Genomic DNA, 67105 nt, shown 5'->3' on the forward strand with positions numbered 1-67105 from the left:
GGAGATGGAGAGAGAGATATAGAAACATCAATGATGAGAGTCATTGATTGGTTGCAGCCCACAACCCGGGCATATGTCCTGACCGGGAATCGAACCCCGATCGCCTGGATCCTAGGTCCATGCTCAACCGCTGAGCCACGCCAGCCGGCTGTCCACTTTCAAGTTGGATTGAACTAGATTTTGAGCAGGGATGAGACATGATCTGTTTCACGAAGATGACTCTAGTTGCTTTGAGAGTAACTCAGGGAGCCAAAAGGCCGCACAGGGGACGGTTAGGCGGCTTTCTGGAAGTTCAGGAAACAGCTCGTTGGGACTGGGGCTGGGTTTTAGCGCTGGGGATGCAGAAAAAAGGACGCATCCTGGAACTCAGTCCTCTGCAGGTCGCGTTTACAGGACTTGCCGGCTCCTGGAGTGCACTTTACCGCGGGAGAAACGGGCTTGAGAGCAGGGGAATCAAAGCTCCGGACCTAAGTTTGAGTCGCTTGTCCAAGGGGACATGTCAGGTCCACTGTTGGAGGGAGAGGTCACAGGGCAGTGGCAGAGGGAGGAGAGGAGGGATTTAAGTGGCACTGCGAGGGGTGGGGTATTAGCAGGAAGAGGTGAATGGCTGAATATCAAAGTGGGGGTGGGGGCGTGTAAGTTCCAGACTAAACCACTGACTACGCGGGGCTCCCGCGCCCAGAAAGTGGAGCCGACCCAGCCCTGCCCCGAGGGACGCTCGGCGAGGGCGGGGTGCGGGGAGGCCGGGCCACACTTCGCTGCACCGTGAGCCAGGCTCCGGCGGAAGAGCCGCCAGGGGCCGAGCACCGGAGAGAGCGCGAGAGCTTCGCCCTCCTTTGGCTGAGGCCGGCGGGCATCCCGGAGGAGGTGTAATCTGAGCACAGCTTCCAAGGTCACGCGGCGACACGAGGAAGCCTTTGACGAAAAGAACTTCCGCGGGGTCTGAAGGACTTGGGATCCTGGAACAGCGCTCCCCAGGAAGGAAGGAGGAGGGGGCGGGGCGCGGGGCCGCGGCCGGGCGTGCACACGGACTTCTTCGGTCGAGGCTCGGCAATTCCTCCTCCAACTCCGGCTGATCCGGAAACAGCCGAGCGGATCCGGAAACAGCCGAGAGGACCCGGAAGCGGTGAGCGCGGTCACCAAGGAGTGCGGGACCCCGCCGTTTGCGCGGAGGCGATGGCGGCAGCTGCGCCGGCGGCCGCGGGTGAGGATGGCCGGCGACGGCCGCCGGGGACTGGTATGTGAGGACGCATCCGTGCACCGAGGGGCAGCAAAGCCGGAGGCGGGGCCGAGCTCAGCAGCCGGCGGATGGGGGGTGGTGAGGGGGGGAGGCGAGACTGGAGAAAGGGGCGGGGCCACGCCGCCAGGAAGGAGGGGCGGGGTCTGGAGCCAGCCGCGGGTGGGCGTGGTCCGGCGATTCACTGGGTAGGGCCCGCTGAGAGGTGCGGTGAGGGGAGGGGGCGGGGCCAGGTGGGCAAGGGGCGGGGGTCGTGTCAGAGGAAGGGATTGGGTGAACGGTGGCCGGGAAGAGGCGGGGCTATAAGCTACACCTGTCCGAATGGGGCGAGGTGGAAGCGGGGGAAGGGGCGAGGCCAGGTGAGCGGGGCGGGGACCGTGGCTGCAGTATTACGAGGTTTCGGGACTTTCGGGTTTGGTAGCTTGGGTTATTGGGGATCCTGGAGTGATGGGAAGAGCAGCTGATCCTTGTCCCCCACAGTGCTTGATCCCCAGCCCCAGGAGGGGGCAAAGGCTGAGGCTGAGTCAGGCGAACTCTGCCGGCTTCGGGCTGAGCTCGCCGGTGCCCTGGCAGAAATGGAGACCATGAAGGCTGTGGCCGAGGTGAGCGAGAGCACGAAGGCCGAGGCCGTGGCTGCAGTGCAGAGGCAATGCCAAGAGGAGGTTGCCTCCCTGCAGGCCATCCTGAAAGGTGAGCCAGGGTCTCTTCCCAGACTCGTCAGCCCCGTAGAGGAGGGTGCATGACCGAAACAGGGTCAAGGGAACAGATGAGCTATGGGGAAGGTTAGCAGGGCTGCCTAGCCCAGGTAGGCCCATGGGCCTTAAACGAAGGGGCACTCTTTTCTTTTTGGGGGGCACTTTTCTAATTTGCACAGAGGCACTGCCTGTGCTCGCAGCAGCTCTGTCAGTTCCAGCTAAGTTTAGCTCTGAGCTTCTACTTGTTCCCTTGCCCCCTGTCATTTCTTGCCCCTCACTGATGACTATTCGGCCCTGAATGACTATTCAGCTCTGAAGATGAGCAACTTCTCAGTTCCCTGAAGCATGCTCATATGAGTCTCTGGGCTTCAGACTCAGCCCTGGGCCATCTCTGTGGAGTCTAATCCTCTGGTTTCCCTCCTCCCCCAAGCACCCCTATATCTGCACCCGCACCCCCCAAAACACACGTGCACTGACTGACTAACCCCCCTTATGCCCTCTGTATGTACTTGGGATGCAGCACCATCCATTGCCCCAGATCCCCTAGCTTCTTTTCCTGTTTCCCCTTCTCCTCCAGTCAGAGGCCCAAGTCTCTGAAATAGCTTTCAGTCCTGTCCCACCCCTCTGTTTCCACAGCCACTGCTGTAGTGAAGCTCTGCACAACTCTCCTGGACTGTTGCCCCAGCCTTCTCCCAGGTCTCCTTCTATAGTCTGGCCTTGACATTGGCCTCCAGAGTAAACCGTCTAAAACTCCCATCCCACCAAGTCATTTCCCTTTCTGACAGCTGCTCCTGCCTCCAGACTTCTGGGGCTGTATTTCCCACATCTCAGGCATCCACATACTGCCTGTGTGGTGTGGTTGTCTCCTCATGACTTACCCTGTTATCTACTTAATATTTATTCTTTAAGTAGGTCCACTTTTTAAAAACATACACACATTGCCCTAGACAGTTTTACTCAGTGGTTAGAGCATCAACCCCTGGACTAAAGGGCCCCCGGTTTGGTTCCAGCCAAGGGCGTGTACCTCGGTTGCTGACTCGATCCCTGGCCCCAGTTGGGGCATGTGCAGGAGGCAACGAATCAGTGTGTCTCTCTCACAAAGATGTTTCTCTGTCTCCCTCCACTCTCTCTGAAAAGCAATGGAAAATATATCCTCAAGTGAGGATTAAGATAAATAAATAAATAATAAATAAATAAATAAATAAAATAAAAAAGTAAAAATACCCCGACTGGGCGTGGCTCAGCAGTTGAGTGTCGACCTAGGATCCAGGAGATCGAGTTTGGATTCCCATTCAGGGCACTTGCCTGGGTTGTAGGCTCGATCCCTGGTAGGGTACTTGGAAGTGGCAGCCGATCAATGACTCTCATCATTGATGTTTCTATCTCTCTCTCTCCCTCTGCCTTCTCTCTGAAATCAATAAAGATATATTTTAAAAAAAGGAAAAATAAAAATGTACACACATTTATTTGAAGGGAAACTTCCTTTCCCTATAAGAGAAACTATCCTAAATCATCATAACAACAGTGATAATAATGGCTGACATTTATTGAGCACATCATAAAAACGACAATAATAATAATGGCTGACATATGTGTGCCAGGCACTAAGCTAAACGATTTATGAGTATTTAACCTTCCTGCCAATCTCTCTGAGATAGGGACTATTATCTGTCTTCATTTATAGAGGAAGCTCTGAGGCCCAGGGAGATTAGATAACTTGCCCAAGGTTATACAGCTAGAAAGCCGCAGATTTGAACCCATGTAGTTTGGCAGAAAAACTTGACTTTTTTTTTTTTTTTAACAGGACATGTTACAAATTTATGTAAGCAATAACTTAGTTCAGACCGTGCAAAAGTATATTAATATAAATAAATAATAAATAATAAATAATAAATAAAAAGTACATTAATGAAGATACACAAGCTTTTGTAGATGCTAGACTGAGGGACGTTCTTTTGTCCCTAAAGAATCCTTAAAACCCATGGCGCTTAAAATTTGTTAGCCTATCTATTGAGAGGTCAGTTATGCACAACAGTGATGAAAAAGATGAACAGACCAGTTGTCTGTTACGGATCATTCCAGCTTTGTTCAACAAGGGCTAAAACTTTTCTCATATTCTCATTTGTTTTCCTGATAAAGTTGTGCTGCCTGACTATTGGCTGAACGGTTTGGATTTCGCAGAACCTTTACTTCTAATGTTAGTACATATTAAAATAAGTAACTATGAAAATAAAAAATACTCATTGCTATTATTAGATATTGGTCATTATTGATATATATTGATATATATGTATATGTCATTATTTGTATATGTGGAGTAGATACCGTATCTTCAGCATTATTGGACTGAAAACCCTCCAGATGTCATCTCCTTTGATCCTGTAACAACCCAGTGGGGTAGTCATTAGTGTCCCCGTTTTGCGGCCAAGGACACTAATGCAGAGAGGCTAACATTGTCCAGGGCGTCTCTCCACAAGGCCCGCTGTCTTAATCGCTGTGGTAAATTGCCTTGCACAGTGCGTCAGTGTGAGAGAGCCCCCTACTCATCCACAGGTGGGGCCCGCACACTGACCCTCCCTCTCCTCTGCCCTCCCCGCCCCCCCAGACTCCATCAGCAGCTATGAGGCCCAGATCGCTTCTCTGAAGCAGGAGCGGCAGCAGCAGCAACAGGACTGCGAGGAGAAGGAGCGGGAGCTGGGCCGCCTGAAGCAGCTGCTGTCTCGGGCTCACCCCCTGGACTCTTTGGAGAAGCAGATGGAAAAGGTTGGGGTCCGGACAGCCTCCCTCTGACCCTCCGGGTGACCGTGGGGCAGAGGGATTGTTGGTGTGCCACTCCCAGATCATTGGGAGCAGGACACCCAGTCATCATTCTAGGTGTAGCACATGCCGGCTCCATACTTAGCAAGGTCCTGGCTTGCCACTTACTAGTGGCTTCACTAGGTTCATTTACCTGCAGAATTACCGACAGTCATGTAGGGGAAAGGGAGCTAACACTTAAGGATACCTCTCATGCTCTAGGCACTCTAACTGCTTGACAGATTCAGGCTCCCCAGTCTTTCCCCTGAAAATGAGGTCCATTAGATCCATTTAACAGATGAGTAAGATGAGGCTTAGAGAAGTTCGATGATTCTCCCCAGGTTTTGCACATAAAAAGATTTGGGACTTAAAAATCTAAGCCATCTGGTTTTAAAGTTTTTGTTCTGAAGATAGTAAATCACCTCCTTTATTATTGTTGTTATTAACAATAGTGGGAAGCACACATTATCAAACTCTTTATCTTTCAAAGCAAGTTCATTGGTTACCACACTTGATCCTCACAGCAGCCCCGTGAGGTAGGTACCTAGCTCGTTTTATGCGTGAGGAAACCTAGGCTCAGGGAGATAGTCGCGTGGTTAGAAAGACTAAGGTCAAAACGGGAGCTCAAGAAAGAAAGATGTCTAACCCACGCCTTCCCCGCAGAGGCTGCTGCTTGCATTCCCAGTGTTCCTCCAGGAGCAGTTACCCAGGGTGGGGAAGGAGAGGGCTTTGCTAACGGGAAGCCACCGGGGACAGCAGGGACAGTGGGGACAGCAGGAGGGGCTGCAGGCCTGGAGGCAGGCGGTTCCAGCCCTGGCCCAGCTCCTGCGTTCAGCCATTGTCCCCATGGCCTGGGTGTCTGCAGAGCACGGATTCCAAGGCTTCAGGTGGAACCCAGAGTGTTTTGTCTGGGCCATCCAGGCTCACCCTACCTTTGCATTGGTTCACATAAGAGATTTGGAGGGTTAGACTGAGCTGGCTTGTTTGTTTTAATACGTGTTTTTAATTTTTTTTTTGCAAATCCTTGTCTGAGGATATTTTTTCCATTAATTTTTAGAGTGAAAGGGAGAGAAACATTGATGTGAGAGACACACATCAATTGGCTGCCTCTTGCACTCACCTTAGCCAGGGCGGGTATGGAACCCAGGTATGTGCCCTTGACCTGGAATTGAACCACTGAGCCACACCGGCCAGGGCTTAATATGTTTATTTATTTATTTTTTTAGAGAAAGACAGAGAGAGACATCCCTGTGACAGAGAAACACTGACCGGTTGCCTTCCGCACACACCCGGCCCAGGAATCAAACTGGTAATCTTTCGGCACAGGGGATGATGCTCACCCAACTGAGCCACACTGGCCAGGGCTAGACTGAGCTTGTTTGACACAGTTTTTTAATGATTCAAGACGTAGACGTGACATGAATTGAAAAAGGAATGGTAACTGGCAGATTTCTGCCTTGGACAACGGGGCAGATAGCAGGGCAATTTTTTTTTTTTAAGTAGGATTACAGTTGTGAGTATGTGAAACAGAGTTTATTCTTGTACTGTTATTTATTACTGTATTATTTTCTGTATGAACAACTATAAACCTACTTTATTATTTTTTTTAATCCTCACTCAAGGATATGTGTTTTTATTGATTTCTTTTCTTTTGAGAGAGGAAGGGAGGGAGGGGGAGAGAGCAAGAGAGAGAGACATTGATGTGAGAGAGAAACATCAGTCGGCTGCCTCCTGCACACGCCCTGAGTGGGGATCGAACCTGAAACCCAGGCACGTGCCCTGACCGGGAATCGAGCCCATGACCCTTTGGTGTAGGGGCTGATGCTCCACCCAACCGAGTCACATCGGCCAGGGCTAGCACGGCCATTCTTGGTGACCTAGCACTTGTGGGAGGAGAAATGCCTCATGACGTGCTTCAGATTTGGCTGTCCTAGGTAGAGGGGCCTGCGTGACATCCAAGTGGAGCTGTCCAGAGGCTGTTGGTTGTGCGCGTTCAGCAGGATCCCAAACTTGAAAAGAGACCGAAAAGAAATAGCCAGTGATATGGTGGTGATGGGAGTGTGGGAGGACATACAGTTAGGATGAGGTTTGGAAAACCCAAGTCAACAGTGGCGTAAATAAGATAGAAGTTTATTTTTCTTAAAGTCCAGAGGTAGACATTTCCGGGACTGAAACGGCAGCTGAACAAGCCATTAGGGAGGCTGCAAAACTTATTCTCAGAGCATCTGAGACCTTGCTCCTCGGCATATGTCATCAGTTTGGCTCAAATAAACTCTTAAAAGAATTTTTTTAAAAAGCCATTAGGAACTCAGGCTCCTTCTGCGCTGCTGTTTGGCCATAGGTAGCTTACTGCCTCATGGTCCAAGAGGACTGCTTCGAGTGCCAGCCCTGGCCACATTCTAGCCATGGGGGGGGGGAGAAAAGCACACCCTCTCCTTTTAAGGAGCTGCCCTGGGAGCTGCACGTGGCACACCCGCTCCATCCCCTTAGCTGTGACGCAGTCAGGTGGCCGTGCTTAGTTACAGGGAAGCTGAGAAATGCAGATGGTATTCTAGAATGTAAGCTGTATGCCCAAATAAAATGTTAGGTTCTATGAGCAAATTAAAAATGGATATTGGGGCAGAAATATGGTGAGCAGGTGGGAATAGTTGTGACTCCGGCCCCTTCACCTACCACGTGACCTGGGGCAGTCTGGAGCTCCAGAGCCTCTGTGATCTCTAAACCGGGGATGGACAGGACCTTCTTGGGAGGGTTAGAAGAGCTGATGTGCTTGAAAAGAAAGCTCTGAACTGACCTGAGGGGTCCTGCAGTTGGAAGGGGGACTGTTGCTGCCCAACAACCCCCCCCCCCACAGGCCCATGAGGACTCAGAGAAGCTGCGAGAGATCGTGCTGCCGATGGAGCAGGAGATAGAGGAGCTGAAGGCAAAACTGCTGAGGGCGGAGGAGCTGATTCAAGAGATCCAGGTGAGGGGAGGCCAGGGGGCGCTGAGGGAAGAAGGGGCGTTGCAGGACCCTGCCCCCCAGCCTCTTCCCTGACCCCCTTCCCTAGAGACGTCCCCGGCATCCCCCTTCCCTGCATGGCTCCACGGAGTTGCTGCATCTGTCCCGGGACCTGTCTCCCCCACTGGAGCCTCTCGAGGAGCTGAGCGGAGATGGGGGTGCAGCGGCCGAGGCCTTCGCCCACAACTGTGACGACAGCGCCTCCATCTCCTCCTTCTCCCTTGGCGGTGGGGCCAGCAGCAGCACCTCCCTGCCCCGCGGCCGCCATGGCCTGAGCCCCGAGCAGGAAGAGACAGCCTCTCTGGTGTCCACGGGCACCCTGGTCCCTGAGGGCATCTACCTGCCCCCTCCTGGTTACCAGCTTGTCCCAGACACCCAGTGGGAGCAGCTGCAAATGGAGGTGAGTGGAGTGGGGTGCCTGTCTGCGTGCATGCATCCATCTCTCCCTGCACCAATACTTACTGAGCACCTACTATGCCCAGGCCGAGCTAGAGCTGGGATTCCACACTGAAGAGAAAACTCCCTCCATCTCGGTGCTTCCTCCTAGTGAGGGAGCCAGAACCACACATGCATGTGGACAGATGAGGAAGGGAGTGTCAGGGTGAGAGGCCCAGGACAAACGAACAGGGTCACGGCAGAGCTGGAGATGAACGAGGATGGTGAAAAGAGGCATTCTTCAAAGATTGGGGGCAGGAGAAACTGCAAGTGCAGAGGTCCTGAGGACGGGCAGGCCACCGAGAGGGAGAAGAGAGATGAGATCAGAAAGGAAGGCAGGGTCCCCAGGAGGTCAGCCTCAGTGCCATGGAGTTTGCATTTCAGACAAAGAGCAGGGGAAGCCTCTAAGACAGGGGTGGGGAACTTCCAGGCCTGGGGTTTGTGTATATATACGGCCGGCGAAATCATTTGTTCAGGCCCTGCCAAGGCAACCGCAGGCAGGACTTGAAATTCAATAAATCTGGGAGCTTTTTTCTTTTTTCTTTTTTTAAATATATTTTTATTGGTTTCAGAAAGGGGAAGGGAGAGAGGGATAGAGATAGAAACATCGATGAGAGTCATTGATTGGCTGCCTCCTGCATGCCCTCTGCTGGAGCCCACGCAACCTGGGCATGTGCCCTGACCAGGAATTGACCCCACATAGGTCGGTGCTCAACTGCTGAGCCACGCCAGCAGGGCAAGGAGCTTTGTTCATAGCTAATTTTTAAGTTGATAATTTTGTATGGCCCCAAAATTATGTTATAAATATCCAAATGGCCCTAGGGCTGCTTTAGGCTTTTAACAGACCACTTGGGCCTCTGTAGGAATGGGGAGAGAGGGTAACGGAACAAGAGAAGCGGGGTGGCTAGTTGATACTTGACATAATTAGAAGAAGGTTGTGACTGGGACCAGGAGATGGCAGCAGAGATGGAAAGAAGTGGATGCGGAATCCACTTTGGAGGCCCACTGGTGGGGGGGAGGGGGACCTGCGGGTGGGTTGGACATGGGGAGTGGAAGAAAGAAGAGTCAGCATCAGTTCCTAGGCTTTGGGCTTGAGCAACAGTGAGGATAATGGCACCGCCAACTGAGATGCAAAGAACAAAAGGCAAGGCCTAAGAGGCATGGTGGGGAGGGAGGCCTTCCCTGGAGGTTGAGACTGAGGGTCTGTGGCAGGGGCGGCAGCTGCAAAAGGACCTGGAGAGCATCAGCCGTGAGCGGGACGAGCTGCAAGAAGGCCTGAGACGAAGCAATGAGGACTGTGCCAAACAGGTGGGTCCAGCCTCTATTCCAAGCCCAGCAGGGCCTCTGGCTGCATGCCTCCTCCTGGGTCCCAGCCTCACCCTTGCCCCCTTCCACCCACAGATGCAGGTGCTCCTGGCCCAGGTCCAGAACTCAGAGCAGCTGCTGCAGACCCTGCAGGGGACCGTGAGCCAGGCTCAGGAGCGGGTTCAGCTGCAGATGGTGAGGGCTTGGGGGCTGGGGCAGGAGGGAGAGGAGTGTGATGGGAATTGGTTGAGGGGGGCACTGGAAGGTTGCAGCACCTGTCCTGTGTTGGCTGCACCTGGAGTTGGTGCCAAGTGGGTAAAAGGGTTTCCAGGGTACCTGGCACTGTGGCCAGAGCAGGGGCTGTGAATTCAGATAGAGCCTATGGATGAAATAAAACAGCTGACGTGACCTCTGAGTCACCTGCTCTGTGATCTTGAGCTGATCCCACAAGCTGGGAGCTTGAGCCCTGCCACTGTGAAGTTGAGATAATGGGACGTAGCTTACAGAGTCATGAAGAGTAAAAGCAAGGATTGTAAGCCGTATACTTCCCAAGGCCAGACGAGAGCTGTAAGTGATTGAATTGGGCCGGGAGCGAGGCAGGAAGGAGCAGCATGGGAAACCGAGAGACAATGCACAGGGGCAGCTGCCCGTAACTCCGCCTCGTGGGAATTCGAGCTCAGTGCTGCCAGGTTTTCTGATTTGTCAAGAGAAGCCAGAAATCTAGGTATTTGTGTGTAGTCTACCAATTTTTAAAGTTAGCAACTAATTTAAGGTTTAAAAAAAAACATGGACCAGAGAAAACAGCTGACGTGGCCTGTGGCTGTCACTGTGACCTCCGAGCCACTGAGAAGGGTGGAGGAGGAGGGTTCAGGGTTTGGCCTCCCACAGGACTGGAGACACCGTGTCCCCCTCATGACGCCACACGAACTCTCCATACCCAGGCAGAGCTGGCCACCTCCCACAAGTGCCTGAGCCATGAGGTAAAGCGGCTGACTGAGGAAAACCAAGGGCTCCGGGCTGAACAGCCACCATCTTCAACCCTCCGGGTTTTGCACCAGGAGGGAGCCCAGGAGGAGTCACTGCCCAGCTCAGTCCCGGTAAGGGGAGTACAGGTACTGGGAGCCTGGGGTTCATCCTGTTGGCACTTCTCTCCATGCACAGAAAAGCATTGGCCTGGGACCAGGGGACTCAGGGACAGATCCAGGCTGCTGTGTTTTCACTGTCACCTTGGCCAATGCACTTGACTTTTCTAAGGCTCACTTTCCTCATCTGAAAATGGGACCAAACCCCCTTGCCAGCATTGGCATGAAGAGAAAATGAGTTAACAGAATGCTTGATGTGAAAGAAGCAGTAATTTGGTTTATTTTTAAGTGGCACGAGATCCACAAAGTTGAATTCATCATAATCTTTGGTCCATAACAAGCTGTCGTCATTGGTCTGTGCATGGTCTTTGGTGTGTGGGTATTATTTTTATTTTGTTAAATCCTCACCCAAGGATATTTTTTCCATTGTTTTTCAGAGAGAGTGGAAGGAAAACAGAGAGAGAGAGAAACATTGATGTGAGAGAGACACATCGATTGGTTGCCTCCCGCACGCACCCAAACTGGGCCGGGGACCCGGGGATTGAGCCTGCAGCCAAGGTACGTGCCCCTGACCGTAGTCGGACCCTCAGCCCTTCAGTCCACAGGCTGATGCTCTAACCACTGAGCCAAACTGGCTAGGGCTCTTTGTTGATATTAAATTAATTTGTTAAAAATATGAAGGTCGCCCTGGCCCGGTGGCTGGAGCGTTCTCTCCTACGCCAGAAAGGTTGCTGGTTTGATTCCCGGTCAGGGCACATACCCAGGTTGCAGGTTCCTTCCCTGGTCAGGGCACGCCTGGGAGGCAACCAATTGATGTTTCTCTCTCACATCAATGTTTCCCTCCCTAAAAATCAGTGGAACATATCCTCAGGTGAAGATTATTAAATAAAAGGGAGGTCACCCCAAACCCTTGCCCACCCTGGAGATACAACTTAGATCTCCTGTGTACCCTTACTACTGGGCTGTTTCTGCCTTCCTGAACTTGACCACCCCCTGCTCTTTTTTGGTACCATTTTTCTTATATATACTTGCCTGCCTAAACAATGGAGTGCTAACTTCAGTTAGTTGTTTCTGAGCTTCATCAAAAAGAGTATCTTGCTCTAGGTAACCTGGAACTTTGCACCATTCCACAGGGCCCCCTCCGGGGTGGGGCTGCTTGCTGCAGAACAGTCACTGCTGGATCAGTGTACTGTCCACTAGCCCCACGACGGGCTATCTCCCCTTTTGACAGATTCCTTCCCCCCTTCCTTTCCCCTCCCCATACTCCCCATGTAGCCGGTGGCCCCTGCTGCCTTTGCCCCTCCTGCCCCATACCTAGCAGGTGACTTGTGTCCCTTCCAGGAGCTGAAGCAGCTGGTGCTCTGCATGGGGCAGGAGGCAAGGGCCCATCAGCAGGCCCGAGAGCACGAGGCGGAACGCCTTCGGATTGAGATCGTGACACTGCGGGAGGCACTGGAGGAAGAGACAGCGGCGAGGGCCAGCCTGGAGGGGCAGCTGAGGGTGCAGCGGGAGGAGGCAGGTGAGAGGAGAGGAGAGGAGATGAGCCACCCCACCCCTGCTCTTAGGGAGGTTGACCTCCCCCCAGGGGACCACCTGGGTGCCAGGAGGGGAGAGAGGAGACAGTGTGAGAACGAGCCTTGACCTGTCTTTCTTTCCTTTCCACACAGAGGTGTTAGAAGGTGAGTATGGGCTGGAGCCCCGCGAGGCCGGGGCGGGTGAAGAGGGAGGGAGGGCGTAGGCCTGACATCTTGCCCCGCCTGACTTCCTAGCCTCCCTGTGCAGCCTCAGGACAGAGATGGAGCGGATCCATCAGGAACAGAGCAAGGTGAGGCAGAAGTCAGGCCAGACCGGGATGACGGGAAGGGGTGGCAGAGTGGAGGAGACCCTAGCCAGCCCCTCCTGCCCTTTGTCTGCCTCAGGTCAGGCAGCAGGAAGCCTTGAGGCAGCCACCAGGCTCAGGCCCTACGGAAGAGGTCAGTCGGGGCTGGTGTAGAGGGGCTACCCCTCCAGTGGGCCACATCATCCATCCGGCCCAGGGTTCCAGCCTGTGCCCTGTCCCGCAGGCTCAGCTTGCAGATCTCCTCTCGGAACAGAGGGCAAAGGTGCTACGGCTGCAGGCCGAGCTGGAGACCAGCGAACAGGTGCAGAGGGATTTTGTACGCCTGTCCCAGGCCCTGCAGGTATGGCGTGTCCCCTCACCACCACACTGCCACGACTCCAGGTGACTTATCCTGGGTCAGGCAAGGACAGCACCCCAATTAGAGGAGTCTTCCTCCTCCTCCTGGGGCTGGCGTGGTTCTTTCCTCTGAGCTACTGCTCAAAAATGTGAAAGCTCTTGTTGTCCATCTTCGTTGGTCATGGAAGTCCCTAGCCCAGGGCCAGGCACGCATCAGCTGCACCTGCCCCTGCCCCTCGCTTCCTCAGGCTGCCTCCCTCTAGGACCCATTTCTTCCCTTGAACCTGGTTTCACCATGGGTTGGGGAGGTGTGGCCCCTGGGTACACCTTGCCCCTTGGGGGAGCTGGCAGGTGGGGCAGGGGCTGCATTTCCCCACAAAGGGCCCTCTGCTTTCCTCACTGGACCCCACAGGTGCGCCTGGAACAGGTCCGCCAGGCAGAGAGTCTGGAGCAGGTGCGCAGCATCATGGACGAGGCACCGCTCAGGGACATCAGGGACATCAAAGACAGCTGAGGGGCCAAACCCACCCGCTTGGGGAGACTGCCTCTCTCCACTGCAGAACCATGAGGCCTAGGCTTTGGGGCTCTCAGTATGGAGCCTTTCTTCTTCTCTAAGCCCACAGTTTAGGGGACAGGGTCACCACTGCCCTGGCCCTCCAGGGCCTCCTCCCAGGAGTGGCTGGGCCTTCTGCTCCCAAGGATGACACTGGGTGAAGGTCCTAGCTCCCTCCTGGAACCAAAGTGCAGGCTCAGCCCTGCGGCTCTCTGGCTGCTATGCTGCCTCCTGGGTCCCAACCCTTGTGCCCCTAGCCCCCAGCCCGGCTACCAGCCCATTCCCTGCCCCTTCCCTAAGGCACAGCCAAGTTGTGGACCATGGCTTGGAGCCTCCCTCCACACGTGCGTCCTGGACAGGCAGCTGCTTTCTGGACTGCATGACACTAAGATGCTTGTCCCAGGGGCCCGACGCGGGCCCCAAGATGTGCACAGAGGCAAAGCCAGACTTTTCTGTCATTTATTTTCAATAAATAAGCAGCTCAGCGCAGTCGGTCGCCTTGTCCCTGCAAGCCCCACGTGGTTGGGGGAGGGGAGGTTTTCCAGGGTAAAAGGGAGGGTGGGTTGCTGGGGTGGGGAGGAAGAGTGAAGGGACATTGTGTTTATAAACAAGAATGTCGATGGGAGGGGGGATGTGGGGTCTGTGCCACAGCTCTGGCTAAAGAGGTGTCACTACAGGATGGGGAAGAAGGGGCAAAAAGACTGTTACTTCCTTCTTTCATCTTCTGGATCTGGAAGGAAAAAAGGAAGGGTTGAAGCAGGTGGTAGGAGAGGAAGAGTCCCTCCCAGGCTACCTGCTCCCACCCCCGCACTCACCTGGAGGGTCACTCGGCACCCCTTGTACCCACCTGTGTCCCAGACCCCGCTCCCAACCACTGCAGCCCCAGCGGCAGACAGCGCAGCGCCCAGCCAGCGCAACGCAGCGCAGCTCAGCAGACGCGGCGGTGCCCAGAGGCCAGGGCAGTGCCAACCCGCAGAGTAAGGGCAGCAGCCTACCCCCTGCTTGGAAGCACGGCAGTGGCAGTGTGCGAGCGCAGTGACCTCGGGTGACACCGAGGGGGAAGGGGACAGGTGGGGGCACAGCAGCTGGAGGTGAGGGCAAGAAGAGGGGCGATACCTGTGACACGGTTCAAAGAGATGGAGGAGGGGGAAACGGGTTATCCTATGGCCAGAGAGGACAGAGAGACAGCCGTTACTGGGTGGGGGGAGGTGGGTGTGGGGGACCAAGAGGGCTGAGGAGGCTGTGGGATACCAAGGAGAAGGTGTCTGCACCAGGCACAGAGGAGTGGGGAGGGGAGAAAAGGGACCTGGGTGCGCCTCCCTGGTGGCAGTGGTCCTGCCAGGACCAAGGACACACCCACCTGAAAAGGAAGAGGGTGGGGGCAGGCGCCTTCGCAGCGCAGAGGGAGGGGCTGTGCTGGGCCAGGGGCTGACAGGGCTCAGAGGAGGGAAGCCTCTTACCCTCCAGGTAGTTCCGAGCAACGAACTTGAGGAGTTCGTCGAGCCCGATGACTGGCAATGAGATCTTGAGAACCATGAGCCACTGAGTCAAGTCCAGGGCCCGAAGCTTGAAGATCATCTGGGAGGGGGAGGGCAGAGGCAGTGAGCAGGACAAGGGCCCCTCTGAGGAGCAGCGGGCAGGGGCAAGAGGACCCAGCACTGCCCCAACCTGAGCCCACCTTCCCTTTGTGAGCCCTTGTAGTTATAGTGGTCACGGACCCTACAGGGGCTCCGTGTGTGGCGGGAAACGGGTGGCCCAGCCAGAGGGAGGCTCACCGGCAGAGGGTCGACGTAGAGAATGAGGAAATGGAGGGACATGGACAGGCAAATGGAGCCCAGCAGCCAGATGTTCACCCAGGGTGGCATCCGCATGAGGGACTGGTTCTCAGAGAGGCTGCAAGTGCACGGCCAGCCGAGGCAAGGGTGGGAGACAAGAAGAAAGAGTGGTGAGGGGAGAGGGGGGGTGGAGGGCCAAGGCAGCAGGGGGAGGTGGGCAGGCCCTACCTGTTGAGAGCATTGCACATCTCAATGGTGACCAGCACAGACAAGGCCATGGTCATGGGCTCAGGAGCCTCAAAGATCTCACACTCCACACCCTCAAAGTCGGGGTTGTCCTCGGTGCACTGCATGAAGTGAGTCTGCAGGGGGGCGGAGAAGGAACTGGAGTCCCACCAAAGCCTCCAGGCCACCCTCCTGCTTCCCATCCCACCTGTCCCACCTCTGCCGTCCTCCCCTACCAGCTGGTTGTAGCTGACGTGAGGCCCATCCTCCGCATACAGGAACCACCAGGCAGCCGCTCCCACAGTGGCTGCACCCACGTAGCCTATGGTAGAGAGATGGGGACTGGCGGTCAGGGCTGGGGAGATGGGAGGCAGCAGGAGAACCTTATGACCATGAACAGCTGGTTGAGGAAAAGAAGCCTCCAGGGAGCTGCCCTGGAGGGGCTGGTGTCCCAGAGAGGGGGTCGGTTTGGAAGGTTGGAAAGGATTGTGGGGTCTCACCCTACTCACCCCCAATTGCCATGTAGCGGAAGAAAAGCCAGCCACTGATGAGGGGCTCCTTGGGGCTCCGGGGGGGCCGGTCCATGATGTCCAGGTCTGGGGGATTGAAGCCCAGGGCTGTGGCTGGGAGCCCATCAGTCACCAAGTTCACCCACAGCAGCTGCACAGGGATCAGGGCCTCAGGCAGCCCCAAGGCGGCTGTCAGGAAGATGCTGCCAGAAGGAGGCGGTCACATGTCTGTTCTGCTTCCAGATCTGTGCTCACCCCCACCCAGGCTTGGTCCCTCCTGGGCGCCCTCCCTGGCTGCTCACCAGACCACCTCGCCCACGTTGGAGGAGATGAGGTAGCGGATGAACTGCTTCATGTTGTTGTAGATGGCCCGGCCCTCCTCCACAGCAGCCACGATGGTGGAGAAGTTGTCGTCAGCCAGCACCATCTCGGAGGCGGTCTTGGCCACGGCAGTGCCAGAGCCCATGGCGATGCCGATCTCAGCCTTCTTCAGAGCAGGGGCATCATTGACACCATCCCCTGTCTGAGGGGAGAGAGAAGGTGGAACCTGGCCCCTCCTACACACCCCTTCTGCATCAGACCAGGGCCCTCACTCAGCAACTCTCTCCTGGGCCCCTAGCTCCTGAAGACAATTGCCTCAGTGGACACCAAGCAGACTGCCCCATGCCAGACTCCTCAGGCCCCAGCCTGGGGAGGCCTGTTGATCTTCTTACCATAGCTGTGATCTCATCGTAAGACTGCAAATACTCCACAATCTTCGACTTATGGGCAGGCTCCACGCGGGCAAAGCAGCAGGCGCGACGGCAGGCCTCCCGCTGCTCACCCAGGGGCAGGTCATCAAACTCCCGGCCAGTGTAGGCTCGGTCGGTCACCTCCTCGTTCTCCCCAAAGATGCCAATTCTCCGGCAGATGGCAATGGCTGTGCCCTTGTTGTCCCCAGTAATCATGATCACTCGGATCCCAGCATCACGGCACAGCTGGATAGAGCCTGTGACCTCCTTTCGGGGAGGGTCCAACATGCCTACCACGCCGACGAATGTCAGGTCCATCTGGGGAGACAGCAGAGAGTGACAGGCTCAGCAACAGTCTCAGAAACAGCCAGGGAGGAAGCTCTTGAGGAGCTGGGGAGAAAGGTCAGTGAGCTGGGGGGAGAGCTGACTCTGGACCTAGTGTTTAAACCTCAGCAGGGCCTCGTACGCTCAGGGGCAGGAAATGTTCCTTGTTTACACATGTACCTGCAGCTTGGCAGTGCCAAGCCCATTGTGAGTAGCAGACTGTCTTTCACAGAAAGAACTTGAGCAGGAAGTTAGGGCGGTGGTTTCTGCTTTCAGAAGGGCTACTCACTTGCTCCACAACTTAGAGTAAATCTGTGTGAACTGCCATGCCACAGTGTCCCCTCTAGAAAATGAAAGGAGTGGACTTTGGTGCTATTCAGAGAGCCAGTCTACTAGAAAAAAAGCAACTTGTGCCAGAATGAGGGTTGATGCACTGCTTCTTGCATCAGGAAAATCACTGTGGAAATGAGCCAGCTGCCCCGAGTGTGTTCAGTGATGACTGATCTGTTCTGGTGTGCTTGAGTGCCTTGCCTTGTCACAGGTGCACGGATCACACGCAAAGCAGCACTAAGTTTCCTTCAAACCTAACATCCTGTGATTCTAGGACCCATGACAAAGTAGGAAATGACAAGGGTGGTGGAGAGGGTGAGGCAGATGACTCTGGGACAATGGGAGGCTTCCATCTGCTCACCTCATACTCCATGAATTTGGCAGAGTCATCCAAGACCATATCTTCTCGCTTCGGGGGGGTGTCCCGGGTGGCCAGAGCCAGGCAGCGCAAGGTGTCCCGGCCAGTGCCCCACTCCTTGATCACGGTCATGATCTTCTCCTTCACCGGCCCTGTCATTGGCACGCGGGTGGTACCAACTCGCACATAGTTACAACGGTCAATGACCCCCTCGGGAGCACCCTAGGAGACCAGACCAGAATTCAGAAATGACTACCTTCTTTCCAGGGCACAGTGAGAGGGCAGGGATAGGAGAGGGGCTCAGGGTCAGAAAGCAAAGGCACTAGGGCACATTCTGATTTCTGACCTTGACAAACATCTTGTTGCCTACAGCAGCCCGGGATTTGGCTGGGGAGCAATAGACAGACATGGACTTTCTGTCTCGGGAGAACTCCAGGGTGAATTCCTTCTTCATTAGCTGGCGGATCACCTGTAGAGAGGAGACAGGAAGGGAGAGACCAGATGTGAAATCTGTGGGAAAAGAGCGATGACGCTATGCTAGAAGGTAAGAATCCCAGACCCCTTCAGACATAATCAGAAGGGTGTGGAGGTCGAGCGGACCCCAGGCTGAGTCAGCTACACGTGGCACCTACAGCACACCAATAGAGAGATTCCAAGACTAGCGCTGCCACTGTCACAGTGCCTGGTCTAAAGCAAAACAGAAACAAGATGTGTAGAGTGGCACTGTCCAACAGAGCAATCAGTGATGATGGAATGTTCTGTTCAGGAACCGTCTGATATGGTACGACTGAACAATGGCTACTGAGTATGGGAAATGAGGCTGGTGCAACTGCAGAACTGAGATTTTACTTATGTTTAATTTTAATTAATTTACATTTAAACAACCACATGTGTGCTTCTAGAGACTTGTGGTTGGAACAGTGCAGACCTAGTGCCTGGCGGGAAATAATAAGTGCTCTATAAAAATGAATGAGGGCCTTTTCACCAAATGCATCATGGAAATTTCTCCATAAAATAAAATAAAACAGCCCAGCAGGCGTGGCTCAGAGGTTGAGCGTTAACCTATGATCCAGGAGACCATGGTTCGATTCCTGGTCAGGGCACATGCCCGGGTTGCAGGCTCAATCCCCAGCAGGGGGCGTGCAGGAGGCAGCCGATCAGTGACTCATCATTGATGTTTCTATCTCTCTCTCCCTTCCTCTCTCTGAAATTACTGGAAATATATTTAAAATAAAATAAAACAACAAAAATAAAGATAACAATAAATTAAACAAAAAATAAGTTGATCTTATATCATTTGTAAATTTTTTTTTTATGTTGAATTTACTCCCGGGCCATAAGCTTTTGTTTCTTCAGTTTCTTCTGGGATATCTTTTTCTTCTGTGCAACCTCCTCTTCTGGTTTAGGAACAATCTGCTCTTTTTCAGTAAGGATCATCTCAATGTGGCAGGGAGAACTCATGTATGGCTTAATCCGCCCATGAGTTCTGTAAGTTCTACGTCGCATCTTGGGAGCTTTGTTCACCTGGATATGCTCAATGACCAGAGAATCTACATCTAAACCCTTAAGTTCAGCATTGCTCTCTGCGTTTTTAAGCGTGTGCAGCAAAAATTCAGCACTCTTTTTGGGCCACCGACCCTGTGCCCAGCCCCACTGTTTCGCCTGGGCACACCTACCAACTCCACCATTGTAACGACGGAATGGCACACATTGCTTCTGTAAAGTGACATCCTTCAGATACTTGGTAGCTTTTCGAATATGCATACCCTTGATGGCCTGGGCAGTTTCACGAGTGTTCTTAAAGTGAACATGAAGATTTGAACCTCTTGACTTGCATGATTTTGTGGGGTTTTCAAGTGAATAGCGAACCATTTTCAGAGGTCACCTCTGGCCGCTTTCAGGAAGAGGAAGAGCGGAGGCTCTCATTTGTAAATTTTAAAAAATTATGTAAATGATTAAAATATATGAGCATCTTGCATATATATATAAGATTGGCTGATGTGGGAAACATAACACCCCAGAGGAATTCAATGTAGACACTGAGTAAATATTAATAGCAAAGACTCCGAGTAAGAGAAATAAGGGGAAGTGAAAGAGTATGCAGTAGTCACATTTCCCAAATCCTAAATCAGGTCTCAAGATATGCTAAAAACAAGTGTGCTTCTAGAGACAGAAGGATAAGAGCTGCCCCAGAGTGGGGTCACTTGTGGTTTCTGTGTCCAGCTCCATTACTTTTCAACTAGGAGGAATGGGAGGAAGTGATCTTAACTCATCAAGGGATGTTGCAGCTGGGCAGTGGCAAGAGCAATACTGGTTCAGGGGCAGCAGGTCCTATTCAAAGTCAGCCTGACCAAGAAAAGCTGTGGAGAGACCATCTGTCTGTACTGGCTGGGGTCCCAGCATGGGGCACAAGGGCCCTACCCAGCCTGACGAGGGACCTCTGCTTCCTGAGGTTCCTTGGGTCCTGCCTGGCGTATGGGGCAATGGGGGTGAAGAAGGGCCCTGTGGGAGGGAGCAGCCAGACTCACCGAGTTGCAGGCATTGGCCCTCTCCACCTTTGAGAGGCTGCGCACGTCAGTGTTGAATACATTCATCTTCTCTACCAGGGTGGTGAGCGCTGTCTCGGTGGCCTCGCCTACCTTCTCATAAACACCCTTGGCCTGAGAGGGCAGAGGAGAAAGAGGAAGTAGGTGCCCTGGGCTCCTGGTCCCTGCTCCCACCAATCATACCCACCTTCCACCTAGAATGAGAAGGGAGCAAGCCCACTCCCTTCCCCTTACACCCAGGAAAGGACTTGGTACAAGGGACCTGCTTCCCATAACCCCTTCCTTGTGACCTGCTGAGGACGCCTGGCCTTTGCGCCAGCTGGAAGGGGAGGAGGGGCTGCTTCAGGAGTGGAGAGGTTACCTCGTTGAAGTCCAAGGAGGAGTCATTGCAGAGGGCACAGATGGTGGCCAGCTCCACCAGCCCATCATACTGCCCTGCCCGGACTGGCTTATCATTCTTCAAGCTGGCAGAGGGTGGGGAGCAGGGAAGGAGAAGAGACAAGCAGAGAAGAATAGGGAATGAGACGGAGAGAGGGCAAGGGGAGAGCAGTGCGACACGGTCGGGGAGGTGGCAACCACCTTGGAGATCAGGTGCCACAGAGAACAGGTCAGGGAAGGAAGGAGAGAGAGGAAGGAAGACAAAACTAGAGGGAGGGCCCCAGGGAGAAAGGTGGGGTGTGTGGAGGGGGCATGAGGAGCTGAGGAGACTTTGAGGGAACTTACACCTCTCCTTCTGGAGCGTAAGTGGAACCAGTGATAGAGAACTCGTTCAGCACGCAGGAGTCCCCGTCCACCCTGTCGATGACAAACATCTGCGGGGAGAAGGAGAAGGGCATGTGCCCAGACGCCTAGCTCTCCCCTCCCCTGAAGGCAGTCTGCACTGAGGGCAGGCCCTGCCTCAGAACGCCCCTCAGCCCGGCCACCTCACCTGTGCAAACGAAGTGAGCTTCCTACCACCCTCCGGCTGGCCTCTCTTTTTCTCCCCAAACCCTCCCCTCTCCCACCACTCCGTTGCAATGTTCTCCATGTTTGGTTAGCGGCCTTAAAACAGAGGTTAAGACCTCCACAGTAAGGTGTGGTGGGAACTGCAGCTACCAGTCCACCTGTGAGCACATGACCCATATCTAGCTCCAGCCACCTGTGGCTAGATCTTCTAGTACTGCAGAAACAGCTAAAAATGCAGGTTATTTGCCTATGAAATCTCTTGACTTTCAATGTGGGCAATGAATTCTTTTTTAAAAAAATATACCTTTATCGATTTCAGAGAGAGGAAGGGAGAAAGAGAGTTGAAACATCAATGATGAGAGAGCCATCATTGATCGCCTGCCTCCTGCACGCCCTCTACTGGGGATCGAGCAACAACCTGGGCATGTGCCCTGACCAGGAATCGAACCACGATCTCCTGGATCATACATAGGTCAATCAATGCTCAACCGCTGAGCCATGCTGGCCGGGCAATGAATTCATTTTTATGAAACATGACAGGAGCTGGCTGCACATGCCCGTGGTCTGGCTTTGAAGGCTGTGCTTTGGAAGGTTGTAGCATATGCAGTGCTCAGAGGGGGGCAGTCCACTGTGAGCCAGAGCAAGTGTGGAAGGGATGGATGGGGCTTAAGACATGTTCCAGGCCAGGCTGGCGTGGCTCAGTGGTTGAGCACTGACCTATGATCCAGGAGATCGCAGTTTGATTTCAGGTTGGGGCACAAGTCCGGGTTTCGGGTTCAATCCCCAGTGGGGGGTATGCAGGAGGTAGCCTATCAATGACTCTCTCATCATTGATGCGTCTATCTCTCTCTCTCCCTTTCCCTTCATCTCTCTCTAAAATCAATAAAAATATATTTAAAAAAAAAAAAAAAAAAGACATGTTCCAAGGCAAAAGAGTCTATAGTAAAGTCAGTTTGGGAAACTCTGGGTTAAACAAAGTGAAATCCACCCTCTTTACAGTCATCCTTCTCAGAGGCTTTCAAATGCCGAGAGGCATGTGGGTCTCCCTGAGGAGCCAAGGATTCAGGTTTTCTCACCCTGGTCTGACCACAGAGGCCTCGAACCCCAGAACAACAATTTATATGTCACAGACATGCCATTTCAAGAACCCTGTTTAGGGCAGGAGTTCTTGGCCTGGGGTCCATGGATGACCTCACCCCAAGGAGTCTGTGGACTTTGATGGCAAAAAAAAAAAAAGAGACATCTTTTATTTTCTCTATGACATTTAGTATTTCCTTCCAATTGTGAATGCAAGCTATGAACCACAGCTTCAACATTACGGTAGTTCCTAGACCCACTGCTAGACTTGCTACTTAAATGCATTAATAAAGAAGCTAAAGTGTTACTAAATCGCAAATTTGTTTCTAAAATATTTTTGTTTAAGTCATTGGTTTCCTCTGTGATCTATATTTTTAAAACAGAATCCTATATGTTTACTTTATACATTTAAAATATACTGAGAAGAGGTCCAGACTGCCGAAGAACATAAGGCACGGGAAAGATTAAGAGCCCTGGTTTAGGAAGTGCTGTTCGAGATTAGTGTGGCCAGCTCACCGGGGCCCTGCTGTGGATGACCATTCTGGAAGGCAGTCTAGTGCACAGGCACGAGTTCTGGGCCAGACAGACTTGGGTTTGAAACTCACTTCTGCTACTTACTAACTGGGCACTGAGTTTCCCAGAGCCTCAGTTTCCTCCTCTGGAAAATAGGGTAAATGAGACCTTTCCCTGTCGGGGCTGTTGTGGAGGATGAGAGATAATAGGGGACAGTGTCTGGCACAGGGATGGTGGCTGTAGGGAGCTATCTGGCTGGGGTCTCTCTGATTCCTTCCCTAGCTTGCAGGATGGCGCTCTATCTGCCCTCTGAGCATTTCTTTCCCAGGTCAAAAAGAAGCCATCAGTGATGAAGGGGCAACCCTATCTTTGGAGGCCTCATTTCACCCAAGGGCAGTCTTCTGAGCGGGAGTTGCCCGCTCTTCTCTGACCTTGCAGACAGACATCTGGTTGGTGGTGAGGGTGCCTGTTTTGTCGGAACAGATGACCGAGGTGCAGCCCAGAGTCTCGACAGAGGGCAAGCTCCTCACAATTGCATTTTTCTTTGCCATCCGGCGGGTGCCCAAGGCCAAGCAGGTGGTGATGACTGCAGGAAGACCTGTGGGGGGAAGAAGATGGGGTGAGGGAACAATACCAGAGATGGGAAGGAATGGCCCCCCCAAAGATATCAGTCCCCTATCCCTGGAACCTGTAAATGTTACCTTATTTGGAAAAAGGGTCTCTGCAGATGAGATTAGCAAACGGGGGGGAGAAAGAGAGACGGCCATACCTTCTGGGATTGCAGCCACAGCCAGGGCCACAGCAATCTTAAAGTAGTAGATGGCACCACGGAACCAGGAGCCCCCATGGACGGGATCGTTGAAGTGGCCGATGTTGATAAGCCACACAGCCACGCAGATGAGAGAGATGACCTTGGAGAGCTGCTCCCCAAACTCATCCAGCTTCTGCTGCAGAGGGGTCTTGTCCTGTTCTGTGGCGGCCATTTGGTCGCGGATCTTCCCAATCTCGGTGCTCACACCAGTAGTGGCTACGATGCCTACGGCCTTGCCAGCTGCAATGTTGGTGCCCTGGGAAGGTGCAGAAGAGGCAAGGAATCAGACAAGCGGAGTCACCGACTGCAGGACTCCTCTGTTCTCGTGCTGCCAGGTCTCTCCCAGACCAGCTGGCCCTGCACGGCTCACCGAGAAAAGCATGTTCTTCTTATCCTGGTTGACAGCTCGGGGGTCAGGAACGGGCTCTGTGTGCTTGATGACAGATACGGACTCGCCTGTGGAGAAGGGGACAAGGGGGCTTTTCAGATGACATCGTGTCTTTCTCCCATACTTCCCGCCCTTAACTCCCTCCCTGCTTGGCAGCACAGGGTCTGGGAAGAACCAAGCAGCAATCCTGGAGGAAGTCTGTGCTCTGGAAGAAGCCACGGGAGGCAAACAGGGAATTCATTGCACTTAGAGTGAAAACTCCTGGACCCACGCCTCGGCTTCACCACTTACAAGCTGCGTGTCTTAGGATCACTTAACCTGTTAGCTCCTCTGTGAAACAACAGGTACACTTCAGAACAAGGTCTTGGTGAAACCAAGGCAGCTGACTTATGTGACAGTGAAAGTCCATTGCAGAGCCCGTCCTGGGAGGGGAGGCGTGCTGCGTGGAACCTTACCTCCCTCCCCAGATGGCAGGGCTCAGACAAGCCTTGCCTCCTTGGACCATGGGGAATGCTCAGCTCCTCACCACCCTCTCCCCATGGAGACCCAGAAGCAGTGGTGTTTTAAGCGCTTCTGAACCTGTGCCTTGTCCTAGAATCTACGGTTCCTTACTCGCAGGCTTCTGAGAAGATAGGATAGTTCTCTGGGTGAATGTGTATGTAGAAGGGACGGATCAATGGCCATCTGGAGAATAGGCACAAACGTCCCGCCCTCTCCCATGACCCTTGTGTTTCAGTTTCACGACAGTAAACAATGCTGAGCAGTGCTGAGGGGGCTGCCACTACGGAGCCCGGAGGGGCCCTACTGCTGGGTGTTCTCTTCTCATCTGGAATTTCACCCGTTTGCCCACCCAGCTCCGACTCATCAAATCCTTGCCCCATGCCCCCTGACGCGCCCTCCCACCCAGGCCAGCAGACCTGTCAGGATGGACTGGTCAACCCGGAGGGTGGTAGATTTGATGGAGAGGATGCGGATATCTGCAGGGACTTTGTCCCCCACTGTGGAGAAAGTGGAGGAGAGTGAAGTCAGTTGGGAAAGTACTTTTACTCAGTAAAATACAATTTTTGTCCAGCTACCTCACCTCACCCTTCAGGTCTTGGAGAGGTCGCCTGGGCCGGGTGCCCACCCTGGGCTTGAGTCAGGCCCTCGGCATGTGCTCCTGTTGCCCCAGCATCTCCCTCTTAACACTCATGCCGCTGTCCCCCTCCTTGAAAGCTTTTCTCCCCACTGGGCTGGGAGCCCTGTGAGGGGACGGCCTGGCATGCTGAATAAATTTATGTTGAAGGACTGAAGGGAAAATTAGGAATATTCCAGTTGTGTAATGAGAAACTAAAACTAAGAATGGAGACAGCAAAACAGAGAGAGAAACAAGTGAGAAAGGTGAGGAGGGAAAGGCAAGAAAAGAAATAAAGAAAACAGGGTGAGCTGGAGAGATGCGCGCCAGAGGAAGGGAGTGGATGGAGCGGCCAGGGAAGGTAGGAAGGAGCAGGAGGAAATATGGGAACTGAGAAAAATCAGTGTCGCCCAAGACAAAAGCTGGAGCAAGAAGCAGGAGAGAGTGAATGGGAGGGAGATCCAGGAGGAGAGAGCAGAGCAGCTGGGGCACAGGAGGCAGGTCTGCATGGAGAAGTCACACAAGACATGTGCTGTCCAGTCTCAGCATGTGAGGGGGGGGGCAGGGACCCAGGAGAGTGCGCTGGGGAGGTGGCAGAAGAGAAGGGGGGGTCTGCTGAGAACAAGGAGTGGGGGGACAGGGGAAATAACACACAGCAGAGAGCTGAGAGGCTGTGGGGAGGCCAGAAGGAATGGGTCTGTACAGGAAGCCACTTTGGGGGGAGGCTGCAAGGCAGATGCCCCACCAGACTAAATGCCTCCCAGGCCCTCTGCCCAACCCTGCCTGGTCCTAAGGATGGTTCTGGGGACAGGGTTTGCCTGTTTCCCTTCCCTTGTTTCGAAGGTTCCTCCTCCTGTGCCAGAGGAAGCTGATGGAGGAGGGAGGAGGTTGGCCATGGAGTTGGGCGGGACACCCTGTCACCCAAGTCGAAGTGATATTTATAGACATTCATGGCACTGAGTCCAAACTGTCACCATAGCAGGACAGTGATGGGACACCAGGGTCTTCAGCCTGCCCTCCCTCCCTCCCTCTCTCCAGGTTTCCCATGGTGGCAACATAGGTGTCTGGTGGAGGTAAGCCCACTGAGAAAGACATTCCCCTCTGCCAGGAGCCTGGAGATGTGGGGAGGCCTGCGCAGGGCAAATATAAAAACCGCTGAAGGGGGCAGAATCCCAGTAATCTTAGCCACCCGGCCCCCACCTCTCCCTGGTCAGGCATTAAGTGTCCCTCACCAGAGAGGCGGGGCCCCTCCTTGAGCTCTCCTCCTCCCAGGTCCCGTGCTCTCTGCTGGGGCCTGAGTTTCCCTTACATGGTCGGGGGCTTGGAGCCTTTGGCCCCCCCTCCTCCCTTCTACCCTCGCTCCTTCCCCTTTGAGAGGCCTCAAGGGCACTGAGAGGTCAAGATTTAAGGCTGACCAAGCTTGGGGGTGGGTGGAAGGAGAGGGAAGCCAGGCCTCAGGAGGGGGTGGAGATGGGACCATTGGCAGGGACTGGGTTCCACCTGTTGCTTGCAAGTACTGGGTGAGAGGCGGGGGAGCAGGGGGTCTGCCTGCAGTTTCAGGGACAGGACTGGCTGTTCCTGCAGAGACTCTGACAGGGAGGGGGTGCTGTGGCCACAGTGCCCTGGGGTGACCTCCTGAGGAGTCTGGGAAGGAGAAGCAAAGGCTCCACCATCCTGGCTACCTCCTGAACACCAGAATCAGGGAATGACCAGCCCCTGCCCCCACATCCACATCTTTTTGGCCTCAAACCCAAGGCCTCCCATTCTGGACCACTCATTCCCATCACTCACCAGCCACCTCCACAATGTCCCCTGGGACAATGTCCCGAGCCTTGATCCTCTGCACTGACTTTCGGTCAGCCCGGTAGACTTTCCCCATCTCGGGTTCATATTCCTTCAGAGCCTCAATGGCGTTCTCTGCATTACGTTCCTTGGGGTACAGGGTGGAGGACAGGAGGATCATCAGAGGGAGGAAGGTTGTGGGAGGGGAGGGGACTGGCTGGGGAGGGCCAGGGGAGGGCGGAGTGTAGAGATGGCGGAGCAGGGGCCAGAGCCCTGGGGGCAATAGGGGCATCACAGAGGAAGAGGGAGGTTATGCAGTCCTGGCTCCTGGCACAGGGAAGCAGACAAACCCCACAGGGGGGTCGGGGGGGTGTGTGTTGAAGAAAATCACTTATGGCTGAAAACAGTTAAGGGGCTTTTAGGGAGAAAAGAGAATAAAAGAAAATCAAAAAGCAAGGAACAGGAAAAGTAGAGGGCGGTAAGGTAAGAGAAAGGAGAAACTCAAACTATTATTTACTGGACTCCTACTATAGGCCAGGCACAGGGTCAGGCACTTTTGCACTTGTCATCTTGTTACATTTCACTACAACTCGAAGGGACAGGGCTATTAGCCCCATTTTATGGATGAGGAAACTGAGGCTCAGAGAGAGATGAAGGAACTTGCCCAGGGTTACACAGCCAGCAAGTGGCAGTAGGAACAACACCTCTCCCATCTTTCCAACATTCTGTCCAGTTTGCAAGTGGAGCAACAGGACCAGAGAAGAGGCAAGCCCAGGGGAAGCGGGGGAGGGAGGGTGGGGGAGGCTGGCCGCCTGTTCAGTGTCAGGAGGTGAAGGGGTGATGCGGGGTCAAAGCTGACCTGCCAAACCCCCACGATGGCATTGGCAATGAGGATCAAGAGGATGACAAAGGGCTCGACAAAGGCAGTGACGGTCTCTTCACCTTCCTCAAACCAGGCCAGCACCTGGGAAGCAGGGAAAGGGAGAATGACAGGAAACAGGTAAAGAAAGCCAGCGAAGGCCAGAGCAGGGCCGGAGCCGGCGGCGGGCGCCCCGGGGGCACCGCCTCGTGCACCCACACACCGCACAGCGGCCCGAGGTCCCACACTCCGAGGCACGCATCACACAGCACTGCCACCGCCGCCACTCAGGGGCACGGGCGGGCACAGACACGCACCATCCCGGGGTTGACTAGGAACGCTTTCAGGCTTCCCTGAGTTGTTGGCTTGTAAATGCAGCTCAGGGGACACCCAGGCCAACTAGCCCCACGGCCACATCCACCCCAGGGGAGCCAAGGGTCCATAGGAAAAACTCCGCGGTCCTCGCGGGCACCTGGCCCACCCCCTCCCCCACAGCCGCGGCAGGGAAGCTCCGATTTCACGAGGGAGCAGGAGAGGGGGATAGAGTTACCCGGCCTCCTGTACACACCCCACCCCAGCTGTTGCCTCTGCCAGGCAAAGGCAACAGCCACAGGCAAATGTCAAGGAGCAAATCTGAGAAGGGAGAAGGGAGGCCCTGCCAGCTAGCGCTCAGGGGCCCACCAGGCCTCCGTTAAGGAGCCCAGGGGACAGGGGGCCTTTTTTGCCTCCAGAGCCTTGTCTTCCTTCAGGACTACGAGGTTGAGGGAGAAATCCCCAAACGCAGGACGGACTGCTGGGAAGGTGCGTGAGGAGGGGAGCTCCGGCGCAGGAGAGGGGCCAGGACCTCGAGGAGGGCGTGGGGTCCGCCCCGGGGCCGCGAGGGCCTGGGGAGGGCAGGGAAGGGGCAGGTCGGGGACACGGGGGCCTCGGGAGCCCCACCCTGGCGGGGGCGCGCGGGCAAGGCCAGGGGCAGGTGAGGAGGGGAGGAGCCCGGGCGCGGCGTTTGGAGTCGCCCTCGCACCGGCAGCTCCCTCCCGCCTCCAGGAGGGAGCCTGCCTCGACCAATCAGCGCCAGGAGGGCGGGGCAGGCGCGCTCGGACGCCCGGGATTGGCGGAGTGGCCCGCGGCCCGCGCGCGGGGAGCAGCGGTGCCCGGGCGGCGGCAGTCTCTGAGCCGGGGAGCCCTGCGCTCCGGGGGTAACCCGAGCCTTCAGAGCCCTTGAAGCTTCGGGGATGGCTTAGCTTCAGTGTTTTGGCTGAGAACACCCCTAAAGCTTAAAATAAAACCTGACTGCGGGGTGTGGGGAAGGACAGACGAGGAGGCAGATCGGCCCCACCCGCTCAGCTCTGGTCGGTAGACTAGGATGCTGAGGGCTCGGATTAGAGCAGCCTGTGATTCGGAGCCAACACCCAGCACATTCTCCAGGTCTCCCGAACCCACACCCCCGCCATCCCCCAGATGCCTCCCACACTTACGAAGGAAATGCAGGCGGCCAGGAGAAGGATCCGCACCAGGAGGTCTTCAAACTGCTCTACTACCAACTCCCACAGGGACTTCCCTGGGGAAAGAGGCGGGGGAGGGGGACCCCCGAGGTTAAAGTCTAGCGGAAGAACCTCTGGGACTCTGGGTGCAAGGTGGGGTCCAGGGACTGAGAGTGCCCTGACTTGCAGCCTGGAGCTGTAAGGCTCTGGGCCGATGGGCAGGCCACTTGGTACTTAGAGACGGGCTGAGGGAGCTTGCCAGGGCTCCAAAAACAGGCTCCTTTCTCAAAGTGCTGGGCAGTTGTTCAAGGGCTGGATGGCTCAAGGGGAAAGTGCCTGGAAACTTCTACCCCCAGCCAGACTCTAACCATTGGGGAGGGATATTTGCCCTAGGAGTCAGTAGGGAGAAGGCAGGGAGAAAGGAATGGGGCACAGAGGGGAGAGGGGTGTCATTTGCGACAGCTCAGGGATTCCAGTAGCTTACCTTCCTCAGCAGGTAGCTCTACCCAGGGAAAAAGAAGAAAAGAACATATTCATTTGGGGTTCAATCTAATGCCCCCCACACCCAGGAGTCTGTGACTAAGACAGGAGAATCAGGCCACCAGCAGGGCATCTGAGGTTCACCAAGGTCATCCCATAAAACCTCCCAAACTCCGGTCAGGGCCCCTGTTCTCTCAGTACCCTCTTCCCCCTGTAGTCATTGGACCATGGCCCAGAGCTTTTCCCTAAGGTACCCTGGCAGGAGAAGCTCCAGTTTGAGTGTGAGTGTGCGTGCGTGTGTGCTGCGGGGTGCAAGAGGGCATTACCAGCCTCACCTCCAGAGGACACTTACCATTGGGGCCGTATTTCTCCAGATGCCGCTTAACTTGGTCCGGGGTGAGGCCTGTAGTCTCGCTCACCCCAAAATAGGCCAGACATTCCTCTGTGCTCTTGGAGTGTGCAGACTCCATTGTGCTCCCTTCCTGGGGGCCAGGGGTCGGTGTTCCTTCTGGGGGGGTTCCACGTGTGGGGGGTCTTCCTCAGTGTGTTCACCTGCCTGTTTGTCTGGGTTTCTTCCTTTTTGTCTCCTGCCCCCCCCAGATTTTTCTTCCCTCCACGAAGCTCTGACCCCCGTCCCACTTGTAGCAGCTGGCCACCCCCCCCAACCCCCAGCTGGTCCTTATGAGGGAGTAGGGGGGGCCAGGCTCCCCCCTCCCCCAGATCTGGGATTGGCTGGCTGAGGCTCCAGCAGGAGGGGTCAGAAGAGGGAGATATTTCTGCTGACAGAGGGGGAACAGTGGGGCTGCAGCCTGAGGTGTCACTCAGAGGGAAGCTAAGGTGGCCCTAGCCACAGGGAAGGGGGGGTAGGGAGAGACTTCACTTTCTGTCTTCTGCTACTGACCCCTCCTCCAGTTGCCTCAACTTCCTCAGTTGCATTGAATTTCCTATTCCCAACTCATCCCTCCAGTTCTTCCCTCAAGCCCACGTCTCCTCTCAGGCCTTCACCTTTCACTTTCTTCACACCCCTTCCCGGCTCATCCCCCTAAACCTGTCTCTCCTGCCAATCTCTGTCCTCACCCAGTTTGTTTAAAGGCCAGCAGAGATACTCCAACCTTAAAGGAAATGAGTTGGGGAGAACATCTTTTGGGGGCTAGAGGAAGTGGCTCTAGAGGAACAAGGGGAAGCAGGGAGGGGAGAGGGTCAAGGGGACAGAGCAGAAGATGGTAACCCTACCCTAGGGAGGGGTTGCTGCAGCCATCAACAAGGGATTTAGTGTCCAGGCCCTGGTGAGCAAAGCCAGGACTGCCTGTCTCTCCCCTAAACTCCCCCCCCACCCCCATCGCTCTAACCCAGCCTCTGGGAACATAGCCTTCAGGCCCCCCCATCCCTAACAGTGAATCCCCCCCCCCAAGAAAATGGGATACCCAGGCATCAAGGTAACCCAAGAGGCTACAGAATGTGCTGATGGCAGAAGGGGAGGGATAAATGTTTTAGGATGAGGGTAGGGGTCACCCCAAGTCATGGAGTAAGGGTTACCTTACCCACACTGCTCTCTTTAACCCAAGGGGTTTACCTGGCAGACCCCAGATAGCGTGTGGTCTGCACTCCACCTGGCCCTGAAGTATCTGTCCTCATAGGGAGGAAGGAAAGCTCTGTGCTCAGGCCCTGAGCATACTCCATCAGAAGAGGCATGAGGGAAGAGGCATCAAGGCACCAAGGGGCCTGGGGAAGCTGCATTGGCTTCAGACCAAAGGCGCGGGGAGGGGCAGGTTGATGGGGACAGGTCTAGGGGAAATAAGGACAGAACAGAGCTGGGGTAGCAGACAGAGCTACCAGGGTCAGAGGGAAGTCTGAGCAGTGGGGAAAAGGGACAGCAGGGAGCTGGCATGTGGCAGCCAGGTGGGTGGGGGCCCAGGGCTGGGTGCAAAGCCACAAGTTGTTGCTGAGCGGCTGGCCTTGGTGTCAGCTTCCTCAGAGAAGCAGCTGCTCTGAGCCCCCCACCCCCACTCTGGGATGGGGGCATCTTTTGGTTATTACCAGGGCAGCTGCTGGAGAAACAGGAGGGTAGCATGGGGTGTGAGTGGGGAAAGAATGGAGAGCAGAGAGAGGTTCAATGAGAGTAATGGTGAAAGGTCAGTGAGAGGAAGCAGCCTCATGACCCTGACCTCAAGCCCTTCCTCGTTTTAGGCCTCAGTTTCCTGAAATGAACAGTGAGGATTATAGGCTGTTGAATGGATTCTCGAGGCTGCTCCCTCTCTGGTGCTCAAGTTCCTAAGCAGACAATGGCATAGGAGGCAGTGAGGCAAAGGAAAGGGAAGCACCACTTTTGGGGAGTAGGTAAGCCAGCAGGAGTGGATGGCACTTAAGGATTAGGTCCCCCACACTCATCCCTTCCTCCTCCTGGATTTAGGGGAGGGCAGTCTCCTGGGTGAGTTGAGGACATGGTGCCCCTTCCCTCCCCCTCTTCATGGTTCCAACAAACCCCTCCTCTAAAGCAGAATCCTGCTGTGACCTGGAAAGGGGGGCTCAGACAATGCGGTATGAGTGCCCATCGACAAGGCACCTCCACCTGGCCCAGCACCCATCCACCTACTTAGGCCAGAATCAGGCTCAGCATCTGCCAAGCCTTTTGCACTGGCTGGCTTCTCCCCGCCACTACCTGGAGGAGTGACAGGAGCACTGTCTTAAAGGAGCAGGAATGCCCAAACATGGAGAAGGGGGAGAAGACTGGACAGATCACAGCTTCAAGGGAGTTGAGAGCATGATGCTGAGGAAAGGAGGCAGGCTTTACAGGATGCTGCTGCCAACAGGGCCCTTTAAGGTTAGTCCCTTCTACCTCCCTCAACTTCCCAGAGGGAGAACTGAAGCCAGAGAGGGAAAGCCGCCAGCCAAGAGCCGCAAAAGGATCATCATCAGGGTGTGAACAGGGATGGGGAAGGCTGCGCAATGAGGCGCTTGCTCTCTTGGATTCCTCCCACTGGGGTCTCCAAGCCCAGGGTTGGAAGGTGTTCTTCGCTTCCTATCTGAAGGGTGAAGCTTAGAACGGGAGAGGTCTCATTTGGAGATAGGGCCTGGCCAGTCCCTGACCAGTTCCGAACTTGAGTTGAACTGCCCATAAAAGTTTAGAGGGAAACAGTCTTAGATTCCTCCAGCCAAGACATGCAAACCTTGGGGTATAGGAGGGGTCCATGAACCCCTCCCCACCCATCTTCAGAAGGCAAGTTCCAGAGGGCTGGCAGGGTTTAGGGCAAGGGGGAGCCTCGCAGTACCAGTTGCTGCTAGATTAGGAGAGGATCAGGCCCTGCCTACACTGGGGTGCCATAGTCTTCCCTCACCAACTCACATTTAGGATACATAGCTCCCAGATCCCTAAACCAGCCCCACCTTTGCAAGGCTGATTCTATCCCCAGTATCCTGAGGCCAAGGTTTGGGGGAGTCCCGGGGATTAGACAAAACTGGGAGAGCCAGCAGGCTTCCCCCAGCTAGCCCCAAGCCTGGGTAGCCTGTGAGCCCAGCTGTCTCCTGTCCATCTCCGAACAGGACACAAGGCCCAGAATAGCAAGGTCATAAGCATGGGTAGGAACTGGAGGTGGGGGCAGAAGCTGAGGGGCGTGAGAGTATAGGCTCAACACTGCCTGGGAGGGAAAGGGAGAATGGTGAGAGGGAGTGCTGGATGGAGATGGGGAAGGGAGAGGGCCAAGCAAAATAGCTGAGTCTACCCTGGACAGTGTTTCTCAATGGTTAGAGGACCGGCCCTCACATCAAAGGCTCATGGGTTTGATTCACCATCAAGGACACATACCTGGGTTGCAGGCTCCAAACCCAGCCCTGGGCGGGGTGCATGTGGGAGGCAGCCAATCGATGTGTCTCTGTCACACTGAAGTTTCTTTCTCTCCCCCTCCCTCCCTCCCTCTCTAAAAATCAATGGGGGTGATTAACACCACCAAAAAAATAGGTAAGAGTCTTCTGAATCTGGCCCCTCCTTGCTGACACCCACCACCCACAGAGGGGGCTGCCCTCCACTGGAGGAGGGCACAGCTGCAGTTCACAGAGCAGAGCCTGGGTTAAGCAGGGATTTGGGGTGGTGGTGATGGGAGACCCGAGAAGGAGGAAAGGGAGGTGTTGCAACTCAAATACCCACAGGGCCAGGCAAGTCTTGTGAGTGAAGTGGTCTGGCGGGGATGGAGAAAATGTGGAAGGTGGACTGCATGAGGCTGGATCGTCTGATTTTCAAGAGAAGCCAATAATCTGAACTTTTATGTGAAATTTCAATGGAAACATTATCCAGGTCAAGCAAATCATGTCAGTAGCTCCAACCTAGATGTAACTTCCTATTTCATAGATGAGGATACTGAGGCCTAGAGGGACTAGGCCACAGCAAATGAGAGGCAAAGCCGCGAGTGGAAGCCAGTGCTCTCTGCCATGTATCCTCCACCTTCCCAGCTTGGCTCTGAGAGGTGGAGAGTCAGCCTGACCTTGGGCCCCTCTGCAGCCAGACTCTGTGGCTGCCACATTAAATCTCTCCTAACACAGGCACCATGTCCCCAGCCCCACCCCCATGACCTCTCTCTGCCTGCTTTCTCCCTAGGGTAGAAAGCCTTAACTGAAGAATTCAGAGCAGGAAGGGTCCTTGGAGATCGTCAATCCTGTTGTTCACTGTCCTGTCCCATTAAAAGAACTTGGCTGGAAACTCCGAAAAGCACTGTTTGGCTCTGCACTTACCACTCAACAGCAGAGTCCAGAGGAGCAATGGACAGAAAGTACAGGACTAGGGAGCAACAGGGACTTCACCTGACCCAGCCCTCCGGCCTCTCAGCTCTGGAGCTCACACCACCAGTGGACTACCTTCCTGACCCGCCTGTCCCAGCCCCCACTGCAAACACTGGCCACAGCCACCAAGATGAACTGAGATAAACCCTTTTATTTATTTATGCTTCTCCATTTTGTTTAAAACAACAACAACAACCACCTTAATATTAACTGACAGCCCTTCCCCCTCACCCCTCCTTGGGCTGGGGGGTAGTTAATGGGGAAATGGCCCCCAGGGGTGGGGCTGACCAAAGAGCCCCTTGGAGAGGTAATGGAGCCCAAATACCCTCCCCAGGGGACAGGGCACCTGTAGTGTATGAACTGGGGAGTTAACAGGGCTATTGAACCTCTTCTTGTACCAACATATATGCCCTTGGCCATCAAGGGTAAGGAAGCATATGGGGAGGGGATTCCTACCGCTCCTCTATGTCCCTGCCCAGCCCCAGTCTCAGGAACTGAGGGCTGGGGAGCAAGAAAGTGGAGAAAGGGTTGGGGTAGGGTGTCTCACACAAAGGAGTACTGGTTATTAATGGCTCTGGGATGACCCCCTTCTTCTCCATCGCCCCCTAGTGGTAACTGCTGGAGCTGCACCATCGGTGTTGCCTCAGGGACCCCACCAGATCCAGGGCCTCCCTGGACCTCCATGCCTGGTGTTATGGCCTCTTCCAATTCAACCACGGGGACCAGCTCAACCATGGGGACCAGCTCTTCCTGGATCCCTCCACTGCCCACTTTCTCTTTCTCTTGCCTCTCTTTGGCTGCTGTGGCTGCTGCTGCCGCCACTTCTGGCGCCCCCGACGCCTCTTCTGCCCCAGGATGTGGGGGATCTGTCCACGAAGGGGGTTCAGGGGGCGGGGGTGGGTCGTGGGAGGTGCTCGGTTCTGGATAGGAATGGTAAGAAGACAGACTGATTGTGGAGGGAGGCAAGTTCTTGCAGCAGCCTCCCCTTCACTTATCCCCACAGGAGCCATGTGCTATCTCCCCCACATCCCATCTCCTGAGCAACCCCCCATCCATGGAAGATGGATCATGGGCGGTGGTGAGAGGAGGACCACACTTACACACAGTCACTCGCTCCGAAGGGCATGAGGGTGGAGGAGGCATCGGGGTAGCATCGATCTCCCTCGCACACCCCTGCATGGCTCCCGGCCTGCTCTCGGCCTGGGGGGAGGGGCAACGTGGGGACAGATGGGACGTTGGGATGGGGAAAAGGGAGAGATCAGACAGGGACATCAAACATTAAGGAAAGAGGGAGGGGATCAAACCGAGCATTCCCAAGAAGGGCAGGCCCAAGGCAAGGCGGTGAGGAAGGGCAAAGACAAGGCTGGGGAGGATGTATTGAGGAGACAGACAAATGATGGAACAGAGGAGTCTGATGGAATGGGAATGCACCAGCCCACTCAGCTTCCTCCCGACTCCAGCCAGGAGCTCTCTGCCTTCCTGCCTCCTCTCAGCGTACTTCTTTCCCTTTGAACCCCCACACAGGCCCCTGCTCTCCCTTCTCTCCCTAACAAAGCCTCTCCTCCTCACCGACCCCACCCCACCTTTCTGGCACACACACCTCCTCACTTCTTGGGTGCACGGGCACCTCCTCCCCTGCAGACCTGCTCTGCTCACCCTGCTGTCGCTGGGAGGACACAACATAGCTGCCAAGGACAACATCACTGGGGCCTCCAGACTCCAGAGGGATGGGGTGCACCCGGAAATGCTTGAGCATATCAAAAATGGACTGGAACCACAGGTGCTGGACCCGGCACTGACCCTCCTCATTCAGCGACAAACGCAGGTGCTGAGGGCAGGATGAGCAAGGTGAAGCAGGAGCCCAAGCCACTGCCAATTACCAAACACACCTCCCCGGATGGCAACGTTCCCCACTCCACCCGCAAGCTCTCTGTGGAGAACAGAGCCTTTTCCTCAGTCACTCACCTTGGCCTTGCCCTGGAAGTTGAAAGTGAGGACGTATTCGCCCCGCCTTGTCTCACTCTGACGTACCAAGAAAACACCATGGGAGTCGGTGCCTCCAGCCAGTACTAACTGGGCAGCCTTGAGTCGAGAGAGCATCCCGTGGAACCAAGGATACCCTGAGAGGGGCTGGTCCCCCTCACCTCCCTCTGACTCCCCCTGGAACAGGAATGACCCTTCAGGAAGGAGAGAGGGAGGGAAAGCTGGGTGTCAAGGAAGCCTCCCCCATCCTAGGAGAAGAAAAGCCTCGCTTTCCCTTCCTGTGTCATTTCCCTCCCCCTGGGTCAGATCCCTCAGAAGTTTCAGGTAGGTGGGCAACCAGGCCTGGACATAGACACACTCAAACCTCTGGTACCTGTGGCTGTTTCTGGAGTGTCCAGGGGTGGGTAGGGGGTCGAGAGAGGATGAACTGTTCCTGCTGTGGGTCCCTCTTCAATGGGGATGCGGGGTGGCAACTCTGGGGGAAGCAGTTCCATTGAGTCAAAATGGGAGGCAGCAATGGAGGCAGAACTAGGTGAGATGGATGCTGAAGGGCGGTCTGAGAGGCCCCCATATGCCCCTGGAAAAAAACAGAGGACAAAGCTGAGAACTGGAGAAGCTACTCTTCGACAGGAGTGGTCTGCCTACGCCACCTCCCCACCAGCCAGTCTGCCCTGTGTGTACTGGCAGGGTCAGTTGCTAGACCCTTCTCTAGGCAGGGACCCCTGATGTTTTTTCAATTTATGTTTCATACACTGCTCAGGTACTACAGTTACTGAAAGGAGGTCCTAGAATCCAAAAGTGCTTCTATCTTTTTTGAATTGATAGCTATTGTTGCAGAAATGGAGGATAAAATCCCTCAAATATTTTTTGTCTTAAAAAGGGGTTCTTTTTTTTGGCCAATAGGACAAAGCCTCCAACTCTCAGAGGCATCAAAGAGCCTCCTTTTAGCCCTAGCCGGTGTGGCTCGGTTGGAGTGTCATCCCGTGCACCAAACAGTGGCAGGTTTGATTCCCAGTCACGGCACATATGGGAGGCAACCGATCAATGTTTCTCTCTCTCCCAAATCAATAAAAAACACATATACATACAAAAAAACACCATATCCTCAGGTGAGGATTAAAAAAAAAGATAAAAAAAGAGCCTCCTTCTAGTAATGCCCCCTGACCCAACCAACTTAATCTTCACGGTATCTTGTATTGATATATTTTCCACTTTAGCCCACTGTTCCATCCAGTTTATCCAAATCCCCCAGGCTCTGCATCTCAGGTCTCTGCTCTCCCCATGTGCCTCTCCAAGCTGTGTTCTTTTCTCTCACCTTCTCTGTATAGTACTCCCTGTCTACTCCACCTTCCCCAGTTCTCTTCCTCCTCTGAGCTCCCAAGGCACTTCCTTCCTGCTTGTGCTGCTCAGGGGACACTAAGCACAGACTCTCCATTTTAAAGTCCTGCCTTTTAGAGTGATGTCTTGTCTGCTCAGCTAGACTGTGAGCCCATGGAGGGCAAAGAGCTCATTTCAGCCATGTCTGCATTCCCCCATCCTGCCCAAGCCTAGCATAGAGCCAGGTAGGTACTAGGGCATTCCCAAATGTCTGCTGAGTGGCAGGCCTGAGCCTACAGGAATGTCGTACATAGTCACTGCTCAGAAGACAGGTATGTGTGCAATGTAGATAGCAGTGGCTCAGGCATCAAGCTGGTATAGCCCATCTTTGTTAGTGACTCTCAGGTGACATCAGAAAAGCCACTTCTCTTCTCTGGTATTAGTTGGCTGAGAACAGAGGGGATTGGAATGAATGGCTTGTAAGGTTCGTTCTAGCTATCAGATTCTATAATTCATTGTACTCACCGAATACAGCTTGTGTGCTAGGCACTGTGAAACTCAAACTCAGAAGGGAGGGCCATGAGGAAAGGGTGTAGTGGAATCTAGGAAGGTGAGCTAAGGTCAGGTAAATTTACAAGTCTCTGTGTTGATGTGTGTGGGTGAAGCTATGCATGTGTTTAGTCAGGCCAAAAAGGACAGTCAAAATAAAATTTGGTACCATCAACACATGCATAGAGACACAGAGCAAGAGCAAAACAAAGATATATACAAAGTGTCCTGGAAGCTTAGAGAAGAGAATTGTATCTCCAGTCAGAGTGGTGGTCTGCACAAGGCTATGGAAAAGGTGACAAGGCTGGGCATAGAAGGTAGGCTAAGAGTTTCTTGGAGCTTGTGTGGGGTGGTGATGCTGATGGTCCTATAACAAACTGTGGCTTGGCACGTTTAGGGACAAAAGGCAAACATTTGGTGGGTGGGAATGGGTAGCTGAGGGGCAGGAATGGGGTTACACAGTAGAGTCTGGAGAGGGCATGGAGCCTGTCAGCAGGGGGGTATTGCAATGGCAGGTTTTGAGGTTCACAGCTCTCTAAGGCTCCACCCTTACCCTGTGACAGGCGGTCGTTGCTCTCGCTGGGACCTAGCAGTAGATCCTGGCTGGGCAGACTCTCTGAGTGATTCAGGCAGGGCAGTTCCAGGTTGTCTGTGTTCTCCCTTGTAAGAAATGAGGTCCCAGGAGCCAAAGGGAGGGTCATGGGTTGGGGACTGGTAGCAGGGCAGGGTCTGCAGAGACAGGGAAAATGGCGCTGGGAGGAAAGTTACCAGGTGAGAGGCACAAGGCTGCTCCCACCCCAGCCCCTGGCTCTCTCAGTGCAGAAATGAGGCTCCTTACCCTGGGCTCAGGCATTCTTGGATGTCAGACACCCAGGCCTTTACATGTAGAGCATCAGCTGTCTCCAGGATATACTCCGAAGAGCCTTCCACCTATGGGGACAAGAGAAGGCCCACAGGCCATTACCATTTCCTGAGGCCTTAAGCCATCCCTAATGAGAACAAGAACATCCTCCCTCTCTCCCCTCCTCCCAGAGTAGCCTCAAGGACATACTCTCAAGGAACCAGACATACATGCACCTCCTTCCACCAATGTCCCTTGCTCATATGTGCTAAGTGCTTTCTCCCCAACATAAGTACTCCAAGGGGGCAGGGGAGCTCCGGGCTCCCACCTTAACCACAAATGTGTTCTCCCGGTCAGGCATCTCCAGGGCCGTTGTTGTCCGCACATCCGTGATGGTAGAGCAGGGAATGCTGAGTCGAGGCCGAGATGCCTAGGATGGAAGTGAACGAGATACAGACTTTTGGGGGGTAAAAACCATCTTTCCCTTCCCTCCAGAGACTCAGCTTTCCTTCTATACCTTAAGGGAGTTAGACAAAAAGGAATAACACTACTTTTTCAGTCCTGCCCACAGCTACTAATTTATCAGGAGCTAGCTTTAAAAACTAAAGCAAGCAAAGCTATGTATGTGGGCTATTACCACTCTGGCAGCTCAATCATTCACTCCCAGTCACCCCCCTCCTCTGGGTCTCACCTTGGGTGGTACAAAGAACTCCAGACGACTTCCTCCTCCTCCTTCTCCTTCACTTCGAAGCAGTAAGCGACACTTCTGCCACTGAGGCTGCCCTCCTCCCCCTGAAGTAGGCCCAGCTGCCCCTCCTCCCCGGCCCACTCCAGCTGGGTCAGGGGCTGCCTCTTCAGCCCCCATGAAACTCAGCAGCTCTTCCCTCTGCACCATCCCTGCTCCATCTTTCAAGGTCCCTCCTCCCCGACTGAGTCTCAGCCTCTCAAAACGGTGAGTCCATCTGTCCCCCGGGGACGTTCCATCACTAACCAGTCCCCTGCCAATGGTCGTAGCCCCACCTGAGGAGTTGGAGTTGCTGTTTCCACCTAACACTGGAGGGCCTGATGAGGTTTCTAGGGGCCCGGCTGGGGAGGGAGGGTCAACGGTCCCCCGCCACTGCAGGATGCCACGGACTGAACCTCGGACAGAGCGACCCACTGAGCGGAGGGAGAAGCGTTTCTTTAGCTTCGGCTTCGAGGAGGTCGTAGAAGAGGAAGAGACCGAGGAAGGGAGGGGGCCAGCCAGGTCCTCAGATGATCGAGAAGGGCCCAGCACAGCCAGGGGCCCACCCACCCTGCAGCTCTCAAGGGACAGGTCATGTGGTGGGATCTCCACACCAGGACTCAGAGGAGCCAGGATGGGTGGTGAGAGGGAGCCAGAGGCCCGAGCCACCTCAGCTTCAAAATGCTGCAGGAAGAGCTCAGCAAAACGGCGGGAGAAGGCAGCCTCAGCCCCGGGCCCGGCATATTGGGGGTGGGAGGCCAGGTAGAGGCGAAAACGTCGGGCAAAATCCAGGGCAGCAGCCCGGGCATGGGACTCACAGAACTCCCGCCAACTAGGGGGAGGGGGTGGTGGCAAGGGGGGAGGAGAGGGGAAGGCCCCATCCTCCAGGGAAGGGGCACCATTCATGATGGTCCCCAGGAGGTGGAGAGGGGGAGCCTATGGGGAGGGGCAGCAAAGAGGGAAGCGGCCAGAAGACACGGGGTGAGCGGCAGCAGCTGCAGAAGGAAGAGAGGCACATACACCGAGTCACTGCTGAGGTGGGACTGGGGGCAGAGCCCCACCTGAGCCAGACTCCCTACTTTGGTCTAGATTCCTCAGAGAGCAATGGGGAAGAACACCAACTGCTTTTCTACCTTTCCAAGACCCTTGCACCCCACAAGCCCCAGTCAACCGGCTCCCCAATGTCCAGTCTGCATTATCCTGCTGCCTTCCCAACCCACTTTCCCAGGCTTTGATTCCAGGAGTGATAAACAGCTGTGGAGCACCTTCCTCTAAAAAGGAGTCTGTTTCACATCACCTCCCTTCTCTAAAACAGATCCTTCAATATTTATCTCATGCTTCTCCTGTGTTCTTACCTTTCCCTGTGAGAGGTTTTAATAACCTCTAAACAGATGAAGAAACTGAGGCTCAGAAAAGTTTCAGACCTCCAGACCTACTGTTTCCCCCACTGCACAGTCCTGGTTCCCAGGGACTCACTGAACCAACCTCAGTCATAGCCCCTCACTGCCCAGCTCTCAGAGGAGCTAGGCCTGTAGAGCTTAGAGATCCTGTCTCATGTATCCTGAGGTCCCGCTCTGAGAAGGGTGGTTGCTCACTGAGGATGGATGGATGGATGGTGAACTGAAACAAGTGCTGTGTAAGGAAGGCTTGGAATGGTCACAGCCCACTTCTCTGGTGCCCCTTCAGTTTGGGGCTCAGAGGCAGCAGCACCAGGTGAGGAAAGGCTATGGGTTGGGTCATGGCAAGTCTTTGCTGGCCAGAAACTAAATAAAACATAAGAGGAAGATGGGGCCCTAGGACTTTTTACCTCCCTCGTCTCTCACTGTAGAGTGTACCCTACAGGCTGGCTAGCCTACTGGTTAAGGCCATGGGTCAGACTTGGGATGAAATCCAGGCTCTGACTCCTACTAGCTGTGTGATCATGAAAAATAATGTCTTCTCTGAGCTTCAGTTTTTGTATCTATAAAACAGAGCTAATGATCCCTAACCCCTAGAATTATCAGGAGAATTAAGTGGAACACATCAGTGCTTGACACACAGCACAAAATAAATGACTGCCATTATTACTATCTTTTCTCTAAAAGAGAAATTAAAGAAGAGATTGCCCGAGGTCTTACAAATAGCAAATGGCAGAGATGGGCATGGAATTTACAACCCATGGCTCTTTTGTTACTGTTCCTTTCCCATATTACACTGGAAGATGACTAGCACCAGGACTAGGGTGAAGGTAGCTCAAGAAACTCTCCCCAAAACCTCAGACTCTTATTCAGATCCACAGTCAGCAACCCCTCCTCTTCCTCCTTGGCTAGGCCCTAAACTCAGATGGCTCCAACCATAGGGACAATTCCGAACCAACGAGAAGCCAGGAGATGCAAGAGTCATGGAGCACAGGGGAACTGAGCCAAAAGGTGCGGACACAGAAGAGAAACCAATCTCCAGGCAGAGGCCACCTCAGCTCACACAGGCCCACCCAACCCTCTACACCACAGGCAGACCCAGCCCCCTTCAGGCTCGCTGACCCTGCGGCTCCTGAGCTGGTGACTCAGTTTCTCTTCTGTCAAAAAGGACTCAGACACATTTGCCCCGTGCACCTGCCTCTTGGCTCAGTTCTGATACTTCCCAAAGGGCGAGTGGTGGAGGGTGCAGGCTCCGCTCCAGGCTCGGACCCTCGGGCCCAGTGCAGTCCACTCTGACCCGACCCTACTCCCTGGACACCCTCTACCCACCCACTCCCCCGGGCCGCAGTCTCCTGGGGACCAGCCCCGTCTCCTGCACTCTCCCGGGCCGAACGCCCCCCTGCCTCTGGGCCCCGACTCCCGCTCCCACCCAGGGCTCCTCGGAGGCGCCGGGGCCGGGTCGCGGAGAGGGAAGAAGGACTTGAAGAGGGGGGTTCCGGTTCCGGTCCCACCTGCATCTCGGTCCCCGCGGTTAGCTCCGGCGGCGGCGGCAGCTCCCGCTCCCTGCCCCCCCCTCCGCGACTACCTCCCAGCCTAGTTCTGCGCAGGCTCGGGGACCCCCTTTTTCCGTCACCGAAGGAAGTGACCATAGAGAAGAGCGGCGAGAGGGAAGGGCACCTTCACACTCGCTTCCGCCATCCCCTCACTCCACGCTACTCTCAAGACCTAAGAGGGTGTGACCCTTGGAGGGCTCGGTGACAGAAGCAGCCGTGGAAGGGGGTTGGGTCCCACCAGAGTGTCCGCCCGGAGGAAATTCGGGATAAAGGAGAGAAGTCAAGCTTAGAGAAGCCACTTCAGGGGGTACAGTCCCGAGGGCCTGTTGAAGGCTAGAGGCCACCTGGTACCCGAAACCAGCAAGATGAGGCTTTTTTGAAGGTCCCGCTGCAGCCTAGAGCGCCTGACCCGGCTGCTGTTGGCTTCGGGGATACCGCCCCCAAGGAGCTGGTCGAGGGAAGACTCGGGTGACCTTGGTGAGGCCCCGCGAGGGGGCGGAGCCTGAACTTGCGACCTTGGCTTCTCTGAGGAAACGGACTGGAAGTTCAAGGAGGCTCCATCTCTGAGATGGGAAATAAAGGCAGGAGTGAGGTGGAGAGCCAGAAATGTCAGTTTTGGACGTGTTCATGGACGTCAGGAGACGGACATACAGTCTGGAGCTCAGGAGAGCCATTAAGGCCAGATAGAGAAACTGAGAATCACGAATTTATAGAGGGTAGTTTAAATCTTGAGCACGAAGAGATCCCTGTCAATTCAGTCTCTGACCAACCCCAACTTGCCTAAGCAATAAGGGAATCTATTCGCTCAAGCAGTTGAAAATTCCAGAGTAGATTAACTTCTTCAGGACTAGCTGAATAAAGGGGCCAAAAGACATCAGGACCTGTGGTCACCTTCTCTAAGCTCTGCTTTCCCCACGCATTTGGCTTCACAGGCAGGTTCTCCTCTCTTAGCGGCAAAAATGGTTTTCCATAGCTCCAAACTTAAGTCCTAATAGCTTAGCAACTCTAGTAGGAGCATGCCTCTTCTCTGAGATTTGCAGTATTTCCAGAACTGACTTTAGCTTATTGGTTTGGATTCAGCACTCATCCTGGAATACAGTGACAAGTCACCCAAGAGTTGGGTAAATGCCTTAACTCAAGAATGTTTGTGCAAGGCTAAGGCTGCCAGATGGAGCTGGAAAAATTCATTGTGGGAGGGCAAGTTCTGGCCTAGCCAGCTTAGTCCCCCCCCAGCTCTACCTGTGCTCTAACCAGACATCAGCTCACAGATGGCCTTTGTTAGTGTCTCTGTCACCATCTTTATCCATCCATCTTCCCAGTTCAGAGAAAGATACTGATGAAAAAGACTAGTCCTGTGGTCATCTTCCTCTTCCCTGGTACCCTGACACACACTTCCTCTGTAGTTGACCCACAGTTGTCTAGGACAGAGGCACAGTGGAGGAATACAGGAAAGCAAAGGGCTGGTGATGAGGTTAAGTTTGGAAATGTGTCTAAGCTGTCCAATAAAACTTTCCGCAATGAGTGAAATGTCCTATACTGGCAGCGTCCAGTGTGGTAGCCACTAGCCACATGTGGCTCTTGAGCCCTTGAAATGTAGCTAGTGTGACTAAGGAACATGTGGCTAGTGACTACTGTATTAGACAGTACAGGAGGTGTCCATGGCCAACCAAATGGAGCTCTCCAGCAGAGATGGGTCTATGGTCTGAGCTGCACAAAGCAGTTTAGTGGTAATCATACATGAGTAGTTGTTGAAACCATGGATATGAATGACGTTGTCCAAGTAATATATGTAGAGAGAAGAGGGCCAGGGCCTAATTCCAGGGAACAAGCAACATTTAATAGGCAAAGAAAGAGGAGTAAAAAGTGCTGAAATGATTTCTTGGGTCAGGTTTCCTAGAAGCAGACCCTGAGATGAGGATTTGTGTGCAAGTGATTTACTTAAAATGTGCTACCAGAAGAAACCAGTAAGAGTGGGAAAAGCAGGAGAGGAAACCAAGCATGTAAGCTCCGGCAGCTTGATCCCACAGGGGAGCTCTGGATGTTAAGTTATGCCTCAGGAAACAAGGGAACTGGGCCTTACATATACCAACATCACTCAGCTGTAGACCAAGGGTTGCCCCTGGAAGATGGCAATTCCAAGGCAAAGCCTCCAAAAGCCTCCAGTAGCCTGAGGGCATTCCTCAAACAAACAAACAAAGAAAAAGGAAAACCTCCTGGAAGTTGTATTAGAAACCACACACCAAGGACCAGGTGTGGGAGTATAGAGTGCATGTCTGGGGGGGGTGGTGGGGTGGTGGTAAGGGGTGGGGAATGGGCAAAAACAAATAATAAACAGAGATCCATGGTGCTGCTATAGTCTTCTATAGAAGACACTGATGACTACCATTGCTGAGTGACCTTGGTGAAAGTAATTTTAGGAAAGTGGTGTAAGCAGAAGCCAAATGGTAGAGGACTGAGGAATGAATGGAAGGTAAGTGGGAGGAGGGAGGAGAGCTGTCCTACACAGTTTGACCAAAAAGGAAAGGAAAGAGAGATGGTGGGTTATAGTCTGAGAGGGAGGAATTATTTGCTTGTTGATATCCTGAGGGAGACCTAATTATGTCAGAAGTCTAAGGAGAAAGGAGCCAGTAGAAAAGATGGTACCTGAAGGAAGTGAGTTTTGGGGAGGTGGGAAGGATGGATCCAGGGCCCAGGTTCAGCCAAGGTACTAAGAAAGTGAGAAACACTTCTTCCTCAAAAACAGGGCATGTAATACTCAGGATGCTTTTGGCTACAATGGAAACTCCAATTTAAAGTTGGTTTAACATAAAGGGGGAGTTTGTTGGTTCACAAAATTGAAAAATCAAAGATAGAATGACTTCAGGCATGGCTAGAGCCAGAAGCTCAAACAATGTCTATTTGAACTTGGTTTCATTCCCTTAGCTCTGCTTTTTTTTCTGGACTATCTTCATTTTCAGGCAGGTTGTACCCTCATAGGTAGCAAGATGGCTGCCTGCAGCTGCAAGATTACCAGGTTAACAACCCTAGAAGAAAAAGATCATAGCTTTCCCAACCACTCCAACAAATGCAATAGGGTTGAATTTCATCAGCTCAGCTTGGGTCACCTAGTGAACATTTATTGTATAATAAAGAATTTGATCTTTGTCCCAAGGATTAAAAATGCTTGGTATTTCCAGAGTGATAGAAGTGTCTGTTATTCATGAGCCCCTTCTGAGTTTTTACTAATGAGGTGACTCATGGCAAGCCCCTAGATTATCTTCAGGATGGGGGCTGGTCTCCAGAAAGACCAATGTTGTGATAAGAAGATTGGGATTTTGAGCCAGCTGAGCATCCGGGGAGGGGAGGAGGCCTGGAGATTGCCCTCAGTCACATGGTGATGATTTAATCAATCATGCCTAAGTAATGAAACCCCAATAAATACTCTGGATAGTGAAGCCCAATGGTGCTTCCTGGCTGGTGAATACATTGATGTTTGAGGGTGAAATGTTGATTCCATGGGGAGAGGGAATGGACGTTCTGCATTTGGAACCCCCAAACCTCACCCTCTAGGTCTCTTCATTTGGCTGTCCCTGACTTGTATCCTTGATTATAAAACTGTAATTGTAGCCCGACTAGTGTGGTTCAGTGGTTGAGCATCAACCTATGAACTAGGAGGGCACATGCCTGGGTTGTGGGCTCGATCCCCAGTAGGGGGCGTGCAAGAGGCAGCCAATCAGTGACTTTCTCATCATTGATGTTTCTCTCTCCCCCCCCATATCAATAAAAATGTATTTAAAAACAAACCCCCGCCTCCCCATAATTGTATAGTGCATTCCTGCATTGTGAGTTGTTCTAGCAAATTATCAAACCTGCGGGGGGGGGGGGGGTGCGGTGCATGGGAAACTACCAGATCTGTGGCTAGGGGACTCTACTTGCAGTTGGCATTTGCAGTGGGGGCAGTTTTGTCAAGGACTGAGCCCTCAACTTGTGGGTCTATGCTAACTTTGGGCAGGTAGCGCCAGGACTGAACTTCAGTACACCGGCTGGGGCTGAAACAATACTAACCCTGAACTTGTGACCAGGAGGGATAGATTATGCTGACTGGTAAACACGGGATCATGGACCCATCTGAGATTGGGATGGGCAGAAGATGGCAGAAGGTGACTCTTTAAAGGAAAACCAGGGTCTGACTGAAGGGAAAATAGCTGCTTGTGGAATTCTTTTAGAGGTCATCCTGACCCTCCCCCACCCCAAGAGAAGGGGACTTCTTGTATTTTGTCTTCTTTTCTGGGATGTCAAAGTCAGCCGTGGTGCTTTGCTCTGGCCCTCCTGGCTCTCCAAATCATACTCTGTTCTATCAGGACAGTTTGGCAGCCTAAAGCACTCCAGCTTTACTTAGGCTCTGCCTCTGAACCTACACACACCATTTCCCTCACTTCTGTCAATCTTCTTTCCTCCGGTTTCAGGCTTCAAAGTGTGTTTTCCTCCAGGAAGCCAGGCATGGCCAAACCACCTAGGCCACCTCTCAAGTGCCTTTTGTGTGACATTCACCAAGTGTTTTCAACTGGAGAGTCTCCAGTCACATCTGAGTGACATGAGTGTGATTAAAGTTCTGTGCTTGGAAGGGCATCCAGGTCCAGTATGGGGCTAGGGGGCTGAAAGGAGACTGTTGCAGTGGTCTGGGGAGGGTTGGTGCTGACCTGGCCAGGGTAGTGCAGTGGGTAAGTACCAAGGAGAATGTCCAGAGAGATTTCTGAGGAAGCACTGCCAGGCTGGCTGGTAGGGAAAAGAGTGAAGGATGTCCCTGAGCTTCCAAAGTCAGTTTAGTGACACTGAGGACAAAGCTCTGAGTCTAAATCATCAATTTGCCATTAAGTTGCTGGCCAGCCCAGTACTCATTTCAATTACACCAGACACCACCCTCTTTTTAGAAGTCAGAGTTACAAGAAATCTTAGAAATCATACAGTTTAACCTTGCCACTCCATCCCCATTTTAGAGATAACAGAGGCCCTCAGAGTTAGTGACTCGCCTTTATTTTTTAAATGAATGTGAATACACAATTTGCTTTCCATAGAAAACATCAGAACTTAACAAGCCCAACGCAAATGCGCAGCTGAAATGGTTCAGTACGTAATTCCTTCAACAAATACTTCTCCACCTGTAGGCACTGATCTTAGAGTAAAAATAAGTTCTTATTGTCATGAGCTGGTGAGACAGAAGAACCACCAAGCTAACTTTGTAATTTTGGATATTTAGGTGCCATGAGGAAAATGAAAGGGGACAACTGATAAAAGGATGACCTGAGGCTACTTTAGGTAGAAGAATTGACATCTGAGGTGGGGCCTGAATGAGGAGAAAGCACCAGCCACGGGGAAAGCTACAGGAAAAACACCCAAGACACTGAAGCAACTGTGGGATGTTTGCAGAACAGAAGGATGGCCAGCGTGGCTGTGAGGGAGAGGAAAACCATACTAGATGGGGTCAAAGAGGTAGCCAGGGGCCAGATAATGGAGGTCTGTGGGCCACAGGAGTTCAGATTTTTTAATAACAGCTTTATTGAGATATAATGTCCTTGCTGTACAATTCACCCATTTCAAGTAAAGAGTTTGGTTTTTATACTAAGTGTCATAAGGAGTCATTGAGGGGGATTAATTTCTCACCCACATTTTAAAGACTTGCGGCTGCTATATGGAGAATGGATTTGACAGGTATTGAGAATAAGAGCAGAAGCTGGGAGGCCCATTGGAGAATCCACAAGGTAACCTAGATGAGAGATGATCCTGGACTGAACCACAGTGTCCACAGTAGAGCTAGGGAGGTGTGGTCACATTCAGGATATATTTTGGAGAGAGAACCAGCAGGACTGGGTACTGGGTTAAGTGTAGAGTAAGGGGAAGAAGGGTGAGTAGTGATGCCGTTTATTAGATGTGTCAGGAGAGTGTGGAAGAGAACTGAGAACCTGTCTCAGATATGTTAACTCTGGGGCACCACATAGTGGCACCCTTCAGTTTGGAAGGCTCATTAATTCAAAGCAAACATTCACAGAGGACTGCAGTGGCCAGGCACAGAGGATATGGAAATAAAGGAAGCCCAGTCCTCGCCTACCCAAGTCACTTAGTCTCAAATAGGTGGAATATGTCTCAGAATACCAAGCACTATAAGAGAGTATCTGTTAGGACACATTTGGCTGCAAGTAACAGACAACTCTGACACAGTCTGGCTTAAACAATAAGCACACTGTCATTACACATCACAAGGAGTCCAGCCTTCTAAGGTCCTCTTCCCTTTGCTCTCTTCTGGATTGTGGCTGCACTATCACCTGGGAGAAAGATGGACACAGGAGTTCTAGGCTCCCCATCCAGACCCAGGAACACTCAGAGTCAGAAGGAGGTCCATTTCTTTGGTGTTTCCTTCTTAATGAGAAACCTTTCTTGGAAGCACCCCCAAGCAGATCTCTTACTAATCACTGGCCCCAAAGAAGTTATACCCAACCTTAAACAAACCTCCTGGCAAGAAGAATAGGACCACCAGAAGTGGACCAGACCTGTCAGGATTTATTCCCAGAATGGGAAAAGGGCCACTCTGAACAATATCAGAGCCCTGCCTACAGGAAGATAGAAAATGGCTGTTAAGCGGAAGCTCAAAGAGTCTGCCACATAGCACAACGAATGGGCTCCTGGAACACCCAGAAGGCCATGTGATTTCAAGAGCATCTTTTTTAAAGAGTTCAAGATTCTATACAAAGAACTTTTCTTTTTTTAACTATAATCACTTAAATGTTTGAGAGAAAAAATCTCTCTTTTTCCAAGCAAATTCACAGCCTCCTAAAGTCGTAATTGTTTTCGACTTCCTCTGTCCCCCACCGCCACTCCCACCTTTTCTACAGCAGCAAGTCTTCCTCTTCATTTAACACTGCTCACAAGCATTTTCACAGGCGGTTGGCAACCCTTGTCTCTGCAAGTCTGAACCCATTCCATCAGTATTTCACCTAGTGGCTGTGCCAAAATTTATGCTACCATATCCATGTACTGGGCATCTGTGTTCCTTCCACTCTTTCATATGATACTGGTCACAGGTCTAGCTGGGCACCTGGGGAAATTCTCTATCAGTCTTGCCCCCCAACATCAAAGTCAGAATACATCTCTAAGCCTGCTCTGATACAAACACACTGACATGTGATGATCTAGGTTTCTCCAATCAGATACATCCATGTGAGATTTTGAATTTGCCAGGCTTTGGGGGTGGGGGGTGGGGAAGAGGTCCCTTTCTTGATGTAGCAGTGGCATCAGTGCCACCAGCAGTAGCTGTTGCTGAGAAGTCTAAATCCCAGCATTTAGTGTTTGGTGGCAGTGGTGGTAGCAGCAGTTTTATCAGATCAGTTCTGGGCTTGGGAGATATTTCTCCAGCCCATCCCACAATTCTGTAAACTGCCTCATACCCTTAAACAAATCCCTCTTCCACTTAAGTCAGCCAATGTAAATTCCATCATCTGTAAATCAAGACTCCTATTACAGAGGATGCTACATCAACAGCTCTATAAAAACTTCTCTCCCTTTGGCCTTTCCTGAGCACTATTTCTCAAATCTCAGTTATTCATGTACCATCTTCCCCCAAATCTGCCATATATTCATATTGCCCATAATATTATCTACCAAATACTGTTTTTAAAATGGATTCATTTTTTTAAAGTATTTACTTATGCCAGTCTTTTTTCAACCTAATACACATTAAAATTAATACAGCATCACTAAAATTGAAAGCTTTAAGTTTCTTTAAGAATAAAGTTTACCATTCCCCCAAAAATCTCACAACTCACTAGTGGCCAATAGTGTGATAGGATAAATTTCCAGGAGTGGGGTGACCGAGGGACAAAAACCAACCTTTTATACTGTACCAGCCCCTTACTAAGCAGAGCTGATGGGCTGGAGAACCAGGAGGACAGAACTCTTGCAACTTCCTCATTTTATCTTAGTAAAATGACACTTATAGTACAGTGTAGTAGTTAAGAGCACACTTTGGAGTTCCGTTGTACTGGGTTCCTTAATCACCCAGATGCTCAGTTTTCTCACCTGTAAAATGGGGGAAATAACAGCTCCTACCACACAGGGCAACACTGGCAGTATTGACTGTGAACCAACATGAAGCATTTGTACAATGCCTGATCCATAATAAGCTCTGAGCTTAAGAAGAGTAAGTGTGTGTGTGTGTGTGTTTAATAAATAAATATGGTTTCCCTGTCTGTGCCCAGAAACCCTACTGAATCATAATTTCTAATGGCGGAGAATCAGGAAATCTTTTTGAAACAAACACAGTCAAGTCAATTGAGTCCTAGAATCTGATGAATTATGACAACATTAACCAGGGTTAAGTAAGCAGCCGCTATTACCATCCCAGGGTGATGAGATGATGGATGTGAAAGTTAAAGGTTGTATACTATTCTTGCACTCATTCAGTCAACAGACATCTATCTACTGAACACCCACTAGGTGCCCCACCCTGGGTTAGGTGCTGGGGACAAGCGGGAACAAGACTCAAGCTGCTCTTAAAGGTACCTGAGGCTGGCCCTCACCCTTTGTGTCATCAGTAAAATTGGGTGAGTGGGTAGAGCAACCAACCATCAAGGTAATTATTCTTTCGACTGCTGAGGGGCGACACGGGTGGACGGCAAAGCTTCGTCTGTACCCGCAGGCTGTGATCGAGGAGCGCAGGTATTCCGGTATTTGAGGGTTAAGGACGACCGATAGGCCCCAGGACCCCACTCCTGCCTCCTCCTCAGCTCATTTACTCTCCGAGCAGGATGTCAGGATCTCTCTATATGGTAGATATTACTACTGTAATCCCATTTTACAGATAAGAAAACAAAGGCTCAGCATTGAGAAGGGTCACACTTGAGCCCCACCCCCAAAAGGCGCCCAGGACCGTCTTCCTCAGCCTGGCTGCGGGGCCTCGTCCTACCTCCCGCTGCGGCACAAGGGCCGCCAGATCTCCCGTCAGACCCGCGCGGTGGGTCGGACTCCAGGGGTTCGGGTCCTGGACGTCCCTGAGCAGTCCGCGCCGAGGCCGCCAATGCTTAGTGGAGGTTGAGAGCCTCTCTCCGGACCCGGCCCAACCCTCCCTTACTCCTCCGCTAACTGCAAACAGCCCGCCGCTCTAGGAACCACCGGAGTCCACGAGTGTTCGGGGCGCTGGTGCATCATGGGACGCTCGCATCGCCCCCCAGCGCCGCCGGAAAGAACTGCGTGCCCCCTCCTCCTCCCGCGAGGCCCGAGTCCGTTACGGAAACCTCCGCCCCGGCGAACCAGCGCTCACCTTCCTTGACGTCTTCCGTCTGCGCCCGGAAGTCGACCGAGATGACCATAAAAATTGGTGGCTAGAGGCGCCCGGACTTGCCCTCCCGGTCCTCACTTCCGCCGGAAGTGACCTCCAGTCACAATTGCCCTCGCTGCAAGCGCGGGCATCTGTACCCGGTACTCGGGGTGTGAGTACGACCACAATGGCCGCCACCACCCTGCTGCGCGCGACGCCCCTCTTCAGCGGTGAGGGGGCGGGGAGGGCGATGGCGGTCCAGGCACACGTGGGGGTCGTCGGGGGAGGCAGAGCTCGCAACCGCGCCCTGACTCCACGCCTCTGCCCCAGCAGGTCTCGGTGCCGGCCCAACCCCACTACTGCAGGGCCTGTTGAGGCCGCTGAAATCCCCGGCACTGCCCCTCTTGTGCCGCGGCCTGGCCGTGGAGGCCAAGAAGACCTATGTGCGCGACAAGCCCCATGTGAACGTGGGTACCATCGGCCATGTGGACCACGGCAAGACCACGCTGACCGCGGCCATCACGAAAAGTAAGCCTGGTTGCAGAGGGGGCATCCAGCAGCGCCCGCTCTGCAGGCGGGACCTGGAACCAGGGAGGCGGCGCCCGCACAGTGGCTGCTGGAGGTGTTTAGTGTAGCCCCAGGAGCCAGAACTTCAGTCCATGGTGGGTTGGAAGATGCAGGAGACAGATGTCCCCTGAACATGAAGAACTTTATGATGCATAAATTGAAGGACCCTGAATGGCCTCCTTCTAGCCATAGGGACTACCCTGTAAGCAGAGGCTTTACCTTAAAAGCTGCTGAACAGGACCTTGAGGCCCTTTAACATTTCTTTCTGACTGGTTACTTCTGCAGGAGGAATTGAGAGAGGGTCCGTCCTCCCAGGCTGTCCGTTTAAGTGGGAGGTACTAGGGGTGTGGCCTGAGCCCTGCCTCTACCTCTGGAACTATATAGCTCAGAGTTGTGTTCAACACCCTCCCCCTTTAGTTTTAGCCGAGGGAGGTGGGGCCAAGTTTAAGAAGTATGAGGAGATTGACAATGCCCCGGAGGAGCGAGCCCGTGGTATCACCATCAACGCAGCTCACGTGGAGTATAGCACTGCTGCCCGCCACTATGCCCACACAGACTGCCCGGGTCACGCAGATTACGTTAAGGTAAGAATTGCTGGGGACAGGGATAGGAGCTGCCTCCTGTCAGGAGGAATGTTAGGCTTGTGGGGAGGAAGTTAAGAGACTCAGGATATATAGGTTTGAGATCATGGATTTGTGGGCATGGCCACTTAAAGTGGGTGGTGAGGAGATGGCAGAGAAAGGTGAACCTCTGTTCCTAACTGCTGTGCTTGGCTAGGTGGATGTGGAGCTGAGGTCACTGAACTAGGCTGTGTTTCCTGTCTTCCCCCTATACAGAATATGATCACAGGCACTGCCCCCCTTGATGGCTGCATCCTGGTGGTGGCAGCCAATGATGGCCCCATGCCCCAAACCCGAGAACACTTATTACTGGCCAAACAGGTATGCAGAGCCTGGGTAGGAGTGGAAAGAGGAAGGGTGGGCAGTTGGGCCACTTAGGACACCATCTCCCTCTTTTCCATCTACAGATTGGAGTAGAGCATGTTGTGGTGTATGTGAACAAGGCAGATGCTGTCCAGGACTCTGAGATGGTGGAGCTAGTCGAGCTGGAGATCCGGGAACTGCTCACTGAGTTTGGCTACAAAGGGGAGGAGACCCCGGTCATCGTAGGCTCTGCCCTCTGTGCCCTTGAGGTGAAGGCAGAGTCAGGCAGGGGCTGCTTTGGCAGAGAATGGGGCTGGATAGGCATCCGGAGCTGTGCTCTGAGTCTGGGGAGTGGTTCTTAGTAAGCAGAATGGAAACTTCAGTCCTGTCATACCCCTCCCCAACCCCTTCCAGCAACGTGACCCTGAGCTAGGACTGAAGTCTGTGCAGAAGCTGCTGGATGCTGTGGACACTCACATCCCGGTGCCCACCCGGGATCTGGAGAAGCCTTTCCTGCTGCCTGTAGAGTCAGTTTACTCTATCCCTGGTGAGGACTGTGGTCATTTGCATTCTTTCCTAGCAAGAGCCTTGCCCATGGTCCCTGATGTCCTTTCTTGTTCCTTCCCAGGCCGGGGCACGGTGGTGACAGGTACTCTAGAACGTGGGATTTTGAAGAAGGGAGATGACTGTGAGTTCCTGGGACATAACAAGAACATTCGCACTGTGGTAACAGGTATAGGAAGAAAGCCTTGAGAACCAGGGGCTGGCTCCAGGATGACATCTTCCCTTCTCTTGTGCCTTCCCTCTGCCCCAGACCATCCTCCCTTGTCTCTTGTTCCTCCTAGGCATTGAGATGTTCCACAAGAGCCTGGATAGGGCAGAGGCAGGTGATAATCTTGGGGCCCTGGTTCGAGGCTTGAAGAGGGAGGACCTGAGACGTGGCTTGGTTATGGCCAAACCAGGTTCCATCCAGCCCCACCAGAAGGTGGAGGCACAGGTGAGGGCTCCAGGTGATGGTGGACAGGGCTGACTGAGACATTGTCCCCTAGAGAGGCAGTGCTTCTAGCCATTTGCTCTCTTTTCCAGGTTTACATCCTCAGCAAAGAGGAAGGTGGTCGCCACAAGCCCTTCGTATCCCACTTCATGCCTGTCATGTTCTCCCTGACTTGGGACATGGCCTGTCGTGTCATCTTGCCTCCAGGGAAGGTATGGTGGACATAGGGATGTGAAGGAGCACTCTTCATATTAGGTCTGCCTCACAAAGATGTGACAATATGGGTGACTTTTCCTTGGGTGAAGAGAGGCTGGCTGATGATGTAGATGAAACTAGTGATGGGTCTGGACCAATGGAGTTTGGAGGAGTGGGTCCTCATCCAGTTATTTCCTAGGCTGAAGTACATTAAAAACTTAGCTATATTAGCATTTACCCAGAAAGACTTCTCAGAAAAGGATATTTCTTCTTGAGTTTCACTATACATAGGGCTTAGAGAAGTCTGTGACTAAGGAACCTGCATAACCCAAAATTTCAAATTTTCCCTCAATATACCTTAGGAACAAACACTGATCAGTGGTCCTTTTATTGCCTTTGCATATCCTGGCAGCTGGGATGCTGTCCCCAGAAAGAATAATCATCCTACTGCATTTTCCATAATCTTTCACCTTGGTAGCCAGCAGACAGTTGGAAGAAAGACATCATCCTGAGGGCCACATATCCGTTTCTGCCCCCTCCAGGAGCTTGCTATGCCTGGGGAGGACGTGAAGCTTACCCTAATCTTGCGGCAACCAATGATCTTAGAAAAAGGCCAGCGTTTTACTCTGCGAGATGGCAACCGGACCATTGGCACTGGCCTCGTGACTGACACACCAGCCATGACTGAAGAGGACAAGAACATCAAGTGGAGTTGAGTCTGGACCTCTGCTCAGACTCTTGTGTTCAGGGCTGTACTGGCCAGTGTTCTCTCCTGCTTCTCATGCCCCCTTCCCAGGGCATAGGCTGCAACTAGACTGATACTTACCCTGGCCAGAGGGGGCCACATGGCCTGCCAGGTGAGGTAGGTCAATAAACTGTTCTGTGAATAGTAAGCTAGCCTGGGTTTTGTGTCCTTTGTGTAAATTGGAAGGATGGGGGAGTATTAAAGGAGCCAGAAGCCCAGGAGGTACCCTGGAGCCATTTTAACTGTAAGTTCTCTCTCTAGCCTCAGTTCATCTCAATGCAAGCTCCTCTTTTTAAAGCTGTCAGCATTGCTGTGGCAACCTGAGAGAAGCCAATGGATTGAAAGCTAGTCTTGTGAGCATTGTATGCTACAATGGAGTATTACTGGGTAATTTTGGGGGGAGGTAGTGGGAAAGGATTTATCATTTGGAGCCAGCATGGGCTCAGCATTTAATGTCTATCTTGTTTAAGCTCTGATACTGGGGACTGTATTTTACCTCTAGAACCAGCACCCGGCACATAAGAGGTGCTTGATTAACACATAATCTGTGCTTAATGGGTTATCACCATCACTAATTCCAAACAGGCTTGAGAAGTTGTAGAATGAAGGTTTCACTTTCAATGTTTGAGATTTAAAAAGAAAAATACTATTTATCACTCGGAATAAAATACTGAGATTTAAAATATATATGAATTTTTTATTGATTTCAGAGAGAGGGAGAGAGAGAGAAACATCAACGATGAGTCATTGATCGGCTGCCTCCTGCACACTCACCACTGGGGATCGAGCCCACAACCCGGGCATGTGCCCTGACTGGGGATTGAACAGCAACCTCCTGGATCATAGGTTGATGCTCAGCCTCTAAGCCATGCCGGCTAGGCTAAAATACTGAGATTTTTAAAAACTTGAAGCCCTGGCTGGGTATAAGTGGGTTAGAGCATCATCCCGATACACCAAGGTGGCAGGTTCAGTCCCTGGTCAGGGTACATAAAAGAATCAACCAATGAATGCATAACTAAGTGGAACAACAAATCGGTTTCTCAAATCAATACATTTAAAAAGAAAAAAACAAAACAAACTTGAACCGACTAACCAGGATGCTGACTCGAAACAAAAAAAGGTAACATTCAGCAGGGATTAATGAGCACACCTTTTAAACTTGGATCCTGACAGTGAGTTTATTTCAGACATCCTACTGACAAGCAGCTCTGAGGGGAGGCTCTCCAATGCGAGCGCCGTTTTGAGGAACTCAGAACCCGATCTGACTCCAGAGAAGAGGGTCAAGGGAAGGAGAACTTAGAAACTTAGCACAGGTTTACTTGTTTTACCCTTAATGTCCAAGGAGAGGCTGAAAGGTTTCCCAGAGATTCCTGGCTGGGGTATATGCTTCCTTCCAACTTTGAAGATTTCTGCTCTTAGGAGTAAGATAAGTTAAAACCAATCTGCAATTCTTCCTTATAGTATCAAAAGGACTACTAGGGCCCTGGCTGGTGTTGCTCAGTGGTTGAGTGTCCCATGCACCAAAAGGTCAGGTTCAGTTCCTGGTCAGGGCACATTCCCAGGTTGGGGGTTTGGTCCCTGGTTGGGGTGCATATGGGAGGCAACTGATGTTTCCCTCTAAAATCAATAAAAACATTTTAAAAAAAGTATTATTAGGTAACACCTGTAGTTTACATTGCTCACAGTACTAGAGACCTGTCTCTTCATCTGCACTTCCAATATCCTCAGCCCAGTTTCCATCACTGCCCCCCAACCCCAATTGACATATCCTGGAGAGCTCTTTAATTTGGGACCTCAAAACCTTCCCTCCCTCCCCAACCCCATGTCCACCAGGTTTCAGATTCCGTATCTAATCTTCATTCTTCCTGTCCCAGTCTCAACCAATTTTCTCTGGCTGTTCAAAGCTGACATCCCCCTGCCTACAACTGAACACCAGTCCCATCCTTACAATCCCCTAAGGATAAAATCTCCATTTCACAGACAAATCGAAGGCTGTCAAAGGAACAATTCCAACTGCTTGGAAAAAAAACCCCCAAAACCTCTGACGCGATTTCTGTATCCCATGCTTGGCTCTTGTCCTACTGACACACCCTAGTTTAGCTCCAGCTCCCCATAACTTGGCTCCTCAATCCAGCCCTCTTCTTCCACTGCAGACTCATCTTTATTATTAAATTCCATCTTTATTGAAATCCTCACCCGAAAATATTTTTTCCATTGCTTTTCAGAGAGGGGAAGAGGGAGAGAAACATCAATGTGAGCCACAATGATTGGTTGCCTCCTGCATGCTGGGGATCGAGCCTGCAACTGAAATATGTGCCTTTGGCTGGAATTAAACCTGGTGCCCTTCAGTCCACAGGCCGATGCTCTAACTACTGAGCAAAACTGGCTAGGGCAGCCTGATCTTTATAGGTCTCATCCATACCCAAGACCTCTCACCAGTCAGACCCCTTTTCCAGTGGCCACACACACTGAAGTGCTTTTCAGTGTAAAGCGGTAGACGTAATTTATGAGGACCAATTTTGAGGTGAGAAAAATCCCTGGGAGGTTGGGTGACCTGCGCAGCAGTCAGCCAGAAGGTCAGCATCCTCAGGCTGTATTGCTGTGCCACACCTGCCCCATCTTCAGAACCACATCACGTTATAGTAAGACAGCTACAATCTTTCTCTATTCTCCAAAGAGGAAACTATAGGCAGGTTAAGTTAGTTTAAAATTTTATTTTTTTAAAATTTTTTTAATATTTTTATGTAATAAAAAGTAAAAGTCCTTGTCCAACCATCCTCGTGGGGCATGTGTCTCTCACGCAGGTCACTCAAGTTAATTGGGAAGAAAGAACAGGGGGCCCAAGTCTGACATTATAAATAATAGAAAATAAAAGATCTTCCGTCTCCAGAGGGGGTTAAGAGGATGGGAGGGCAAGATGGGGTGGGGATGGGCAGGGGCAGAGCAGGAACCCCCCCCACCCCCACTGGACCCTGGCCCACCCACTTTGAGGCCTCTCCCATTCAAGGTGCTTGGCAGGAATTCCCCAGCTCCCCCGGGGGAAAGGGGGGATTGGAGGGCTGGGACTGGTCCGAGCTGCTGGGGGAAGAGACATAGATCACTCTTCCCTCCACTCATGGAGGTCTCAGGTCGCGGCCAGGACAATCTTCAGTTCCCCGGGGGGTGGAAGGGGAGCTGCTGGGAGGGATGAGATTGAACTGGTTGGAGGGGAAAGAGAAGAGAGCAGGAGCATTAGAACCCAAGCAGCTGTCCCTTCATCCAATGCCGTCCAGTGTGGGGTGTGGGGGGAGTGTTTGGGTAGGAGCGGCCTCCTCAAGGTGTCTCATGGGGCTGTCAGAAGCACAGATCAAACACTGTTTCCCAGTGAGCCAGAGCCCTTACTTGTGTGCCCAGCTCAGCCCCCCACACCCCAGCCTGGCCCTGTCTGCTGCGCTGACCTTACCTCGGCTAAGTCAGGAGACAGTCGGGGTCACTGAGAGCTGGGGAGGCAGTGGGGAGGGGGGCTGCTGGATCACAACTGAGCGAGGACGGAGGGAAGCAAAGGACAGAGCCAGGAGCAAGCCCCTGGCGGCGGCGACTGTGGCTTCTGCCCACCCTACATACTTCACAGACAGGTGCAGGTCGGCGGGCGCCCTGTGGGACAGCCCTGCCTCCAAGACCCCTCACTCCCCACCCAGAACCCGTGCATCCTGCCCCACCTGCAGCCCATCAGCTCTTCCATGCCAAATTCCCCCAGCTAACGAGAACTCACGAATCCTGTCATCGGCTCCTCCTGGAAATCCAGGCGCCTGGCCAGGCTGCTCACCTTGGGGGTGTCCGATGTAGGGGTAGGGTGAGGGTGTGGAAGCTGAGAGTGCAGGCACCCCACTCTGGGGCACCGCGCCTTGGGGGGGCCCCCCATGGCTCTGGGGTGGGTGCAGCAGCATCACCTGGGGCGGGTGGGGAGCCCCAGGGTGAGGGGGCGGGGCTGCTGTGATTCCAGTTTGGACATGGGCCTGCAGAAAACAGAAAGTAGTTGGGAGCACCACAGAAGATTGACACAGGCCCTGAGAATCCTAGTATCCAGAGTACTAAGTAAAGGTGGCACCAGGGACTCAGGAATGGGACAGCCTCAGGGCGCAGGTCCTTCTGGCAAAGCAGACTCAAACAAAGCAGGTCTCTTGAGCTCTTACCTGGGTAACATGGGCCATATTGGTGAAGCCGTGGGGAAGCTGCTGGTGGGCATGGATGGCATACACAGCGGCTGGTTGGGGGAAGCTGCTCTGAGGGGACTGGGCAGAAGGTCCCGGTGGCAGAGAAGGCGGCGTGCCTGTCAGGGCCCCTGGGTGGTACAGATTCTGCTGTGGCTGTCCACTGCCCAGGTGTGGGGCCTGCCCCGCCTGGTGCTGTCAGGGGAGAGGGTAAGGATGAGTGCCAATCACTCCTCTGGTACCCAGCCTTCTACCCACTGACCCCGATCCTCCCTGCTGGGGAAATACCCCAGGCTATACTGCTCTCTTTGCCACCCAACTCCTGCCCCAACCACTCAGATCCCCCATGGCAGGCACCTGGACAGGACTGGGGGCCGCATGCTGGGACTGTGGCTGGCTCCCAGTAGGCGTGGTGGCCGGCTGCGGCTGGTGGGCATGGAGCTGCGTGGCATGGTGTGGATAGGACTGGTGAACAGTGGCTACAGATGGAAGGAGAGAATCAGTGCTGAGCATATTGAAGGGGGCTGAGGAGCACAGCCTGGAGGGAGAGGGTCCAGCAGAACTCACCATAAAGGGCTTGGGGGGTGGGCTGCTCTGCTGAAGGGTATTGAGGGGTAGAGGACGACACAATGGCCTGGGGATGGCTCCCCGATGTCAGCATGCGTGGGTTGCTTTGAAGCATGGGGGCAAACACGGGCTGGAGTGGCAAAGAGAAATGGTCAGCTCAGCACAGGACTTGGAAGGCATAACCTCTGCACAGCACTGTTCCAGCCTTATCACAACTATCTCGTTTAACACTCATAATAACCTAACTACACAGATGCTACTTTATCGACACTTGAATAAAGACTTGGATGGTGATTGTTTTTTTATAATTTTTATTCTATTTGTTTGGGACTTGGGTCTTTAGGTGCCTTGCAACAGGTCCTACCAGAGCCAGGACTGAATCCCAACTCTGACACCACCACCCAGAATACTGCCTGCTTCTCTCACCCAGCTCCTCTATATCTGGAAGATAGAGAAGATGGGCTCTCGAGCAGAGCCTCTGTACCCCCATGTCCTGTGCTTTAGTCACCTGTGAGGGATAGTGGGCCATGGGCTGCATCATGGCGGGCTGGCCTGGGAACTGCTGTGGGTTGTAGGGGATGTAGGAAGAGTAAGGTGTGGCAGCCACCAGAGGTGGGCCAGCAGCAGTGGCGGCCTGCATCATCGGAGGGGCGGAGGCTGGCTGGTGTTGGTCCGAGCGCTGGGGAGGCAGGGAGCCTGGGGGTGGGAGGAAAATAGTGCAAAGCTCAAGCTCCATCTGCCAGGAGGCACTGGGCAGCCCCAACTGCCCCTCCCAACCCTGCTCACCTTTTGCTCCCCGGTACTTGCCCTGCTGTCCAGGCACTGAGTTCGATACAGGATATGGATACATCTGAGGTGCCTAGGGACCGGAACACAGATGAGGCTGAATGATTTGCTTATAAATGCCCAGAATAGGCTTGACCTGGTCCCTCAGTCAGCTCAACCAAACCTCTTAACCTGGGCCCACCCAAGCCTCTTCTCTTACCTGAACAGCTGGTCCCATGTGGATCTGAGGTATGTAGGAAATGTACTGAGGGCTATATAGCCCACTCTGGCCTGCTGTCAGCACCGGGATGGAGGGAGTAGAATGAGTCCGAGGCCCCGGAGAAGTTGGAGTACTGGTGGATTTATTCTTTAAGAGACAAGGGAGGACATGTATAAAATCTCTTACAATTTTTCTATTACCCACAGCAATTCCACCGCCTACACAGCAACAGCATTTGCAGAAGGAGTGTTTGTGCCAAACACATTCTACTGTTTTGATTAAGCCTCCCATTAACCCTAAACATGAACACACTCAAATTATAGGTGACGAAACTGAGACAGAGAGGTAGGTTAAGTGGCTTGTCCAAGATCACAAAGCTTGTAAATAAATACAGGGGTTTAAGCTAAGTCAGTGGGCTGAATTAAGCTCATGCTCATAACTACCACACTCAGATACTCCCTGAGCCAAATGCTAAGTATTAGAGAGAAACCCATAAATACTTGTCAGACACATAATAATCGCTTGCCACCCAGCCATGAAACTTGTCTGTTTTCCCCAAACCAGCCCAACTGCTGCCATCCCCACACTTTCACAATGTGTCCTCTTACTGCCCGGTGTCAAGTGCTCTCCCTCCAGTGTTTTTATCCCATTCCCAAGTCTCCTTTATGGAAGATGTTACCCCATCTCACCACAGACAACAGAGGCTTTGCTGGATTGAACTCCTTGGCATTGGGGTTCAACGTTGACTTCTTCACTTGTCTATGAGAGAAAAACAAAGTAAACCCTCCTGGCTTGTCCCTCATCATCCGACACCCACCCATCTCCCACCGCACTCACTCGGTAACAGGGCCCTCATCCTTGTCATCTCCCTTGATGAGGCCCACTGGGGGGCTGCCAGTTTGGCTTGGGCAGGGTGGTGGAGGCTGATCCAGCCCCTCAGTGCCTCCTGCGGGTGGCAGGGGCGGTTTGTCCTCCTTATCCAATATGGACTCTGCCTTGGAGACTGGGGACGCCATGGGCTCTGAAGTCAGTAGACCATCAACCTCCTTCTCCTTCCCTTTGGCCTCCTCCTTTAAGATCCGGGGAGGAAAAGGGTCCAGACTGGTCTCAGGAGAGCTACTGGGCTGAAGCTGGAAGGAGAATCACACATATGACACTGGTCCAGACCCAAAGCCCTGCTTCCTTCTTTCATCCTTACTCTTCTCTCTTCTATTCCTAGTCCCGTGCCGCTTCCTTAAGCCCGCCAGACCCACTTCACCTCCACCCTGTTAACATCCTAGCTCATTCTCATGCTTCTCACCTTAAACTGGGCCCCAAACTTCCTCAGTTCTTCTAGCTGAAAGCGTTTCTGTTCATTCTGAAGGCCAGGGACTATGAGAAACAATGAAAAAGGAGAAAATATACATTTCTTTTATCAAAAGTGGCGACATAATACCAGTAGCCCACAGTACAAAAACCTAAAAACCAGAAGAGCTCTTGAGACTCCTGTAACAGGAATTAGGATCAAAGGTCTAACAGGCATTGTTTTTGAATTCCAACAACTTTCCTAGCTGAAATGTCCTCCTAATCAAAGGAGCATTAGACTTTGGCAGGAAAAAACAATCCTCACCTTTCCCAGATATCCGGGACAGCTCCTGGGATTCCAGAGTTCTTCCAGGTTCCTTGGTCACAGGTTCTTTTCCTGAGGAAGAGGAGATAGACGCCTGAAGGTCTTTCTGCCCAAAAACACCCATCACATTGTCCACAGTCCTGAACCATCTTGGCTCTTACCATCTGTGGGGGCCAGTGAGACCTTTGGAGAAGCTGGAGAAATGGAGCCTACTCCAGGGTCCACAACTGATGTCACAGGGATGGAAGCTGAGGAGGTCGGTACTGCCGAGCCAATGGGAGGCTCAGGACAGGAAGCTGAGACTGGGGCAGGGGCAGCCGACTTGGGAGAGCGCGGGGGGTACATCCGACCCACTGGAAGAAAAGGGAAAGCTGCACAATGGTTACTACTGGTCATTTAGCAATGGGTACAAAGGACTTACTAAAAACACCAAGAGAAGTTTATCTACTTATACACAGGTTCACAAACCTAAAGGCCTAGAACAGCAAAGCAGGTAACAAACAGGTAAAATGGGTCTCATGGGCACCATGAACGACTTTAAGGGGCAGTCATGACTCAGTTCCAACCAACTGGAGCTATGCAGTAAGACAGGTCAGTGTTGGCAAAACTTCCTAAATTTCAACAGAAATTGCCAACTATGATTTCTTCTGTTTTAAAATGTTGGCAACTAATTTAAACAGTGTTATCTGCTAGCCAGACACAGCCATAAATCACTATGTTGGGGATTCTGCACAGGGTAATTGAAAAATTCTTTACTAAAATGCATAAACCCAAACCTTTCAAAATGCTTTTCACATCTTGAAACTGTCTCCTACCCCAGCATCTCAACAACTGACACTATTCATCTTTCTACAAATTCCTATCCATTTCCTTCATGTAATACTGCTGAAATTTTACCTGCAGGAGGAGATGGAACAGAAGCTTCTCCAGAAGGCCTACTGCTGGGTGAAGACAGAGTCTTGGCACCTCTCACAGGCCGCTGTGCCTTAGGGGACATGCGGGAAGGGCCTATTTTTTTTTAAAGGTGAGAAAAAAAGAGGGAGAGTACCTGCTATTACATGACCACCAATCCATCATCCTTCCAACCCATCTAAACCCTTTCGATTATCCTTCCCTCCTCCTTACCGTTCCCTTCCCTGTCCCCCGCACAAGTCTGCTTTATAACTCACCTCCATTAATACCACGTGTCTCAGAACCTGGGCCAGGGCTGCTATTGTCAAGATGGTGAGGGCCACGGGGTGGCAAAGAGCTAAGGCCAGGTCGGCCACCCCGAGAACTACTGCATCGAACTCCTCCCCGGGGACCTTCCCGAACTCGCTGGGGTAGAGGGATATACTTTCCTTCCCTGGGGGAGGGAGGGGGGGAAGAGTTCAAATGAGATCAAGTAGCCACAAAATCCACACATTCAGGAAAGATGAAGCCCTTCCTCCTAAAGTCCACCTTCCTACACACACATACTCACTCACTCTGCCTTGCTCTAGGCTTTTTGCACTATCCCACTTGAAGATCTGTCCTGGTTAAATGTTCTGTGGCTACAGGCTTATGACCTTATGTTGTGTTGACCCTGACCAACCAGGCTAATACTCAACAATTCTACCACTCCTGACCTATAAGAAAAGTACTATCACATTGTAGGTCAAGGTGCATCTTTTACAAGATACAGATCATCCTGTAGAGTTTGATTCTACTTTCACAAAGGGAGGAATAAGAGATGCATATGGATGAATATGCAGAGAACAAAGACAAACTATCAAAATTCTGAAACAAAAACCTTCTAACTTTAGTCTTGTTACTATGGGGAAATTAGATTTCAATCTCCTAAAATAACAATTGGGAACAACTACTTATTAACCTACATCTCATATGGCTGTAAGGCTTAAACAAGAGTGTACAAAACTCTTGGCCCATACAGTGAATCCCAAACATACCGGGCTGCCCTCAGAAATTACCTAGATGCCAAGCTGGGGCTCTCCCGTCCTGAACCCTGCCGCTGGACGGCACTGTGCTTCTCTTCCTCAGTGCGTCCATCATCGTTCTCCATGGCAATCCGCAGGCGGTACTGGGGGCTTGATTCAATCTCCCGAGCCAGTTGGGCTGCACGCAGCTCTCGCTGACGAAACTCTTCTGAGTTGTCCTTCTCTAAGGGCACCCTGAGAGGACCACCACCATCCCAATGCCAGGGGACAAAAGGGAAAAAAAACACACATTTCTATCAGTCCTATCACGGGCTCAAGTATGTGGGTATTTAACCCCTTCAACAACTTGGCAAATATAATGGGCATCTACTAGGTCCCAGGCAGAGCAGCAAGGTATCTCTGTTTCTGGAGAACACTTAGACACATGTTTAAAGTACATTCTATTCTAAGTTATAGAGAAAAAGTATGGACAAGTGGACAAGCAGTTAATTCTACCCATGAGGTGGCCTGGAATCAAGATTAAAAGAAAACCTTTGAGAGCAGTTCACAAGGCACAACAAGAGTGAAGTGATCTGAACACCCAGAAAAGCATGAACAAAAGCTATGTTCCACCTAGAGACTTGCTCCTCTATTGGTGACCCTACGCCTCAAACTGCACCACATGGGGAGTACACCAAGACACTCACGTGTAAGACGAGAGGCTGCTATCATACGTGGTCTTTACACCATAGTTCTCCTCATTGAACTTGAACATTTCATTGGGGTCCCATCCATTGGACTAGGGAGAGAGGCAAAATGTTTTAAAACCCAGCAAGGAAAGCAACAACGGCCTATCATTCTCCATCAGGCTGAAAAAGTTAAAAATCTGACCATACTATAAGTGGAGAAACTGGAACACTGCTGATGAGAATATCAACTAGAACTACCAATTGCAGCACAAGCTGACAATAACTAGTACAACTGAAGTTTTAAGACCTAAGAAATCCATTTCCAGGTTTATATCCCAGAGAAATTCTGGCACATGTTCACGTTCTAAATCCAGGTTTATACCCCAGAGAAATTCTGGCATATGTGCATGTTCTAAAAATACAATAAGGCAGTAACTGTAATGGCAAAGAAAGCACAAATCAGTAAGGAAAGAGATAAATACAATTTGGTGGGTATACATAGATGAGTACATAAGTAGAACAGTACACAATAGCTAAAAACAATAAACTAGATCTATGGAGCAACATGAAACATTCAAAACCAGACAGAAAAAGTAAGTTGTGCAATTTGAACAGCAAAATAATTCATTCACTCATGAGAAATTTTAAATGATTCAAAGTACAGTAGCTGTTTATCAGAAGGTAAATGAGCCTACAAAGCACTCTTGCCCATACTTTTTCTTACATTGAAAAAAAAAAATGACTTGAAGAAAACATTAAGAATTGTCAATCACAAATGGTGGGAAAACAAGTATTTTTGTTTTGTTATTTTCTATACTTTTCCATTTGGAATCTGTCACAAATAGGCAAGAGTAAATGATTTTCCTGCCTCCCTCCCCAGAAGCAACTTGGTTCCAAGAATGATGTCGGTGTCAATAACCCACACTCTGGCAGCACAGCTGCCCAGCTTTAAGGGTCTCGGGGAATCAGACTGTACCATGTCAGACTCTAGGTCGTAGTCATCACTGTTGCTGTCACCGCCCTCCCAGCGCTGAAGCACCTTCTCTTTGTGTTCCCCATTCACCTTCGAATTCATGGCAATGGCAGAATCAGTGAACTTGTCTGTGGGTGCAGAGTTGAAGATCAGGAATTGAGTGATATTTCAAAGGCTTTTTTCCAAGACCTCTTCCCTGCACACAGTTGTTGACAAGCATAGAAAAGTTTGTGTGTGCCAGGGGTTGGGGGTGGGCAGGCACAGTATAAAGACTCTCATCTTAATAGTTCATAAACAGCAAGGAGTTGGAAACAAAGCAAATAAAATAGGAAAAACAACATATCAAGACACATTCTCAAAAAAATCCAGCCACTGTCCTCAGAAAAAAAAGATGATAAAGTCAGAGGTTATGGGAGCTAACCAAGCATCATGTAACTGCTCTCAGCTGTCTACTCAGAAAGTGGGTTTTACAAAAGAGCATGGCACAATACCTTTAGTGGCATAATTGAAGTCAACATTTCGGAAATGGACAAGCATGACATCACTTGGCTTAAACACCATGGTGTCCACAATGTCTTCCCGACGAGGGCCACCTACTGGCTCAGATGCTTTCCTGTGCACAGCGTCTACTGCCAGTTCAAACTAAAAAAAAGCCCCATTTCCCAACACCCAAGGGTTAGTTAGTATCAAGAAACATGAAGGTAAAAGTATGACTACTTTTCCCTTAACTTTTTAAAACTTTTCCCAACATCGTGTATAACATCTTGTCAATATCAGCCACAGGACTTAGCAAAAGTCCCCAAATTAAAATTTTATGTTTTAAAA

The 67105-nt window shown here is 52.5% G+C and overlaps 5 protein-coding genes across 16 annotated transcripts in view; 2 read left to right on the forward strand and 3 right to left on the reverse strand.

Moving 5' to 3' along the window:
- The first annotated feature begins 1144 nt into the window (after positions 1 to 1144).
- On the forward strand, positions 1145 to 13769 carry RABEP2 (rabaptin, RAB GTPase binding effector protein 2). 2 transcript variants are annotated; one of them, XM_016217915.2, is made up of 14 exons: positions 1152 to 1237; positions 1718 to 1927; positions 4538 to 4695; positions 7583 to 7693; positions 7779 to 8129; positions 9377 to 9472; positions 9566 to 9664; positions 10411 to 10566; positions 11893 to 12070; positions 12219 to 12230; positions 12321 to 12376; positions 12471 to 12524; positions 12615 to 12731; positions 13140 to 13769. In XM_016217915.2, the coding sequence occupies exons 1-14, from the start codon at positions 1177 to 1179 to the stop codon at positions 13239 to 13241; spliced, it is 1761 nt and encodes a 586-aa protein (XP_016073401.2). In that variant the 5' UTR covers positions 1152 to 1176; the 3' UTR covers positions 13242 to 13769. The 2 variants fall into 2 exon arrangements, with proteins under 2 accessions (XP_087671894.1, XP_016073401.2); XM_087815768.1 differs by lacking the exon at positions 12471 to 12524 and having other exon boundaries at positions 1145 to 1237.
- Positions 13628 to 30436, reverse strand: ATP2A1 (ATPase sarcoplasmic/endoplasmic reticulum Ca2+ transporting 1). Its single transcript, XM_016217914.2, has 22 exons — positions 29881 to 30436; positions 29533 to 29550; positions 29043 to 29125; positions 27568 to 27672; positions 26718 to 26856; positions 24730 to 24810; positions 23795 to 23880; positions 23383 to 23680; positions 23045 to 23211; positions 20802 to 20890; positions 20440 to 20542; positions 20061 to 20192; positions 17879 to 18001; positions 17536 to 17754; positions 16503 to 16838; positions 16092 to 16312; positions 15790 to 15992; positions 15517 to 15602; positions 15284 to 15417; positions 15056 to 15173; positions 14741 to 14858; positions 13628 to 14010 (listed from the first exon to the last, which is right to left on the reverse strand). The coding sequence occupies exons 1-22, from the start codon at positions 29996 to 29998 to the stop codon at positions 13985 to 13987; spliced, it is 3003 nt and encodes a 1000-aa protein (XP_016073400.1). The 5' UTR covers positions 29999 to 30436; the 3' UTR covers positions 13628 to 13984.
- A 3993-nt stretch (positions 30437 to 34429) lies between these two features.
- Positions 34430 to 40656, reverse strand: SH2B1 (SH2B adaptor protein 1). The gene is made up of 8 exons (XM_016217933.2): positions 39680 to 40656; positions 39317 to 39418; positions 38986 to 39077; positions 38701 to 38876; positions 36655 to 36858; positions 36264 to 36475; positions 35955 to 36126; positions 34430 to 35218 (listed from the first exon to the last, which is right to left on the reverse strand). Exons 1-8 carry the CDS (start codon positions 40616 to 40618, stop codon positions 34842 to 34844), a joined length of 2274 nt encoding a protein of 757 aa, XP_016073419.2. The 5' UTR covers positions 40619 to 40656; the 3' UTR covers positions 34430 to 34841.
- Positions 40657 to 52083: 11427 nt separating this feature from the next.
- TUFM (Tu translation elongation factor, mitochondrial) lies at positions 52084 to 56057 on the forward strand. The gene is made up of 10 exons (XM_016217907.2): positions 52084 to 52178; positions 52282 to 52476; positions 52933 to 53099; positions 53352 to 53456; positions 53543 to 53707; positions 53853 to 53985; positions 54067 to 54171; positions 54284 to 54435; positions 54525 to 54644; positions 55170 to 56057. Exons 1-10 carry the CDS (start codon positions 52136 to 52138, stop codon positions 55341 to 55343), a joined length of 1359 nt encoding a protein of 452 aa, XP_016073393.1. The 5' UTR covers positions 52084 to 52135; the 3' UTR covers positions 55344 to 56057.
- A 2009-nt stretch (positions 56058 to 58066) lies between these two features.
- Positions 58067 to 67105, reverse strand: part of ATXN2L (ataxin 2 like) — an 11635-nt gene continuing 2596 nt past the window's right edge. The window contains exons 5-24 of one of the 11 annotated variants that reach the window (XM_087815769.1): positions 66772 to 66922; positions 66284 to 66408; positions 65326 to 65417; positions 64673 to 64873; positions 63893 to 64068; positions 63621 to 63731; positions 62885 to 63094; positions 62724 to 62795; positions 62415 to 62485; positions 61952 to 62244; positions 61804 to 61873; positions 61115 to 61261; positions 60916 to 60988; positions 60638 to 60825; positions 60130 to 60259; positions 59920 to 60041; positions 59545 to 59757; positions 59178 to 59367; positions 58815 to 58974; positions 58067 to 58546 (exon numbers count right to left, since the gene is read on the reverse strand). In XM_087815769.1, coding sequence (XP_087671895.1) covers positions 58820 to 58974; positions 59178 to 59367; positions 59545 to 59757; positions 59920 to 60041; positions 60130 to 60259; positions 60638 to 60825; positions 60916 to 60988; positions 61115 to 61261; positions 61804 to 61873; positions 61952 to 62244; positions 62415 to 62485; positions 62724 to 62795; positions 62885 to 63094; positions 63621 to 63731; positions 63893 to 64068; positions 64673 to 64873; positions 65326 to 65417; positions 66284 to 66408; positions 66772 to 66922 — 2790 coding nt within the window. In that variant the 3' untranslated portion in view covers positions 58067 to 58546; positions 58815 to 58819. The other 10 variants (XM_016217927.2, XM_016217920.2, XM_087815770.1 and 7 more) reach the window with 10 other exon arrangements.

Source organism: Miniopterus natalensis, chromosome 3 (assembly GCF_054644295.1).
Source record: "Miniopterus natalensis isolate mMinNat1 chromosome 3, mMinNat1.hap1, whole genome shotgun sequence".
Lineage (NCBI taxonomy): Eukaryota > Metazoa > Chordata > Mammalia > Chiroptera > Miniopteridae > Miniopterus > Miniopterus natalensis.

Excerpts from the sequence above, each read along its gene's own strand:
- RABEP2 (XM_016217915.2), top strand. The coding sequence starts at position 1,177 with ATGGCGGCAGCTGCGCCGGCGGCCGCGGGTGAGGATGGCCGGCGACGG. Across the intron at positions 1,238-1,717 it reads GCGACGGCCGCCGGGGACTG|TGCTTGATCCCCAGCCCCAG; the intron begins GTATGTGAGGAC and ends TGTCCCCCACAG. Across the intron at positions 4,696-7,582 it reads TGGAGAAGCAGATGGAAAAG|GCCCATGAGGACTCAGAGAA; the intron begins GTTGGGGTCCGG and ends CCCCCCCCACAG.
- ATP2A1 (XM_016217914.2), bottom strand. The coding sequence starts at position 29,998 with ATGGAGTCTGCACACTCCAAGAGCACAGAGGAATGTCTGGCCTATTTT. Across the intron at positions 24,811-26,717 it reads GGACATTGTGGAGGTGGCTG|TGGGGGACAAAGTCCCTGCA; the intron begins GTGAGTGATGGG and ends CTTTCTCCACAG. Across the intron at positions 23,212-23,382 it reads TGTGGCTGCAATCCCAGAAG|GTCTTCCTGCAGTCATCACC; the intron begins GTATGGCCGTCT and ends TTCCCCCCACAG.
- SH2B1 (XM_016217933.2), bottom strand. The coding sequence starts at position 40,618 with ATGAATGGTGCCCCTTCCCTGGAGGATGGGGCCTTCCCCTCTCCTCCC. Across the intron at positions 39,419-39,679 it reads AGTTCTTTGTACCACCCAAG|GCATCTCGGCCTCGACTCAG; the intron begins GTGAGACCCAGA and ends CTTCCATCCTAG. Across the intron at positions 36,476-36,654 it reads CACTCCAGAAACAGCCACAG|GGTCATTCCTGTTCCAGGGG; the intron begins GTACCAGAGGTT and ends TCCTTCCTGAAG.
- TUFM (XM_016217907.2), top strand. The coding sequence starts at position 52,136 with ATGGCCGCCACCACCCTGCTGCGCGCGACGCCCCTCTTCAGCG. Across the intron at positions 53,708-53,852 it reads CTGCCCTCTGTGCCCTTGAG|CAACGTGACCCTGAGCTAGG; the intron begins GTGAAGGCAGAG and ends AACCCCTTCCAG. Across the intron at positions 54,645-55,169 it reads TCATCTTGCCTCCAGGGAAG|GAGCTTGCTATGCCTGGGGA; the intron begins GTATGGTGGACA and ends TGCCCCCTCCAG.